Source organism: Daucus carota, chromosome 3 (genome assembly GCF_001625215.2).
Source record: "Daucus carota subsp. sativus chromosome 3, DH1 v3.0, whole genome shotgun sequence".
NCBI lineage: Eukaryota > Viridiplantae > Streptophyta > Magnoliopsida > Apiales > Apiaceae > Daucus > Daucus carota.
Window position 1 is genome coordinate 13205820 of NC_030383.2, and position 72089 is coordinate 13277908.

Below are 72089 nucleotides of genomic sequence, written 5' to 3' on the forward strand. Positions count from 1 at the left end.
ACTTCTTCTTGAATTGTCGATCGATCGAACTACCACTTCTGCTTGACTTCAAATATTTAATTTGAATAACTGATACACAGATGTACTGTCTGGTTCATCTGTATCTAGTTAAATCAAATATTCTTTGTCAAATAAACAATAAGAATTAGGTTTGTTCGTCGAGTCTTCGTCTTGTAAGTACTTCTTCAATAAATGGAATCTTCTGATAAAATAAAGTATAGAAACTTTATATCTTCTGAACTCCTGGACGTGCCACAAAAGATTATTTGTGCACTGAGGCTTGAACATATTAATGAACTTCTTTCAGTGGTGTGCAGCAGCATCCTGGAATTTATCTGACATATAATTCCCATAAATCATTTGACGTTCTTCGTACGGATTCCGATGACTTGCTATTTACTGAGCTTTCTTATCTGAGTTGAGTTGTAACTCTTTAAATACAAATAGGCTGAACATATGCCTTTCAATCTCCCCCTATTTGTTTGTTAACATAACATGCAAATTTCCTAGAGGATAACTCAACTAACAGATAAGACAAAGATTTAAACAAAGGAATGTAAATAGCAAAAGTTTATGGCTTTGCATTAAACATTAAACCATGATCATTAATAGATTACAAAAGGATGTTCCTCGAACATATCTAACAAATATCCTAATCAATCTATTCACTCCGAACGAGTGACTTCTCCTTCTTCAGCATCTGAACAGTGAATAATTGGAGTAGAAGGCTCATTCTGAGTAGGCTCTTCAGCTGCAGTGGATTCTCCATGCTTCTTTCTTTCACGAGCCAATGAAAGATGATATTGAACTTCTATGTCCACAGGGTCTTCGATGAAATCTGCTGGCTGAGATTGGTTGATATACTTCATCTTTCTGAAGTATTGTTGAATGTTTCTTCTTGTGCAGTAGTTCACAATCTCAGTATCAGCATCAGATTTGGCCTTCGTAGCGAAGCCCTTGGTACGTAGAATAGTTGAAACAAGAACCATCTGATTAACATCATACTTAAGAAGATGTTGGTAGTCCAAGTAGAAGGTTCCAAACTTTCTCTCGTGAATGAACTTAACACAGTAGGGATTTCTGACAACTTGTGGACTGTTATGAATTGCACAATCCATAAGTCTGTCACGAAGGAGTTCATTCAGATTTGAGCTGCGTCTGATCTTGTTACGAATCACCCAGATTTCAGTTAGAGATAGAAACTTGAATAGACCAATTGAAACCCTGAATGTTCCGTTTCTCTGAGTAGAAATAATGATCTCCCATTCATTGAGAAGATTCTTGACACCAATAGTTATGTATTCTAACTCGAGAGCAAGAGCACGCATAAACATATCCTCATTAGAGTTAGCCTCTCTCAGGTCATAGATGAAAGATTTGAACTTACCATCATTGAAAGGTTCCCTTTGAGGTCCAGAGAAGATTTGCCTAGCAATATCCCAGCTTTCACCAACTTTCCTGGAGATATCTTCTCTCTTTTCCTTGCACTTAGCATCCCATATCTTCTGTTTCTCCAATTTGACCAACTCATCAGTTGTCCTCTTCTCATCCACCAGTTTCTGTAATTCCTGAAGCTTTGTTTTGCTAGCTTCATGTTGAGCTTTAAACATCCTGACCTTTTCCATGTGCTCAGGGTCCACAGACTGATCTTCACTAAAGAGAAAGCTTTCCTCGAAACGACCTTCTTCTTCAGCTTCAAAATAAGCAGAATCAAATGCATCATCATCATCAACATCTTCAGGAATGTTGTCATAATCCTGATTAGTGAAGATGTTCTCAGATTCAGGCATTTTGCCTTTAGACTTGTCATAACTTTTGTCAGCTGCAGAAGAATCCTTTTCACTTGCTCCATCTCCACCCTTATCACTCCTATCAGTATCTCCATCCTTATTACTCCTATCAGCAGCATCAACATTGCTGTGATCATCTTTGTCATCCTTATCTTCCTTATCCTTCTCCCCCTTAGTTGAGGGATCCTCTGGAGTAGACTGAGATGTTGACGGATTAATCTTTAAGTGTTGAACAACTTGAGCCAGAGTTTGCTCCAGGTTGTCAAGCTTTGTCAGACAGAGCTCCTGAGTCTTATCAAATTTGTCCATCCTAGAGTGAATGCCCTTTACATGATCATCCAATTCCTTTTTCATAGAAGTAAAGGAAGGATCAACAACTTTCTCATGCAGAGTCACCAGCTCTCCACTTATGAATCTAGCATTCTCAGCATTCAACCTTTCTATTTCAGCTTTCAGAGCAGACATTTGTTCCTGTAACAGATCAGTGTTGGTGTGTGCACTCACCTCACGAACACTCAAAGATTTATCACTATCCTCTCGTGCATGTGTTTCGCTCGGTGTTTGCCTGATTTCACTCGTAGTTTTCACACCATCACCAGGACCTGTATATACAACCATAGTTCCCTGAGATGGAACCGTAGGAAGTGAAGGAACAAATTGTCCTTCTGATGCCTGTGAAGGCTGATGTACTTGTAGGTTGCCAAGTAGATCCTGATCCAAAAAGAAAGAGTGATCAGAAAATTTTTCATATGACATGTTTTGAAATTCTGTGCTCTCTCTAAGTGAAGAATCAAAAGACAAAGGTTCAGTGTTTACTAGCGTGAGTGCTAGTTGTGTGCTTGACTCTTTACAGGATACCGCGGTCGGACGACCAATTTCAATAAATGCATTCTGTGGAGAGAATGAATCTAGAGACTGTATATTTACCATTTCAGTGTCCAAATCCTTTTGGGAGGAAATGGATGCAGCTGCAGTTGTCTCTGGTTCTGCCACCCTTTGCTTCTTATGAGACAGAGCTGCGGGATCTCTCAAAATTGCACTCCCACTCTGTTTCCGGGCAACCTTTCTAACAACAGGGGTTGAAGTAGTGTTGTTTGAAGTGTTTGATGAAGAATCAGCTGTTGAAATGGAAACGTCAGCTTGGATATGAACCTGGGTGTTTTCAGGTTCAATGCTGGGAGTCTGGAAATCAAATCCAATATCACAATCAAAATCTGCAATATCAATATTAAAGGTATCAGTGAGATTAGAAAGTACTTGAGCTACCTGTAAATCAGTCCTGAAGTCCTGTAGTTCTGGATTGATAGCAGAATCAGCAGGCAGTGGCTGAGAGGTAGATTGTGGTTGAGGAATGTTATGTGTATGTGTAGGTGAAGGTGTTGGTTCAGATTGAGAGGGAAAGATGGAGGCTTGTTGGTCTGGGAAGAAGTTGTAATGTGGAGGGGATTGGTTGTGAGATTGGAGAGGAGAGTTGTATGATGATTGGTGAGGTGATTGATGTGGTGAGTTGTAAGGAGGGTTGTAGGGAGAGTAATGTGAGGATTGGCTGGATGATTGATAGTCTTGAAGGAGTTGAAGTGGTTGAAGGTTTTGAGGAGGTGATTGTTGTTGCAGTTGTTCTTGTTGATTGTCTGGATGAGCCTGTTGATGTTGTTGAGGTTGATATTGTTGCTGTTGTAGAGGTTCAGGAACTTGAATAGGTTGAAATGGAGCACTGAATTGCTCTAGCATGAAAGGAGTCACCACCAGTGGCACATTGTCATGCTTTTTCTTGTTTACCAGCCTGGTCTGGATCTTAGCACAAGTCCTCTGAATAGGAACAACAGGAGAATCGACGTACATATTCCTATCAGCTTCATTCATCTTATCATTCAGAAATAACATCAGAAACCTTGGATAGAAGCATTCAACTTTTTCATTCTAATGAATTGATCGCTGTGTAACAGACCCCATCTTTCTGATAATCTCCCTCAGCAATATCTTCCCAAAGTTGATCCGTCGGTTATAAGCTATGCTGAATCCAAAGATTTGTAGCATTGAAGAAATATTGCCAAAATTCTTCCGATTAGTGGGAGCAAACACCTTTGCCAGGGTGTCGAAGAACACATCCCATTCAGCCTTCAGATTTCCCTTAGACATCTTAGGGAGAAAGATCTGAGCTTGATAATTAATATCCTGAAAGAATTGTCTGATTTCATCATATGAGGGATCTTGCTCAAAATTTTCCCTTGGAAATCCCAAAATTCTGTTTACATCATCAACCGTGATGACAATCCTCTTCCGGTTAGGTAGATCACCTATGAGCTTGTAGTTCTCCAGGGTCGTAGAATTGACAGCATTTGAGTAGAAGTCGAATAGTGGTTGCACTTGAATGGAATATCTGCTGTCAGTGCAGTACTGGCCAAACACTGTCTCGAAAAAAATCTGACCCAAGTCCTAAATCTATCTGAGCAGTCATCAGGGTTAAGGCTAGCACAATAGTTGGTCTCAGCGATCACAAATTCTCCGGCCATTTTTAATAATTAAAAGTTGAATTAAACGAGAATTTTTTTTTTTAAAAAAAAAGTCTAATTCTCAAATTTCTCGCAAATTTCAACTAATAATTAATCAACACTTGATTAATTAATTAATAATTCGAAATATTAGAATAATATCGAATTAAAAGTTAATTAATTTAAATGGCACTTTTCAAATCAATTCCAAGAACTAGTAGTCCAAACACGACCTTAAGTCGAAAAACCCCGAAATTCAAATAACTTCAAGCCAAACGCAGCCTTAGCCAAAGAACCCTGATTTGATTTCAAACCCAAATTCCAAGCAAACCAACTCGGTTCATAGATCACACAAGCAAAGCAGAGGAATCGAGTCACAAACAGTCACACCAAACAAAGTTGAGAAGTTCCAAGCAAGCACAGTCGAGGTGCGAAATTCCGATCAAAAACCGGCAGAGTTTCGGCTGAAATCGAGTGATTTGGAGTAACATAGCAAGCGTTTAAGCTTGAAAACGTGATCAAAGCAAGTTTTTATCGATTAAACTTGAAAAACGAAGGCAACCGAGTGTGTATATATGCGATCGTGTATGTATATACGCAGTGAAGAAGATGAAGTGTATGGGCAAGACAAACTGAAATTGTCTTGAGGCTTTGAAGGGGGTTTAAAAAGAAAAGACAATCGGGGATTGTCTTGCAAGAGTATTAAAGTCTCGGTAAGACAATTTTGAATTGTCTTGCCGAGATTTGATACAAGGCAGATAAAAGGAAGTCAGTAAGACAAATCAATTGTCTTACTGATACACGCGGAGACACATATCAGACTCGGTAAGACAATGGAATTGTCTTGCCGAGCCACTTACCAGCCTCGCCCAAGTAAGACAATGCGATTGTCTTACCGAAAATAACCAGAATATAAATTACTATATATGATTTTTGATTACTTTTAAAGATAAAATATTTTCCAAATAAAATCAAAAATTTATAATAAATACAATACTAGATATTACACAAATATTTTGTAAATTTCAACTTTAATTAAATATAAATACTTCTGAATTTAACTTTAATTCAATAAAATGAATTAACTTAAACTCAAATATTTATGCTTAATTAATTTTGAAAAATACAAAATAAAAACAAATAATTGTCTAAATGCCTAGAGAATATTACAGGGGTGAATACAAGCACTTAGAAAATTAAGGATTAATATACAAGCATGCATAATTACTCAGAATATCATCAGATAATATACAGAATATCATATAAAATTTAATAATATAGATATAATTACACAGAAAATTCACAAAAAAATATACAAAAACATATAATACATATGAAAAAAATATATACAAGAGAACTATGTCATATTTAACATCCCTAACTCATAAACCAGCTTAGAGAAAGTGGATTCATCCAGTGGTTTCGTGAAGATGTCAGCAATTTGCTCAGTCGTGGGTACAAAATGTAACACCACTGTACCATTCATGACATGTTCTCGAATGAAATGATACCTGATATCAATGTGCTTGGTTCTTGAATGTTGAACCGGATTGTTGGAAATGGCTATGGCACTTGTATTATCACAAAATATAGGAATTTTGTTTACTACAACACCATAATCATTCAGTTGATTCTTGATCCACAAGATCTGAGCACAGCAGCTTCCAGCAGCTATATACTCAGCTTCAGCAGTAGAGGTAGACACGGAGTGCTGCTTCTTGATGTACCAGGAAACCAACCGACGTCCTAGAAATTGACAGCTTCCAGACGTACTCTTCCTATCAATCCTGCATCCTGCATAATCAGAATCTGTGTAGCCGGTTAAGTCAAAACCAGTATTCTTAGGGTACCAAATACCTAATCCAGGTGTACCCTTAAGATATCTAAAGATTCTTTTGACGGCTATAAGATGTGATTCTTTAGGATCAGCGTGGAACCTAGCACACAAACATGTCGCAAACATGATATCTGGTCTACTTGCAGTAAGATAAAGTAAAGAGTCAATCATACCTCGATAGCTTGTGATATCACATTTTTACCAGATTTATCCTGGTCAAGCTTTGTGGCAGTGGCCATGGGTGTCTTTGCCGGTGAAGTGTCTTCTAGATTGTATTTTCGAAGAAGATCTCTGACATACTTGGATTGGCAAATGAATATTCCATCTTCCTTTTGGCTTACTTGAAGACCAAGGAAGTAGGACAGCTCACCCATCATACTCATCTCATAGTTACTCTGCATCAACTTAGCAAATCTCTTGCACAAGTTATCGTTAGTAGAACCAAATATAATATCATCAACATATATTTGTACAAATATCATATCCTTATCATGCAATTTGTAAAAGAGAGTTTTGTCTATGACACCTCTAGTAAAATTGTTTTCAATTAAAAACTCAAAGAGAGTGTCATACCATGTCCTTGGTGACTGCTTGAGTCCATAGACAGCTTTGAATAGGAAGTATACAAAATCAGAAAACTCTGGATTTTCAAAGCCAGGGGGCTGTTCCAGATATACTTCTTCTTCTAGCTTTCCATTCAGAAATGCACTTTTCACATCCATTTGATAAACCTTGAAGTTGGAGTGTGCAGCAAATGCAAGAAATATTCTGATGGCTTCAAGACGAGCAACTGGAGCATAGGTTTCATCATAATCAATTCCTTCTTCTTGTGAATAACCTTTTGCAACCAGTCTGGCTTTGTTTCTCACAACAATGCCATCACCATCTAACTTGTTACGGAAGACCCATCTAGCTCCAATGGTAGATTTTCCATTTGGTCTTGGAACCAGGGCCCAGACTTCTTGTCTCTCAAATTGATTGAGTTCTTCTTAGATGGCAAGAACCCAATCAGGATCAGCAAGTGCTGCTTCTATTTTCTTTGGTTCTAGTTGAGATAGAAACCCTGAGAATAGACATTCATTTGTCGTAGCACTTCTAGTCTTGACACCAACATCAGGATCACCAATAATTAAATCAAAGGGATGATCTCTGCTCTAAATTCTTTCCCTTGGAAGATGTGTCCTTGATGATTCAGCAGTATTATCATTGAGCTGAAATATGTGACTAGTTGATCCATCAGCTCCCCCTGAGTTGTTGCCAGGTTGACTTGATGATCCACCACTGGCACTAGTGGAATCTCCAGTGTTTCCACCATTTCCTCCACCATTGCCTGGATCATCACCATTATTGTTGTTATCTCCTGTTGCAACCTCAGGTGGTATATCATCATCTGAATCAGAGTCGGGATAGTTGTCAAACTTCAGAGACTCAGATGGATCAGCAGATTGTAGACTTGGAAGTTTAGTGTCATCAAATGTCACATTGACACTAACTTTTACTGATAGAGTGTCAATCACAAAAACTCTATAAGCAATTTTGGTATAACCAACAAAAATTGCTTCATATGCTTTTGGCTCAAACTTACTTAAGTTCTCTTCACCATCTTTAAGAACAAAGCACTTGGCTCCAAAGACATGAAGATGTTTGACATATGGTTTCTTGTTGTTATACAGTTGAAAGGGAGTTTTCATGTGATCCTTATTGATCAAGGTTCTGTTCTGGGTGTAGCAGGCAGTGCTCACAGCTTCAGCCCAAAAGTACAGAGGAAGCTTTGCTTCAGCAATCATTGTTCTAGCAGCTTCAATCAGTGTACGATTCTTTCTTTCGACGACTCCATTCTGTTGTGGAGTCCTTGGTGCTGAGTACTGTCTGTTGATTCCCTTGTCAGAGTAAAAGTTGATTAAGGTTTGATTCTTGAACTCAGTTCCATTATCTGATCTTACAGCTTTTACAGGAACACCCTTTTCCAACTCAACTAACTTGATATGATCAATTACTGTCAGGGGAGTTTCATCCTTGGAAGCTAGGAAGTAACCCCAAGTAAACTTTGAGAAGTCATCCACAATGACCAAAGCATATCTTCCTCCCTCAATTGAAGTAATATTCACTGGGCCAAATAAATCCATGTGCAACAGGTGCAATGGTTCATTGATACTATTGATGGTCTTGCTTTTGTGAGATGCTCTCTTTGCTTTTCCTTTCTGACAAGCTTCACAGAGATCATCAGATGTAAATTCCAGGGAAGGCATACCTCTCACTAAATCTCTCTTGACCAGAGAGTTTATAGTTTTGAAATTGAGGTGTGAGAGTTTCTTATGCCATAACTGACTGTCTTCAGAAGATGCTTTTGCATAGAAACAGTGACATTCATTTCCTGGTCCAGTAGATAGATCAGCTACAAATATGTTGCCTTTCCTGATGCCACATAGTGAAGGACGTTTATCCTTGGTATGTTTGATTATACATATTTCCTTTTCAAAGTGAACATAATAACCCTTGTCACAAAACTGGCTGACACTAAGGAGATTATGTTGTAGTCCTTCAACTAGTGCAATTTCTTCTATGATGATCCTTCCAACTTTATACTTGCCATATCCAACAGTACGACCTTTGCTATTATCAGCAAAAGTAATTGTAGGTCCAGTTGCCTCTCTAACTTCTGTCAGCAGGGATCTATTGCCAGTCATGTGCCTTGACGCTCCACTGTCAAGCACCCAAACAACTCGAACAACTCCACTGGCACCCTGAAAGCTTCCAGCAGAAGGAGGTGAAGATGATCCAGTATTAGCCATGAAAGCAACATTCCCTAGCTGCTCCTCTTCATCACTATCGATGTCATCCCAGCTTTTGCCTTCAGCCAGATAAGACTTTCTTTTGAAGTTTTGACTTCCAGAAGTACCCTGATGCTTTCTTACTAAGGCATCATACTTCTGCTTCAGCTCGTCGTACGAATCCTTTCTCTTTCCTTGAACCTTGGGCTGCTTGCACTCAGTTGCAAAGTGTCCAGGTTCACCACAGTTGAAACATTTAAATTTACTTCTATCCACCATCCCAGTCTTGTATCCTCCTTTGCTTGTAGAAATATGTGACTAGTTGATCCATCAGCTCCCCCTGAGTTGTTGCCAGGTTGACTTGATGATCCACCACTGGCACTAGTGGAATCTCCAGTGTTTCCACCATTTCCTCCACCATTGCCTGGATCATCACCATTATTGTTGTTATCTCCTGTTGCAACCTCAGGTGGTATATCATCATCTGAATCAGAGTCGGGATAGTTGTCAAACTTCAGAGACTCAGATGGATCAGCAGATTGTAGACTTGGAAGTTTAGTGTCATCAAATGTCACATTGACACTAACTTTTACTGATAGAGTGTCAATCACAAAAACTCTATAAGCAATTTTGGTATAACCAACAAAAATTGCTTCATATGCTTTTGGCTCAAACTTACTTAAGTTCTCTTCACCATCTTTAAGAACAAAGCACTTGGCTCCAAAGACATGAAGATGTTTGACATATGGTTTCTTGTTGTTATACAGTTGAAAGGGAGTTTTCATGTGATCCTTATTGATCAAGGTTCTGTTCTGGGTGTAGCAGGCAGTGCTCACAGCTTCAGCCCAAAAGTACAGAGGAAGCTTTGCTTCAGCAATCATTGTTCTAGCAGCTTCAATCAGTGTACGATTCTTTCTTTCGACGACTCCATTCTGTTGTGGAGTCCTTGGTGCTGAGTACTGTCTGTTGATTCCCTTGTCAGAGTAAAAGTTGATTAAGGTTTGATTCTTGAACTCAGTTCCATTATCTGATCTTACAGCTTTTACAGGAACACCCTTTTCCAACTCAACTAACTTGATATGATCAATTACTGTCAGGGGAGTTTCATCCTTGGAAGCTAGGAAGTAACCCCAAGTAAACTTTGAGAAGTCATCCACAATGACCAAAGCATATCTTCCTCCCTCAATTGAAGTAATATTCACTGGGCCAAATAAATCCATGTGCAACAGGTGCAATGGTTCATTGATACTATTGATGGTCTTGCTTTTGTGAGATGCTCTCTTTGCTTTTCCTTTCTGACAAGCTTCACAGAGATCATCAGATGTAAATTCCAGGGAAGGCATACCTCTCACTAAATCTCTCTTGACCAGAGAGTTTATAGTTTTGAAATTGAGGTGTGAGAGTTTCTTATGCCATAACTGACTGTCTTCAGAAGATGCTTTTGCATAGAAACAGTGACATTCATTTCCTGGTCCAGTAGATAGATCAGCTACAAATATGTTGCCTTTCCTGATGCCACATAGTGAAGGACGTTTATCCTTGGTATGTTTGATTATACATATTTCCTTTTCAAAGTGAACATAATAACCCTTGTCACAAAACTGGCTGACACTAAGGAGATTATGTTGTAGTCCTTCAACTAGTGCAATTTCTTCTATGATGATCCTTCCAACTTTATACTTGCCATATCCAACAGTACGACCTTTGCTATTATCAGCAAAAGTAATTGTAGGTCCAGTTGCCTCTCTAACTTCTGTCAGCAGGGATCTATTGCCAGTCATGTGCCTTGACGCTCCACTGTCAAGCACCCAAACAACTCGAACAACTCCACTGGCACCCTGAAAGCTTCCAGCAGAAGGAGGTGAAGATGATCCAGTATTAGCCATGAAAGCAACATTCCCTAGCTGCTCCTCTTCATCACTATCGATGTCATCCCAGCTTTTGCCTTCAGCCAGATAAGACTTGCTTTTGAAGTTTTGACTTCCAGAAGTACCCTGATGCTTTCTTACTAAGGCATCATACTTCTGCTTCAGCTCGTCGTACGAATCCTTTCTCTTTCCTTGAACCTTGGGCTGCTTGCACTCAGTTGCAAAGTGTCCAGGTTCACCACAGTTGAAACATTTAAATTTACTTCTATCCACCATCCCAGTCTTGTATCCTCCTTTGCTTGTAGAAGATGAATAACCTCCCTTCTGAAACTTACTAGCAGTATGTTTGTATTTATAGGAGGGGTTCTTCCGGAATCTCATGTTTCCAAACTTCTTGGCAAACAGTGATAGAGATTGATCTTCCAACAGTTCTAGCTCTTCCATTGTATAGAACTCATCATCACCACTGGAAGAAGCAGTCTGACCCATCTCAGGTATAACAAAATCCTGAGTGGTTTTAGAAGGAACAACAACATCCTTCTTTTCTTCCGGTGTAGGTGATTCAACAACTAGAGCTCTTGAGTGGTTCTGTGTTTTACCCCATCCATATCTCTGCTTTGTCTGAACTTGTTCCAGTTCATAAGTTTTCAGAACTCCGTAGAGTCTTTCCAGAGATATCTCATTCAGATCTCTGCTTTCCCTGATTGTAGTGATCCTGTGTTCCAGATGCTCAGGAAGGGTTAAGAGAAACTTCATGTTGACCTCCTTATTGTCGTAGTATTTTCCATTCAGATTTAAGTTGTTAATCAGATTATTAAGTCTGATAAATACATCTGAAATCCCTTCTCCGGGATTGGAACCAAACTGTTCATACTGAGCCATTAGTATCTCTTTCTTGTTCTCTCTTACTTCTTCTGAGCCTTCATTGATGATCTCTAGCGTATCCCAGATTTGCTTCGCATTCGTACAATTAACAACAGCATTGTACATGACAGGATCTAAGGATTCAACTAAGATCAGTTGGAGAGTATCATCTAGGTTCATCTGTTCACTCTCTTCATCCGTGTACTCAGAAAGTTCTTTCGGAACAGTTTTATGAGGGATTAACACACCATCCTCTTCGTGTGCTATTATAAGCTTCATCGGAGTAGAAACACCCTTGTTCAATATCCCGATATATTTCATGTTCGCAGTGCGGAGGAATAGTAACATGTGCCTCTTCCATAGACCGAAGTGTTCTTTGCTGAACGGTGGGATTTTAATGCTACTAATCTTTTGTGTACTCATTTTTTTAATCAATTAAAGTGAATAGTGTTTGGATGAGATTTGGATTACTGAAAGAAAAATATTTTATATTAAAATTAATTTTTGGAATAAAATTAATTCGAATAAAAAATATTTGGACGTTACAGAGTGTGTATAGGATCTGATACGGAAAAATGGTATCAACCGCTCTGATGCCAATTGTTAGGTCCAGATACGATTGTAGAAGGGGGGTTGAATACAATCGATACCAAATTATCGCGGAAGTGAATCTGATTGAATGTAACTTGTTAATCTGATTATAATTAATTATTATAACAATGTTTTAAGTCGTTATATAATTAATATGGTTCAGTTTTAATGTCCACTAAAGTTCGTAGAATAAATTCGACAGGGTATATTCTAGATTTAGTGATTAAAACAACCGGGTTATCAAAGCACAGAAAACTGTGGATATAACGATCAAGCAAGTTACGAACAACTTGAAAGCTTTACAAATGCTTTGATTTACAAAGTGATGAACACTTAGAATTGAAGAAACTAAGCCATATATATAGGCAAAGCTTTGTACTTGTAAGACAAAGGAAAGATAAGACAATTACAAGTAGAAAAGACAATCTATCAAGGGCAAGACAAACCATAAGCAAGGGAAGACAATTACAATTGTCTTGCAAGCATAAATCACAGCAGTAAGACAATCCATTCCTTCGGTAGGACAATTTAAATTGTCTTGGCAAGCTTGTTACATTCGGCCAGACAATTTAATTGTCTAAAAGCATCCACTTGACTTTGTCTTGCTGTAACAACATGTATTCGGTAGGACGATTTACATTGTCTTGCTGACATCCTTTTTCCTTCGGTAAGACAAACGAAGATTGTCTTGATTGCTTACATGAAACATTCGGCAAGACAAATTGAATTGTCTTGCAGTGACCACTTGAACTCCTGGTTAGACAAAACAATTGTCTGGACAGCTGAAGACTCCACTCGGTAAGACAATTCTAAATTGTCTTGCTGAGTTGGTTTAGGTGTTAAATAATGTAATTTGTAATTTATATTAAATAGAAAATTATCCACTTAATTAAGTTAATCATATAAATTCATAAATTAAATTCATTCGAGAGTGAATTAATTTAATAAATAAATTACATAATTAATATAATTATTTGTGAAGTGAAATAATAATCTATTAAATATTTAATCACCTATTCTTCAGTAGAACTGCTTCCCGTCTTCTTTAAACTTTAATAACTTCTTCTTGAATTGTCGATCGATCGAACTACCACTTCTGCTTGACTTCAAATATTTAATTTGAATAACTGATACACAGATGTACTGTCTGGTTCATCTGTATCTAGTTAAATCAAATATTCTTTGTCAAATAAACAATAAGAATTAGGTTTGTTCGTCGAGTCTTCGTCTTGTAAGTACTTCTTCAATAAATGGAATCTTCTGATAAAATAAAGTATAGAAACTTTATATCTTCTGAACTCCTGGACGTGCCACAAAAGATTATTTGTGCACTGAGGCTTGAACATATTAATGAACTTCTTTCAGTGGTGTGCAGCAGCATCCTGGAATTTATCTGACATATAATTCCCATAAATCATTTGACGTTCTTCGTACGGATTCCGATGACTTGCTATTTACTGAGCTTTCTTATCTGAGTTGAGTTGTAACTCTTTAAATACAAATAGGCTGAACATATGCCTTTCAATCTCCCCCTATTTGTTTGTTAACATAACATGCAAATTTCCTAGAGGATAACTCAACTAACAGATAAGACAAAGATTTAAACAAAGGAATGTAAATAGCAAAAGTTTATGGCTTTGCATTAAACATTAAGCTCTTTTGGCTATATGGACGAATATACTTGTCTTTGACTAAGTATATGAAATACTTTGGGTATGATAACCTTCGAAGTGAATATTACGAAGTGTTTTATTTTACAACTTCGTTGCAAGATAACTCCTCTTTAAATATAAATATCGTTTTGCACGAGAGAGTGAGTTCTTGACCATCTTTAATAATTGCACAATGATATAGAGTTTTGGGCCACAATAATTTGCGATTATAACACCGCTATAATATATATATAGTTGATTTTAGAAATACCGAGCGAATCTCGCGTGGGACAAGCTACGGGTATTTTGTGGTGTGTGAACAAAGTGTTGGTGATATAAATATATACGTATTAATCAACTCACTAAGGTGAGGACCACCACTAAACTCGTTTAAGCAAATATTCTCACGAAATCTCAGCACGTATGAGAATCTTCACGTCAACAAGAGAGGGTATAACACACACACGCACACGTAGGTATATTATAAATAATACGAGCGGCCAACTCTTGTGCTTTTGTATTGTTAAAGAAAAAGAGAGCTTATGAAGAGAAATATGGCTTGATAGCTCTTTTAAATTCGGTCGGTTAAGACTCGGATAAGACGAAGCTAAAGAAACCACTTACACGATTTTCGCAAAAAAATTCGCCGGAAAAATTCGCCGGAGGTTCGGTAGGAATTTGGCTTATGGACGAACTTCGGACAGCCCTTCGGGAGATCGGAAAGAGTGGTTTATGAACAAGCAAAGTGGTACGAGGCTTGGTTGGGTGGAGCAAAGCCTCGGTGTTTAAAACCTCGAGAATATACGAATATACCAAGCAGGACGGAGGTTTTAAAGATGAAGTAGATGAAAAATGTGTTTGTATAAATTTGGAGAGAGCTTCTACTTGCAAAATCTCAGCACTTTCTTGCTTGCTAGCTTGTAAAGAATGAATGGGGGGAGCCTTGTATTTATAGGCAAAATTGGTGGAAGCATTTGAACTTAAAATGATTAAATTCAAATTAAAAACACATTGGCCCCACTTGCCCATGCTTGTCATTCTTGTCCCCCATGCTTGCCAATGCATTAAATGCACTAGTTGACCTGCATTTATTGGCACACATCTCAATGCTCCATGCTTGTGGATAAGGTGGCACGCAGTTCGAGAAACCGATTAAATTCCGTTACATTAAATATTACGAGATTTCGAACGTGCTCAATAAATTCTGAAAAAAATATGATAAATCTTAGAATATTGGAAAATGGTATTCTGCCAAATTTCGTAATTTTTGGTCAACTCTAGCTTGGTCAAACGTTCGGCGGAAGATCGAGACTATAGAAAGAAAAACGCCCCGGAACGAAAGTCCTCGAAAAATTACGAAACTTTAACCATGCATTAAGAAAAATATATAACTGGCTAATCTCAAGTTTCAAGTCATTTGGACAAGTGGAAGTATTTTATTTGGAATTAAAACGATTAAAATGTTTTTCGGGTCCAAATAACGAACGAAAATTCTTTTGAGATTTAGAAGAGAGTTTTTGACCAGAGTTAAGATTTGATTAAATACTTAAAATATATTCCCTTAAATATAAAATACTTTTGAGGATGGGGAACTATTTTATAGTATTTAAATCAATTTTCTTAACGAATACCGATATTTGAAAAACCGATACAGTTCGTCTTTTAGTCAAATCGTGTAGACTCTTTGACGAAAGTTTTTATCCCAAAATACTTAGAAAAATATTGTTCATGATAAATCATGATTTTGATAAGTTGAAAGAGCTTTCTAAGTATCGGAAATATTTTTCTTTGAAAAATAATGAATTTGAGAGACCGAGAAAAATATCCCAAAATGAGATAAAATTTGATATTAATATTTTTGAGATAAATATTAATATGGAGAATATAAATCCTTCTTGAGAAAAATAAAACCTTTGAAAAATGAAGGATCTATGATTTTTGAAAGATTTAAAATAATTTATTCCGAAAGATAATAAATTGTTTAAGCATGGAATAAATTACTTTAAATATATTTTGAAAATAATGTTACATGAGATATTTAAAGAATATCATATGTAGATGATACTTCATCCTTGCTCATGTATTTTGATGTTACAATAGTAAGAGAGAGGCAATTGATAAATACCGAAATTCCTCAGCATGACTATTGCGTAATGAAAATTCTTTTTGAAAACGAATGTATTTTGGTAAAAAGGTATTTTAGAAATACTTGCCAAAAATGACTATCTACCTTTGATTAATCAATTAAATTAATGTCCTATTGGGAGGATTACTAAGTGAATTTAAATTTAATGTTTGTCACAAATACCAAAACAAATATATAAATAATTGTATATCAAAGATATCCTTTCAATATCTCAGATTCATAATGTCTGGAAGTCAGAAGAGGCCATCTGCTATGGAATAGTTATGTTTGTTTCAAGAAAGTAGAGATATGTACAAGGAGTTTAAGTTTGTAAAAGCAAAGTAGGAATGAACAACTTGAATACTAAGAGGAAAAGTAACATATTAGTACTTATGCTAGGTGATGTGCTTTCATAAAAACTCATATAAAACTGTGAACCGCATATCATACACTCTGTATGCCTTTGAATGATTAGATAATTCAGATTCCTAAGGCCTAGAAGTAAGAGGAGGAAACCTCAAATATTATAATCCTCAAACCACGGAATCTGGAATGTACAGAGCTAAATTACAAATCACTATCAATACCCAAAAGAAAAATACCTGAAATTTTGCCTATTTATTTATTCTAATCTTTGATGGGTCGCATCATGTATATTATGTCACAATCCATGTTATTGACTGCTATTCAAAAAAAAATAATATAGCATTAAAAAATATCATACATACGTTTGTGAAATACAGATATGTGTGTTTATGTTTAACATGCAATAATATTATTTCCCAGATCTAACAGTTGTTTGTACATAAGGAGAAAACACATATTCATGCTTTTGCCGGATTAGATTTTGTCAATGGGATAGACGAGGTCCTAGAAGAAGGAAAGATTTATGTCATCTCGGAGTTCAATGTTGCCGATGCAAAATACTCTTATTCAGCCGTCAGCAATAAAAAGGAGATCTACTTCTTAAAACGCACAAACATGAAACTGATCGAGGAGGATGATGACATGATTCCACAACACAAGTTCGAGCTGGTAGCTTTCAGTACCCTCAAAGAAAAGGTTGGAAATACAAAAATCTTGACAGGTAAAATACATAATATTCAACATAGTCATAGATCATGGTCATAAATCAGTACTTATAGAATGCCGGGAAATTTAATACACATCTCATTACCAGATCTGATGGGATTGTTCGAAAATATACTCCCGATGCAGAGTAGAAACACAGCCACAGGCCCAAAAGATATATTAATGTTTGACATTACTGACGGGAGATAAGATCATTGACTTTATAGCCTGCTTCATATATATATACTTTTTCATGTACTCTTATTTCAATATACTTTGGTGCAGTGAAAAGGTTAAAGTAACGGTGTGGGCGAAACTAGCGCACATATTGAAAGAAGAACTACAAAAAAGGCATACTGAGCAAAACATTATCATTCTTACAAGCTGTGGAATAACTATGTATCAGAGTAAGTATATTCTTTTAACATAATCACATTCCAAATCTAAATTAACTTAATAAAATTAAACAAACAAAACTGACAATAATCTCTAAATTTACAGAACAACTCCAGGCGAGTACACTATCCCCTTCAAAATTCTATATAAATCCAGACTATGATGTAGTGTACCCTCTGCGGAATAGGTCAGTATTGCTTATCAATTTTTTTATTGAATTACATTTTACATATAGTTTGTTTACACACCGTATCGTAAAAAATGTGCCTCCATAAATTAATAAAATACATTACATACAACTTCTGCAACAGGCTCAATGCTGTGAATAGACCGACTGATGTGGAAGATACGACTTCAGTGGCAGCTTGCTTAAAGAAGAGAATACCAACTTACAGTTTGAAGCATATTACAGACCTTAGAAATCCAGATCTTCAAACGGTTTGTAAATTCACTCTTATTTTATCATCAACTCCATGCATCTTAGACCACGCTTGCTAAATTGTTAAAACTTTATTGTAGTTGGAGGTTATATGTCATGTATCAGTGTGTGATGTTGACACACAGTCCAGATGGTGGTTCCATAGTTGTGACTCATGCCCGGGAGAACTCTCTTTCATCAATGATACATACAACTGTGAAAAATGTGCCAAGACTGTATCATACCCGGAAAAACGGTATAAAATCTAAATTCTACATTATTCTTAATAAATTATGGACACATATCTCGGTAACTGTTTATAAATTAATATTATAGGTTCAAGCTGGCAATGTATGTTACTGATCCAACTGAGACAATTCAGGTTTTTCTGTTCGATCGCGAGGTCAGGCGTTTAATATCAACAACTGTAAACAGCCTCATTGGTCAGAATCTAAAGGTAATTCCACATTACACATGAATTAAAAACATATGAACTGATTTTCATGATATTACTGTTCTCAAAATCTATACTATAATATAATAAGCCAACATAGGTTTAATTTGTAGTCGTACAAAATTTTGGTTTGGTCATCTCCTTTATAACTACGAGTCGGTCACATGTAGACTTCTATTACTCTTACAATATTAAAGAGTTTTATACCGTTCAAATTACAAACACTTGTGATGTAATACAAGATAAAAAACTCCACTATTATTCTTTTAAATATAATTTATATATTATTTATATACTATATATATTATAATAAACCGATATTGGTATAATTCGTAGTCGTCCAAAAAATGTAATCAGTTGGTAAATATAATCTGGTTAAAAATTTAATTCATTAATACTAAAATACTAATAAGATGATGTTAAAATTATATTATAATTAATAAATTACGAATTTTATACCCGCCCGTGCTTCGCACGGGTTAAAGGCTAGTATATTATTATATTACAAGAAGGGAAATGAGAACACTTCCTAGAAAAATTGAAGAATATCATTGGGAAAACTCTCAAACTCACATTATCTTTGAATACTAACAACTTGATTCATGGAAACACGGTGTATTTCGCCTCTGATGTGTTTGAAGGGGTTGAAACTACACCTAAGAAAAATACCACGGATATCAATGCCATGGTATGTGTCAGAATTTTAATTCAAATAATTGGCTGACATATATATTAATTGACAACTATTCTTATTCCTTTTTGCAGGTATAAGATCCCCCAGTCAATGTTGATGTCGTTACAAAGGATATGCAATCAACATTCACTAAACGCTCTCGCAGCAATCATGATGGTCACAACAAGAAAAACAAAACCTAAATTTGTTTGGGACAAAGTTACTTTTACAGGCATACATTTGGATTTAAGTTCATATTTATTTGAGGAATATATCTATTGGATGTACAGTAATGACGAAAAAATATTATCTGCTTATTTAAAGATAAAAATATCTTGTCCGACACTTTTATATACTTATCTCACGACTATAAAATTTTTGTTATATTCAACCAATAATTGTATTGTTATATATGTTTAACTCCATCGAGGAATATTAGAAGTACAATAATTAATTTAAATCAAACTTAGCATAAAAATGTATGGTTACACTTTTAAAACAATTATTATATAAATTTAATATTCAATTGAAATTAAATCAATAATAATACGGTGCGTAACACGGGTAAAATGCTAGTTAAATATAATAAAGGACTCATAATTACGAATCCAACAAAATCACACAACTATATTTAGTCTTATAAATTAAACGTAAAGGATTAATTTGTCCCATATTATGACCGGTCTCAACATATCAAATAGAAAAAAAAAAAAAGAAATGGAGAGAGTATTAGAAGTTTTAGAGACTTGTTAAATAAAGATTATTAAAACGAATTTATTGGTTGGAAACCAGGAATAGCGATGCTCGAATGAATTTCAGACGCTCAAAATGATATACTCCATATCTTAAAAAATAATACTGGATCAATATGTAATTAATAAATCAAATTAAATTAAAATAATTGAGTTGAATTATTTAATAATAAATTAACATAAAATTAAATTCATCTATATTGTGTACTGAAAAGCTGGATATAACATGACAACCTATCACAAATTAGACTAGAATGCAAATTAATCATAACATTTTTGGTTTCCGATGAAATTAGTTTGATTAATTTAGTAATTATATATAATTATATATATATTGAATAATATATAGTTTATAATTAATTGTTTAAATAATTTTATTATCATTATCATCAAAAAACACGATTACTGGTATAAATTTAGAAGGAAGAAAAAGAGTGTATATATGAATATAACCCGAATGAATGGTCTTGAATCCAGAATTGACACCAACCTAACTAGCACGATTCCTGACCCGAATCCTGAAACGAGCAAATAACAGCGGCTGAGTTCCCTAACAATTGGGCATTTGATTGAAAACGGATCCACCTCGAAAGGACACTGGGTCATGATTTAGGCACGTCAGAAAATATATGTCAGGTTCAGGCAGGCTGCTAATAAATTCACATACAGATACAAACAGAGTACCTTTTCAAGTCACCCGTACAATCCAATTCAACATATCGTTATTCATTAGATCCGCCGCAGGTTTCATTAACGATGATACACACACTTCGTTAATTAAAATGCCTTGTTGTCTCCTTCACTTACTGTCTCACGCTTGTAATTCCTCAATTCCTTTTTTCTATAGCCATGTCAAGGTATGCCCCCTTCTTTTTCGTTTCTTCTATTTTATTTTATTTTTTTAATTTGAATTTGAATATATACTCAGATGATGTCTAGTTATATGTTTCTATCTTGCTTCTAGGGCTTTTTGCAGATTTTTTTGTTTCTTCTTTTTATTCATTTATATTGCTAGAGCTGTATTTCGATTAATTAAGGAGTTTGCTAAGCTGTAATCAAGTAATTGACAGCCACAATCACAACTTTGAATGTACAAGACTAGTGTGAAAGTCGAATAAAAGCATGGTTTAATTGAATTCATAACTTTATCAGGATATTACTGTATGAACGAGGAGATGATAGAATAGTGTTTTCTGTTTCATAAGGTTTGAGTTAATGAGTTATTAGTAAGATAATAACTCGGTTTTGCATTAGTTCTAATTTCTAAACATCGCATGATTGATTCTATATTATAAAATCGGTGCCTAGATGTGGTAGCTAAAATGTTCTACCTTGGTGAAGGCATTTGTCTTGAATTGGAACTTAGAGGTTGAGGAGCACTATCATATGTATATATCTCGCCGTCATGATCTTTTGGCCTTAAAGTTTGTGACTGTACCCATCAACCTTTAAAGTTTAATCCCGTACCTTTTAACCCCAAGGTATGAGATATATACCTATTCACCATTTTATCATGATAGACGCGTGGAACAAAAAAGACAATCGACTTTGTATTTCCCCCCAAAACATAGAGCGGAACCCCTTACTCCTGTCCTTTTTCTTATATATTGAAATGTATACAATTAGTAAAAAAATAATTTAAAATTTTAAATATATTTAGATATTGATGTTTTGTTTGGGTGACGCTCGTTTTTACACTCAGCTCGTATAGAAGTATTGTTATTAGTGAAATATTTACCAAACTTTATATTTACAAGATTTTCACAATTAGATAAATGATTTAAATTCAATTGATTTTACTCAATAATGAGATATGTCTTATATACTTATTTTCTATTTGCAAGAGTTATATAATTACTTCCTTCCGTAGACTGGACTGATATTTTATTTTTATTTTGATAGAGAATTGTTTTATATAATTATTTGCTTATATATAACATTTGTTTTATATAAATTAGTTTTTTGTCTCTAAATTAGAGGCTTTTCTTATATATCAAGGGAAAATACATAGATCTTTATTTTCAGAAATTTAAGTTGTAGGTGCGTTGGAACATTAGATAAATATGATTCGAATGATTATAGAGTGTCACCAAAAGGAACGTGGATTGTCCTTTATATGATATAAAGAAAGATTATGCTTGTATAATTGTATAAAATCATGGTTGGCCGCAAAAATACAAGGGCTAGGGGGTTTAGAGTCACTCTTTTATTTTTGCTAGAAATCACAAAGTCGATTGTAAATATAAGATAAACTAGCTTATAACCTGTGCCATGTACTGGTGACATATAATATATGTTATTTAATCATATATATTAATATTTAATTTTAGAAAGAGAGAAAATTATGTTTGAATAATATTCGTTTTAATTTGAATAGATTTTTAAAAGATTCCATTCTCTTGTCCAGCGAAAAAATAAAAAAAAGTATAATAAAACTTTAGTGATGGTCGGAGATATTTAGATTATAAAACTTTGGCGTATGAAAAAAGAAATCACCTATAAGGAAGATTCCATTCTCCTGTCCAGCGAACAAATAGAAAAAACAGATAAAATTAACAGGAGAAATTACATTGTATACTTAAATAAATTTGAAACTATGTACAATAACATTATGCATAAGAAAAAATATAATGTTATTATATAGAGCTAGTAAAAAAAAAGTCTAGTCAAACTAATTCTTATGATTAGAAAGTTGACTAAGTTAAAAAAATTGATCTAATAATTATACTATAAACAATAACATTATGCATAAGAAGAAATATGATATTATTATATAGAGATAGCAAAAAAATCGAAGTAATTCATATGATTAGACATTTGACTAACTTAAAAAATTGATCTAATAACTATAAATAATTGTTAAAATTGAGTGTTTGTGAAATATACTTTTTGTTATTTGTTTGTTAGTTCTACAAAATTTATTTTTATTTATTCATCATGATAAATTAGGCATTTAACTTGCCATATTTTATAAGAAATAATACACGTTCTAGCGAGTTTTAGTTTATATAATATATAATATAATTGGATAAAGTGTAAAACTTAATCGTAGGAGAAAAAAATGAAGAGGTATAATTGTTGTTTTGTATAATACAATAAGTATCATCTTTATAATATTAAAATCTTTCAAAAAATAAAACAATAGATATATACCTTTATCCACGTCTGTCGCACATAGGGACCAATAGGTATACATCCGGTACATTGGGGGCTAAAAGGTACGGGTTTCAACTTTAGGGCTTGATGGTACAGTAAATTTCAACATATATGGGTATTTTCTAATCACTTCAAAACAAAGTAAAAACTAATTAAATTTTGGATAAGTGGATACCTTGAGCATTGAATATAAGATGAGTTTCTATGCAAGGATCAGCAATTATTGGACTCTAAAGTTGGCACCCAATCAGTCATACTTGGTGCTTTAAAAGAATATATGTAATTGAACTCTACTTTTATTATACTAAAAAGTAATTTAGTATACTTTGAACTTTGAAGGGAAGACCAAAACACTAGATTTAGTATTCATTTAGCATAAATAACACAATGTTTTGGACATTCTTGATATCATGAACAAACATCGCGTTTGTGCATATTGGCTTCAGTCCAGGGATTATTAGTACTGCGAAACAAACATAGCCTAGCTAAGGGTGCAAAACATGATAGATAATTTTGTTGATTAAATATTAGTTCATTTCTTTTTCAGTCTATGTGGAGAATCTGGAGATATGCCTCCATTCAGATGATATTTTAATAAACTCTTTAGCTTTAGTCGCGTCGGAAAGAGGACCCTTTACGTGTAATTGAAGATTATATTTGCGCTGAGTTAAAACGCAACAATTGGTGATAAATATCCGTCTATTAGAATTGAAAGTAAAATGATTTGGATGATATAGTATAATATGTGCATTTGTGAATCGCAGATTACTGGCATTCAGCAATTTTAGGAGGGCTGCGTACTCCCTGCTCCAAACTCCAAAGGCGAGCAGCTCTCATTTGTACAATTGTGGGACCCCTTGTGCATATGGGGTACCATATTCACTGTCTAGATTGTACTCTCGGTATAAAGTATCAAACAGGAGACTTATCTATTGCATTTCATGTGAAGTAAAAGCAACTTTGCAGAACCCCGGAGGTCGGAGAAACATTTATTTTTTAGCAAGCAACAAAATATCATCTCATGCTCAAATTGCTTGGAAAAGGCTCTTTCACATCTGTTCATACACAGGGCCAATTTTACCTCCAATAAGTAGAATTGCTTGTGCAGTGAGTCTTGCTTTGACCCGTTCACACTTGGTGGCACCTGGTGTTCTTGCCTTAATCTTTAGGGAACTGACATGTTCAGAGAGAATATGGGCAGAAGCAGAGGGTTTTCCCTCAAAGGATTCACTGTACATGCATGCACAAGATGGGCATGTTTACTTGACTTCTTTTGTTTTCTCACTTTTTGAAGGTTTAATAATGTTTTTTAGAGCAATATATTTAACGGTACTATTTTCACCTTGCATTGCTATGGCTCCATTTGCGGATTCTTTTGGCATTGAGTTCAGGAAGAAATGGCTCCGTCTTGTTCATTTAACACTAGAAAAGGCAGGCCCTGCATTTATTAAATGGGGTCAGTGGGCAGCAACAAGGCCAGATCTTTTTCCCAATGATATGTGCACTGAGCTTGCTGAACTTCAAACCAATGCTCCAGCGCATGGTTATGATTACACGAAAAGAACTATTGAAAGGGCATTTGGACGCAAGATTCCTGAAATTTTTGAGAAGTTTGAAGAACAACCTATCGCATCTGGTAGTATTGCTCAGGTTCATCGGGCTATTTTGAAATTCAGATACCCCGGGCAACGTAGTAGGCCTATTCTTGTTGCTGTAAAGGTCAGACATCCTGGAGTAGGGGAAGCAATTAGAAGGGATTTTATGTTAATTAATTTCTTTGTGAAATTTTCAAAAGTCATCCCTACTTTAAAATGGTTGAGACTGGATGAGAGTATGCAACAATTTGCTGTGTTCATGATGAGTCAAGTTGATCTCGCGAGGGAAGCAGCTAATTTGAGTCGTTTCGCTTACAATTTTCGCAGATGGAAGGATGTTTCATTTCCCAAGCCTCTGTACCCCTTGGTTCATCCAGCTGTCTTAGTGGAAACTTATGAACACGGTGACAATATTCTGCATTATGTAGATGAGGTTGATGGACAAGAACCTGTTAAAAGTGGTCTCGCCCATATAGGGACTCATGTCCTTCTCAAGATGCTTCTGGTACTGTATGATTCATATCTAAAGTTCAAATGTCTGTTTACTTGTATTATCGTCATTTTTTAATCCATGGTGTACTTTTTGGTATTCTGGCTGCACATTGTGCTTTGTCACTTATTCTCCATTCCACATTGTTAGTTACTGTGTAATTTCCTATCTTTTATTTGGTTCACATCTTATTGAGTTTATTTCTTTAAACTCAATTTTCAGGTTGACAATTTTATCCATGCGGACATGCATCCAGGAAATATTCTTGTAAGAGTTAATCAGAAAAAAGCTCCATCTAAAGGGTTGTTCAAATCTAGGCCCCATGTCGTTTTTCTTGATGTTGGGATGACTGCTGAACTTTCAAAGACAGATCGAGTGAATCTCTTAGAGTTCTTTAAGGCTGTTGCTCTAAGGGATGGACGCACTGCTGCTGAAAGAACTCTTAGATTATCCAAACAGCAAAATTGCCCAAACCCAGCAGCTTTTATAAAGGTGATATATAATGACATAGTTTTATGATATTAGAATAATTCGCTTTGAAGTCTGTGCGACAGACAGCTAATATGAGTTGGCTCCTCGGCTGATTCATATATACATTGTTTATATTCAGCAGATTACACTGCCAACCAATAGGAACAAATTTTTCTCTGTTTCAAAGGCAACCTATGTATTATAATGAGTTTTGTGTTCAATTGACAAACTAAGTTAGTTTTGATTGTCATTTATATATGTGTTATGATGATCTTTTAATATGGTCCAACTTTGTAAAAATGATTTCACAGTTACGTCCCGCCCACCAGCTGATAATCTCAGGATCAAATACTACGATTTAAGCATATTTCTTCTGTGCTTTGGTGATAGTTAACTAGTATGCCTTTAAGCTTTCAAGGAGCCTGCTTTCATGTGGTAGTCTTCTATTTTTATCTATCTAATTTTTACGAGTTAATAATCTCCTATATCAGGAGGTGGAGAGTTCTTTTCGACTGTGGGGTTCTGCAGAAGGTGATCTAATTCATCCAGCTGATTGCATGCATGAGTTGCTTGAGCAAGTTAGGCGCCACAAAGTTAACATTGATGGCAATGTAACCACGGTGATGGTGACCACCTTGGTTTTGGAGGTATGTTGTGGGGATCTTATGCTTATTAGCATTACTCAGTATCACAGAAAGAGAATTGCTTGTGGTGTATTCTTCGACCAAAGCTTCCACGAATTGAATATCTGAACTATGAATTCGTGCATTGGGATTGGATCCTTGGTTTCATGCCCTCACTGCCTTACATGATTGATAGTACATCACAGTTTAGACTTTAGAATAAAACAATGGAGAATACTTATGCTCTAATCATACTATCTGCTAAATCTTTTTTGCATTGTCTTTAATTTTCACCATGCAAATCTCAAATGTAGATGTAAAAATAAGGAAATATCTAGGGTAATTACCAAACACAGATGGCTATACCAGGATAGCAAATAGTTTACTACAAGTGAAAACTAAAGTGCAGATTGCATTTATCAGTAATTTATTTGTATGGGATTGTGCTGGTTTTCTATTTAATTTGCCCTGGACCTTCTTGGCCAAGGAAAAGATGATGCTTTTGCTTTTTTGTTGTAGAAGTGGTTGAACTAGGATCTTCACTGTACAGTATACGTTTGTAACCTATGATCACTCCTGCAGGGATGGCAAAGAAAACTTGATCCGGAATATGATGTGATGCATACATTGCAAACAATGCTTTTTAAAGTTGACTGGGCTGAGTCTCTCATCTACACTATTGAAGGACTAATGGCCCCCTAAAAGGTGCCCCAGATTATCATTCACTACAAATTTTGATAAACTAGTTCAATACCTGTATTTCTTACGTTGGAGTAAAATATTTTTCATCTGAAAATAGAATAAGAGGTGGCATTCATACTCTACACATTGTGGTGATAAAGTTATCTGCCATGTACAATTCTACACTTCTACTGACAAACTTGTAGCGAAAGATTTTTGATAATGATGAAAGTTAGTACAAAAAGATTGTAACTCATGGTTCTTGTGCTGCTAACCTTGTTTGATTGGCACTCCACACTCTAGCAAACAAAGCGACGCCAGGCTCTTAATCAGAGTCAAAGATCTGAAAAATATGATTGAGTGCAGCGTAGATGACTTGAACCCAGCAGCGGTGAAGTTCCAGAGAACTACAGTCTGCTGCGAAGAATTGGATCGGAGATCATCAACGCTGCACTCAATAACTTTTTAAAGATCTGCATTGTTTATCATTCATAGTTTTGCTGACCCTTTGCTTCCCTTCAATTTAGAGGGCTAAATATGTGTGTGTGTGTATGTACTGCATGCCCATCTTTTTAGTGCTTGGTGCTTCGGATGGTTTAGTTACAGAATAGTACGCTGTAGGCTGTTGAATGTACAACTGTACTATCTGCTTACAGTTTACTACTACTACTACCATTTCAAATAAGCCAGCTAAAGAGTACTACAGCTTGTACTTGGTAATGAAGTACTTACCTCTTATCTTATGAATCTCATTATTTTGTACTGCCTTCTTTTCTTTGTTGTCGTTGAGACTTTGTAGCATCTTGTTCAACAGTATATCTGTTTGGTCAGCGGAACATGCTGCATCATGTAAATAAATGGATGGGTCATGGGAGGCAATGCATATTAAGGGGCGAGCTGGGGCTTTAACCCCCGTACTCAAAAACAAATAAAATAAATTACTTTTATATATGAAAAATTATAAAAATTAATTCAGCGCGAGTTTTTATTATATGTGATAGATTTGAATGATATTAAAATATTTTTTGTTCGCGATATTTTGACGTACAAGCTGATCTTTACCTCGTATAGATATAGAGCTTGTTTGTCCTGGCTTTAAGCCGGGACTTAAAGTTGTCTCTAGCTTTAAACTGAAAAATACCTGTTTGGGTGATAAGTCAGAAGCTGGCTTAAAGTCGGAAGCTGACTTAAAACCAGAATTTAATTTGAAGTATTTTTTTCCGTGACTTAATTTTTGTGAACTTTTTTTTTTTGATAAAAATTACCCCCAAGTCATAAATTACCTATAAATCAATTTTATTTTTAATTTTATATTTTTAAATAACTTTCAAGTCATTAATAAGTTAAAAATATCCAAACAGACATTTTAATCTCTCAGCTTATCACATAACTCAGGTTAAGTCATAAACCATGAGTGGCTCGTGAGCCACTAAATCTCCGTATGTGTATATTTCCATTTGTCAGATGATATTTTATTGTAGTAGCCGATTAACACAACCATTACACTTATTCTAGCAACAAAATTCATCTTTGTTGATCATCGAATTTATTCATCACAAACATCATTCTAAAATAAATCTGAAGTATAATAATATGAGATTTATAAAAATTATTATAAATATGATAATAATTGATATATTCTCAAAATACATGTTAATTTGCGAGTCTTCCAAAATATCTTTTTGTATATAGTCAATGATGATAATAAATGACTTAGAATTCAATAATCATAATCATGAAAATACAAATCTATATTTAACATTTACAAGATGATCAAAATATGAAAAAACCAACTTTTGAAACATATACAAAAAATTAAGTAATTTCATTTTATATACATTTTGTATTATATAAATATAATATAAAATAGATATATAATCCATCAAAACTGAACCCAATTTAAAAATTTTCTTTATTGTATGAATGATGTATTCGAATCTAACCAAACCTACGTATTTTATGAGTTGGGTTAGAAGATTGAGTTGCTAAAATGTTTTATGCCCGGCCGGGGCAAGACGACCCGTGCGCAACCATCAGCAGGACTATATGGACTGTGCAGCAGAAGATTTTTTAAAAATTGGGCAGCACCAAAATGAGCGTAATGCTTGTCCGACCTCCTCCGCAATCTCTCTCGTTCATCTCTCCCCATCGCTTCTTCTTCTCCCCTCTAAATCTCTCTCCCCGTTCTCTCTCTACTCTCTCTCTCTTCTCCACCGCCGCAACACCCACCACCTCAACCCTCTCCTCGTCTCTCCCATACGGTCCTTCTCTCCACAAAGGCAGTATACCCTCCCACACTATCCAACCCCAAGAGCAAACCCTCGATTCAGACCCATTAATCAACGAAGCCGACTTCACTCGTCAATTCAATATTGCTGCTCTTCGTGTCCCCTCAGACCACTGCTTCGCTCTCGAAAACCGGTTACGAGGCCATCTCTTGAACTGGCCTCGTATTCGCAACATTGCTAGGGTTTTAGGTGATGATATTGATGAGGACGTCAAGGAATTATTTACATGTAATACTCAAATTACGAAAGATGATGATGAGGGTGAGGATGGTTTGGTTTCGTTGAATAGGAGAATTTATGGAAAGGCGGAGGGGGATGGGGAGAGATTGAGTGGGGTTTTGTATAGGGATGAGCTTGTGAGGACTTTTGATGCCAAGGGGTTTGTGAAATTTCGGAACTTGGCCAAGTTGTCGAGGCCTAAGAAGAGGAAGAAAAAAGGGCTTGCGGGAGATCAAGAAGGGAGAGGGAAGAGAGGGAGTGTGTATGTGGTGGAGGTTGATGAGGAGGAGAGTGGATTGGAAGGTGATGAGTTGAGCGGATTGTTGGGAGATGATTTTAGGGGCACCAAGTGGAGGGGTTCGACGAGGTTGTTGCTGTTGGATGAGCGTTATTTTGATAAAGGATTGGATCAAATGCCGGTGGCTATTAAGGTGTTTTTTCTTATAAAGTTAACTATTTTTTCAGTTGGTTAATTTGTTGGGATTTTTTTATGGTTTTAGCATTAGCTCTGCCTTATTCGAGAATTGAGTTTGCTTTGATTAAACTAAGTATAAAGAACAAATAAGAAGATAATAGAGTGTAGTATGGGTCAATGCCTGATAATCTATACCTGTTAGTATAGTTCACACAACTTTTACATGTATAATTTAAGGTTTTCATTCTTGTGTATTGCATTTGATATCCAGGCAGTACTTATCGAAGGTGACAGTGAAGGTATGACACCACCTACAGAACTAGTGAGATGCAAGCTGACTTTGTTTTATACTTACTGGCAGATGAATGAGGTAAAGAGTCACAAACATTATCATCTCTTTAAACATAATTGTCTTTGCGTGCGCTATTTCAGTTGTTTACATGCTATAGATTCTGTCCCTATGTTCAGTTGTTCTCCTTTCTATTCTTCTCAATAATACCGAATAGTTAAACCCTGTCTTTTATCTGCAAAAACCTGGAGAGTAGGAAGGGCTGACAATATCAGACACGGCCCGAACCCGACCTGAACCCGCAACCCGATTTACTGAGACAAAACCCGAAAGTGACCCGAAAATCACCCGATTGACAAGAAATGGACCCGAAATGAGAATTTCGTTTCTAATAATTTCAGTTTTTAGTTTTATTCAATTTTAAGTGATTTTAGCTTGACCCGAAATCAACCCGATTGTTGACACGAACGCGACCCGTTACCCGAAATTGCCACCATCAGCTAGCTAATTGGATGAATGAGGAGTGTAGCCAGCTAAGGCGAATTGGGTCAAGTTACCCCACCGAAGTTGTAATTGTGTTTAAATATCTACTAGTTGATGACCCGTGCCAAGCACGGGTTTAAATAAATTTTTAAAATTTATTATTTTATGGACGTATAATGTTTTTTTAATTACATTATCATATTTTTATTATAATTATTTGAATTATTGTTTTTAAATGATATTTAAATTATTGTTATTTAAAAATAAGACTTTTGATATATTAAAATTTGATCTTATTTTAAATTTATTTCATAACAATATGAGTCCCCGTTCTATGGAGTTCACAAAATAAGGAGTATTGGAGTCCAAAATTATTTAAAAATAATCTATTCGTTTTAATTTTAATTTGTTTAGTCTACAATATTTACATCATTACACCCACTACTTTCTTCCACTATCTCCATTTTATAATAATATAAACACTATTATACCCAATACTTTTCTCTACTAACTCAAATTTATTATTAAATATAAATGGGTCCCACCACTATACCCACTTTTCTCTACTAACTCAAATTTATTATTAAATATAAATGGGTCCTACCACTATACCCATTTTTCATCTAACTTTACTCATTTTTTACTCAATTCCTTGGTCTCCGTGTCCCAACCATTTGTATACAAATGGCCGGGACAGAGGGAGGAACTCATAAGAGAATAATGATCTTAATGATTGTTGGAGTTGAAAGATGTTAATGATTAATTGATAATTATATTTAAAACTATTTAAAGATGATAAATTATATATAAATTTGAATAATTAAAAATATTATTTACGACTAAACTAAAAGATTATGATCGGTACTTACTATAGCTTAAATGTGAACTTTATGGAACTTAACTCTAACAATATGTTTTATTTTAGTAAAATCATTATATTGTTTGATGATTTTTAAATTGTGAAAATAATATTCAAATTCAACACATATAATTTCGTTTATAGTGTCTTTAATCTCGAATAAAATTCAATTTTTTAAGTGATAATTGTTATATTCAATTTAATAGGCAAACATTATATATAATTATATTTGGAGTTTTTATAAATATAACAGTGGTGTTGTAGTTGTTTGACAAACTAATATTGTAGTTTGACAAAGTTAATTAACTTTTCAAAACTAATTTGATATCAACTTGACGGATGTCTTGTGTTTCGATTCCTTTATTATATGTTGCAATATGAACAATGACTTCATTTTCTTGGAGTTTATGCTTGTCAAGTCAGTGTTACCACCGCCTTATTTATCTTTATCACAATCTTCTGAAAAGCACGAAATAAATTAAAATTTATATTAATAATTTATAATTATTTTAGATTTATGATAGATATGTGTAATGTTATTTAATTGGAATTGTTTTAGACTTATAATAGGTATGTGTAATGTTGGTTGGTTGGAGTTCTTGCACATAAAGGAGTGTTAGTTGTTTGTATGACAAATTAATATAGAAGTTGAAAGAAATTTGTAAGTTATATAACTTATATAATTTAAATATATTCTATAGATAAAATTCGCAATAGAAAATGAAACAACAATAAAACAAAACAATAATAGAGTTTTTTAGCCTGTTTTTTATTTTATGTTCTCATATCCACACAAAAACTCTGCCGACTCCTTATATTTATTTGATATGAATTTTATTGAGTTGATTCATATTTAATTGATAGAAATTCTATACGGTTAATTCATATGTTAAATTGTTCGATAAATCTATAATTTGTAATTAATTTAGAGTTATAATAGATATGTGTTACATATATTTAATCCGTAATTGTTTTAGAATTAGAATAGGTAATTCTAATGTGGGTTGGAGTTCTTTTAGACGTAAGAATATTAGTTGTTTGTATGACAAACTAATATAGAAGTCTGAAGGAATTTTTAAGTTAAATAACTTTAATATGTTTTATAAATGAAATTAATTATTTAAATATTTAATTTATTTTATGTTCTCAGATCCGCACAAAAACTCTGTTGACTCCCTATATTTATTTAATAGAAATTTTATAGAGAATTCATATTTAATCGTTATGTAAAAAAGTCCTCATCAATATATATATGTCTTATACTCTTATATCTTTTAATAGGAGTATAATACTTTAAAAAAGAGTTTAATAATGATATAATAATAATTAAATATAATATATGATGACTAAATTTTGGTACTCTAGTACCGATGTTCCACCGAAACGTGGTTTCGCTTATTAATAAAGGGTATTGATGTATTTAAATATATCCTAATCAAAAAATTAAATAAACAAGATTAATACACTAAATTTGAGATTTCTTGATTTTTAAATTTTTTATTTTGACTCCTGTGACTTGGATTTCTGGCTATGCCCCTTCATGCCAGTGATTTATAGATGAGAAGTTACAGGGGTTTCCACCTGCATATAAATAATATTAGACTTGCGATTTTAACCCAGTAGTTGCTATTAGACTGTAAAATGTTATATTCTCTATTTGGAAAATTGAAGGTCTGGATTCTAAACAGTTATAATACTCCTGCAGATCTTAGAGGCATTGTTACCAGAAGGGTTGATTGTTCCTTCAGCCTTTGAGACAGTTGGGCATATTGCCCATTTAAATTTAAGAGATGAACATCATCCTTATAAGAAGCTCATTGCCAAGGTATGTACTTCACAATTTTTTAAATCATTTGTAGCATCATCTGAATTGTGGAAATTTTAGTAGATGTGTTTATGATTTATTACTGAGCCAATATATTCCTTCATCCCTTTCGTCACCAGGTCGTGTTAGATAAACACAAGCCAAAGATACAAACCGTTGTCAATAAAACTGATGCCATTCATAATGACTACAGAACTATGCAGCTTGAAGTTCTAGCAGGAAATCATTCCCTTGTGACAACAGTAGTTGAGAATGGACTGCCTTTTCAAGTAGACTTGGCAACAGTGTAATTTTTCAGTATTGTTGAGATCATGGATATGTAAGAAGCTCTAATATAATGATTTCTGTTTTGTCGAGCGGATATGATATATAAGTTCTGTTTTTGTTTGCAGTTATTGGAACTCAAGGCTTGCAACTGAAAGGCAAAGGCTCCTGAATTCCTTTACACAGAGTGATATTGTCTGTGAGTTTGTCTTTCAGACTTTACTTCATAAGTTTCTCGGCATTATAACCTATTATACATTAATGCTTTTGAAATCGACTATTATGATTTTTTTTTAATATATATGCCTTTTTGCTATTCATCTTTCGCAATATTTATGCCAAGGTGGTGCTTTTTTGTGCCCCCCTTTCCCCCATATTCCAATATACAGGCGATGTGTTTGCTGGGGTTGGTCCTATAGCTATAGCTGCAGCAAAGCGAGTGAGATATGTTTATGCTAATGATTTAAACCCCAATGCGGTTGACTTTCTCCAAAAAAATTGTGTCATCAACAAACTTGAGAGAAAGATTGAGGTGAGAGTTATGTTATCACACAACTAAGGACCTTTTCATGTCTACGGAAACTGTCCATAACTAATATTAGTCTTGCTGTACTAACAGGACTAATATTTCTGTCAATGATTTTACTATAGATGTGTTGCAATTTATATAGCGCTCTATATTTTTGGATTATTAATTGATTTTATATACTTTCAAGTTTCAACTTTTTTCTTGAATATACTTTCTTTCTTTCATAGTTTCAAGGTTATTGATAGAGGATTGTGTATCCATTTATTCATATGAAGCTTCTAGTCCTTCATTATAGTTTTAGTAGCTAAATTGATTTTGTAGGTTTATAACATGGATGGGCGGAGGTTCATTGATTCTGTTTTTGCAAGTTCTATAGCAAAGTGCATCACACAAGTGGTCATGAATCTACCAAATGACGCTGCAGAATATCTTGGTATGAATATTTATAAGACACAGTGACACACCGAGTTACCACAAAATGCATATATTTGAGTGCTCTGCTGATTTAAATTACATTTTCTGGAGTGGCTTTTAACACAAAAAGGCATATATTTGAGTGCAACTGCTGATTTAAATTACGTTTTCTAGAGTGGCTTTTTACACTAAATAACAATCTGGTAACGTAATTAATCTTAAATTTTGTACGCACCTGTCCTCAACTAATAAACCAATATAAGCTTTGCCCTGTTGCAAGACGTGGAGCACTATATATTTTCTGGGGCATAGCAAGTTTGAGTTCTGCTCATTTTGGTTATATATGTGTGTTTAATGGTTGCAGATGCTTTCAAAGGATTATTTGGTAGCTATAATAGTGCTAAAACATTCACTTTGCCAAAGATTCATGTTTATGGGTTCTCTAAAGCTCAAGACCCAGAATTTGAATTTCAAGAGGTAGTCTTTGATCTTTTCTTTAGGCATGATGAATCTTATTGTTGCATACAGATTCAGAATGTATCCTACTTTTAAATAATTAGTTCAAGTTTGCAAGCATGGCTAAACCAGGAAGTTTATTATAAATTTTGTCTTCGGCATTGTACCAAATATTTAATTTTTTGCATATCTGATTCAGCGGATAAGGATTGCTTTGTCAGAGGCAGCATTTGAGATACAAATGCATAGGGTTCGCCTTGTAGCACCGGGAAAGTGGATGCTGTGTGCATCATTTATACTCCCTGAGAGAGTAGCATTTAGAAGGTGAGTTAGTAGTTTGTAGGCTGTGGCAAGTTCGGATGAAAATATTCGACTCAGCTGGCTCAAGTTTTTATCTAGTCATACTTGACAATATGTATATATTTTTGCAAATAGCTATCACTACCTTCTGTAGTATTTGTATAAGTTAGGTTTTCTTTCATATACCAAGTGGTTGTAGACTTGTATCTTGTCCATCTTTATTTTTAAAATTAGAACTTTGACAATTGAGCTGTATACTTCATTTCAATAATTTTTATGCACACCATTTATTATAATGTCCATATATTTATCATAGCCATCAGATTAGAATACACGATACTCTACATTATTACCATCAACAGAGCAAAAAAAAAATACAATTGTTTCATTAAAAGTACAGGCTGATGAACCAAAAAACATTCTCTAATATTTCTAGTAACAGAGCAGCAAACTGAGGTTAAGGTAGCATATGAACTACCAGTCAAGTGCAGATTAAGGTAGCATATGAACTACGTAGAATGCTGTTTGGTATTTCTTAGTATCTTTGTGTTTGCTGTTACAGAGCGTTAAATGAAAAATTGCTTTGTAAATTTAAAAGCAGACTCCTCAATAATTTTGGAAAAAGATGTATTTCAATTTTTGCTGGAAATTGTTACAAAATTTCCCAGTCAAATGTTATCAAAATATTATTTTTATTAGGGGTTTTCTCATAAATATATAAATCTATAATTATTTTTGCAAAAATACTATATCTTTTTTTAACTATTTTGCAAAAATATCAAAATTTTGAAAATATTTGCAAAAATACTATATGCAATCATACTTGCAACCACTTGCAACCAGATGCAACTATATTTGCAACCCATGCGGGGGAATTATCTGAAATCACATCTGGCTGCATCTAGTTGCAGACCGTATTTTTGCAAATATTTTCTAAAAAATTAGTATCTTTGCAATTTTTTTCAAAAGATAGTAAAATTACAAAAAAAAAAACTTTAAAAAGTGGTATATTTGATAAATTCCCTTATTATTATTATAATTCAAAATATGCAAATGTTAAAAAAATTTACCAGCACCATTTCTTTCTAACAACATCATTTCTTTCTAACAACATCAGGTGAAATGAGAAGGCATCCGCTTCAGTTAGAATAATACGAGTCAGTCGATCATATAACCGCCTCGGTTAGAATAATACGAGTCAGTCGACCATATAATTCACTCAATTTGTTGCGATCATTCTACCCAGGACGGTACGAGTCACTGACTATGGAGAGTAATCTTCGGCTGTAAAAATGAACAACTAAGAACTATCGAGGTCCAAGTGTCGTAATACTAAAGTCGCTAGATGAAGATAACATACTTGTGCTTTGTGAACCATCTTTTCCATTGCGTTTTCTTTCTGCGAAAAATCCTGGTTTCTGGGGTTCGGCCAATGCAATTTTACTATTCAACATCAGAACCACAGATGACATGTCTGGTCGGTATTCTGGGTATTCTTGAACGCAAAGTAATCCTATCTGAATAACTCGAAACATTTCACATTGATTGCCGGACTCCAAGATTGCGCTGTCAATCAATTCCTTAAGTTGCTCTCCATTAAAACATCTCCATGCCTTATTGTAGCGGTTACAGAGATCACAGTTAGTTATGCTTCCACAGTTGTGATTTACATTTAGATATGTAATGATTTCTTAGAATATTTGCATATGCACTTACATGTCCCAGAAGGTTGAGATTGTGATCTGGATGTTCGAAACATCTGTTTCTTTTCCCGCTTACTATTTCCAGCACTAACACACCAAAACTATAAACATCGGATTTTGTAGAGAATACACCATCAATCACATACTCCGGGGGCATGTAACCGCTGTTAAGACATAAGAAAGAGAAGCATGTTAGTTTTGGCGTAAGGAAACCAAAAGAAGACTAAGCAAATGTTGTAGAAATCGTACAATGTCCCAACAACCCTTGTTGTATTCGCCTCAGTTTGGTTTCCTCCAAAGCTTCTTGCCATACCAAAGTCTGAAATTTTGGGATTCATGTCACGGTCAAGTAGAACATTGCTAGCTTTAAGATCTCTGTGAATGATTCTTAGCTTGGAGTCTTGATGAAGATACAGAAGTCCCCGAGCAACTCCATTTATTATATTGTATCGTTTTGGCCAATCCATCAACCCGCTTATTTCTTTACCTATCCATTTTTGTTAGTGTCAGACAACTGTATTAGTTCAAATTGCTCTTCTACTGAATCGTGTAAAGATTCTTTTTCCTTTTCTATAAAAAATTAGAATAGGACTTATATTTCATTTTGCAAGTATTAATGTTAAGAACAGATTAAAAAAAAAAAAGATGTTAAGAGGGAGATACCGAATATATAGGAATCTAGACTTTTGTTGGGCATGAACTCGTAGATTAATATCCTTTCTTCTTCTTTAATGCAATAACCAAGAAGCGAGACAAGATTCCTATGCTGAAGTTTAGCAATTAATGAAACTTCATTTCTGAATTCATCTATTCCCTGTCTTGAATTCTCTGACAGCCTTTTCACAGCTATTTCTTGCCCTTCCTCTAGCAATCCCTGCAAATGGATCACTTTGATTGTTCAACATAGTCCTTTGTTATCAGGACAATGTTCCTACTCCTTCATCGCCTCAAAATTGCTACATTGTCTATCAGAACTATAAATTTATGGACCAAGGTATGCATTATACGTTTTAGATATGCTAAATTGTTTCCAGTACGTCTGCAACGGCCTGAGCTGCAAAGTCATATATGTTCATGTTGGTCGCAATTAAACATACTGTATATCAAATATTTTTTATTATTAGTTTCACTCTACACTAGAGAATAATTACTTTAAACAGAGGCCAATTCTGTCCACTAGTACTATGAGCTCCAAAGGAAAAACCTATAACGGAATTAGTAAAAAGATGCTGTAGTCTGCTAAGTCAAATTTGAAACAAAAGTTTTTCAAATTCGATATTTTGTTGTGGCAGAATGTATCTGAGTGACTAGCCTGTCATGTGCAATTAATACTGACCTTGTAAACAGGTCCAAAGCCGCCCTCTCCAATCTTGTTACTGTGGCAGAAGTTGCCAGTGGCTTTAGCAATTGTTTTGAACTCGAAAAATGGTACCTCCAGATCTTGCTCTTCAATCGAATTTAACCTTCCTGCGTAGTGAGAAGCAACTTAAAAGTAAGTGGTGCCACAAGTTATAAAATGTTCTCAACATTATACTCCAACTCATGAAACCAAGCAGTCAAGCACTTGCCTTCTCTATTCAAGAGCGAGCTTTCTTTATCAAGCCTTTTCTTCTGAAACAAAAACAAGACAATCAAGGCTGATATTGCAGCAATTACTGCAAGAATTGATATGAATAGCATTTGCTTCGTTTTGGATCCCTTTCCCTCATCTACAGAAAAACAACAAAAATGTTAATTTTGAATATGTACTTGAACTCGGTGCATAGTTAAAACTCTGTGATTGTGTGAAATAAGTTTTACCCAGTTCAGAGGCTGACATTCTCACGTATATATCTTGCCCATCTTCTGTAGACCCCTTAATATCCATCAATTCCTCAAACCATAACAAGCATCCACTTCCACCTCTTTCGATATTTATATTTGAATAAGCTGTACAAGTACAATTCTTTAAGCACATACTTTTGCATTCGTGGAGATTCATGCTCAAGTTGTACCATGAGTGTTGTGTGTCAGGTAATTTAACTTCTGAGTGCTTGATAAAACCATCTCCTTTTGCACAATCTAATGGGGTTATACGAGCACACCCGTTTGTCCAATCGGCTGCTTCCCATTTTTCTGGCAATTTTGGATTGAATCCTTTCAAACATGAACATCTAGGAGAGCTGCTAATGTCACAGGTACCATATGGACCACAAACTCCATATTGATCACAGTCATTTGCTAGCAATGTCAAATAAGTCGTCCATTCTTGATTCTGACCATTCCATATTAGACGCTGTAAATTGCCATTCATAGTCAGTATAAACCTTGTCCTGGTACTTGTATTGAAAACGCGTGCTGCATAATAGATCTCCTTCTGCTCAAGGAAAAACTCATTCAAGTAGATTGTGTTTGATTTCGGTATTGGACTACCACTAAACCGATTACCAACCCATGGTCCACTTCTAGCTTTTAGTTTTGATCCTTTCCACAACATAAGCTGTGGATAGCCATGAGTATTCATTCGATGAACAAAACTTCCCGGAGACGGATCATCGACACTTTTCCATGACGAGAGATACCATTCAAGACCAGTCACCAGATTCTTCCCCAGTTTCATGCCAGGCAACATTGTATCTCCCATATAATCAAAACTCTGCCATACAAAACCTTCATCTTTGTCATCCCTAAAAACAAGATTCCCAGTATCCAACAGCTGAGCAACTGGATTTTTCACAAATCTTGAAGAATTTGAGGACCAAACAATTGTATTTGTAACGGCATCAGCAAAAAGAGAAATGGCCTTATTATCAATCCTTAGTATCCCAGAAGTGTCATTAAGCGGTACATTTCTATTAGCCACCCATACAACTGTCCCATTCGATATTTTGTTGAACCATATACCCACATACCGATTTGCACTACTTCCCGGGCTGAAAAATCCCAATTGGAATTCGCCGTTTGCTGATACAATAGTGTCCCCATCTTTTAATGCCTCATTTATACTCAACACATCTACAGCAGCAGCAGAGTTATAGAGTAAAAAAATGAAAGAAAATACAAAAAAGGCGGCGTTAACCATCCTTTAGCTCTAGTTTCTCAACTCAAGAATCTAAACTTGCAATGAAGCTTTTGCAGAAACAACCATTTTCATCTGTGTTTTTGTTGTGGATATGAAGGGGCAGAGTTGACATGCCTAACAGTTTTTTATATGGCCTGTTTGGAAAGTCGTATTTCATTTGGAATTCTGTATTTGATCAAATGACATTTTTGATCATACGAAAGTCGGATTTGAATTTCATTCGAAATCCAGAACATTCAGATATTAGTATAAAACTGAGAATTTGGAATGACACTCAAATTATGTTATTTAAAATTCAAAATTTGAAATGAAATACATGTTTCTGAACGTAATCTAACAAAAATTCACCAAACACCTTTTTAATAAGAAAAATCATAAAATTGGGGTAGTTAAACTTCCATCTAGTATTGTATCCCAGTTGTATGGTCCTGACAAACAGATAATATGAAAGATACTCTATAAAAATTGGTCCATGATAGAGATAAAGAAATTTTTCACCTTATTCACATGGCTTGTTGACATATTATAATCCAAGGGCTTTGCCTGGGCGGCGATCACCATCAACCAGCTTGGATATGTCTGCACTCTGCAGAAAATGAAAATACATACATATTTCAATATTTACAACCACCTAAATTTATCATTTTAAGTTCAGTTTCCATATTTTGGGTTGTGACCAAAATTGATCTTTCGTTGTCATGAACCAAAAAAAGCATGATTGTAGTACTTTAACTTTTCACTCGGACTCGGTCCAATCAACTAAACGGAGGGCTTTAGAGTTTTTTATTGTTCAGTAAACAAAATATCAAAACTCTTGAATATTTTTAGGTGGAGTCAAACTCCTTGTATTTGACATTAAGTGAGTGTATAAAGCGCCTTTCTTTAATTTAAGGAGCTTCTTGATATGCTGCTGGACATTAATCTTAATAATTGTAGATGTTATTAAGAGTTGTTTATCTGAGCTTAAAGTTCTTATTTTAATCTGAAAAATGGCAGGTTGTTTAATAAGTTAAAAGTTAGTTTAAAGTCAGAAATAAGCCAGAAACTGACTTAAAGTCATTGATTAGTTTAAGGTATTTTTTCTGATGACTAAATTTTTTTGAACTTTAAAAAAAAAAAAAATTATCATAAGATACACATATATCATTTTTATTATTATATTTAGTAACTCATAAGTTATTAATAAGTCAATATTATCCAAACAGATTTTTTAAACTATTCTTATCATATAATTCATATTAAGTCAAAAGTCACGTTAAGTGAAGAGCTATAAACTCAGCCAAACAAGACTTTTATCCTGATTCCTGACTGTTGATAATAGCATCCAATTCCACACTCACATTTAGATGCTTTCAACTTAAAACACGCTGTTCAGTTGATCACTTCTCTGCTTTCCACATGTTTTTCATTGCCACCATCTACCACTCTCACTGCCAAATCCTATCTGATAATTTCATCACTGATCTACTACAGTGAATTTTAAAATGTGATGGGTGGATATTCTCTACGCGAAGTCACTCAATCTGAATAACTTGAAGAGTCGGGGTAACATAGCCCTGGAGTATACACAGTAATCTGCTGTTATAAGAGTAAGATACTTAAAACTATCGTGGTCTTACTGTTGTGATACAAAAATCACTTGATAAAGATAACATCTGCGGGCATTCTGAATGGTTGTTTTCATTCCGTCTTCTCTCTAAGAAAAATCCAGGTTTATGGGGTTTAGGCAGTGCAATTTTACTATTCAACATCAGAACCACAGATGACATGTCTGGTCTGTCGTCTGGATACTCTTGTACGCAAAGTAATCCGATCTGAATAACTCGAAACACTTCATATTCACTGCTTGACTCCAAGATTGACCCGTCAATCATTTCCCCAAGCTTCTCTTCATCAAAACATTTCCATATCTAAAGGATGTCATCAAACAGATTACAATTAGTTTTGCTCATTTTAAAACTTTGTCCGTAAATATTGTTACTTTACATGCATAGGCACTTACATGTCCCAGAAGGTTGAGATTGTGATCTGGATGTTCAAAACATCTGTTTTTCTTGCCGCTTACTATTTCCAGTACCAAGACACCAAAACTATATACATCGGATTTCGTTGAGAATATACCATCCATCACATACTCAGGGGGCATGTAACCACTGTAAGATATAGAAAGAACATGTTAGGTTTTTGCTTAAAGAACTAAAAAATGCTTTGCAATATTGAAGAAATCGTACTATGTGCCAACCACCCTTGTTGTATTCGCTTCAGTTTGGCTTCCTCCAAAACTTCTTGCCATGCCAAAGTCCGAAATTTTTGGATTCATCTCCTCATCAAGTAAAATATTTCCGGCTTTCAGATCTCTGTGAATGATTCTTAGTTTGGAGTCTTGATGAAGATACAATAGTCCCCTGGCAACTCCATTTATAATATTGTAGTCTTTGGGCCAATCCACCAACCTGCTTAGTTCTTTATCTGTTCATTTTTAGTGGTATCAGATTATCAGTTCAAACTGCTCAGTTCATTTTTCTTACTGATATTAGACTATTACATCAATTGCCCCACTCATGAATAATGAAAATGAGAGTTTTTCTTTTGGGAAATATTCAAGGTACTACTAATAATACTTCTTGCAATTACTTTTGTGAGTGAAAAAGATGACATTTTGTTGAGGAATATACCAAAAATATAGGAATCCAGACTTTTGTTGGACATGTACTCATAAATCAAAATTCTTTCCCCTTCCTCGATGCAATAGCCAAGAAGCGAGACAAGATTCCGGTGCTGAAGTTTAGCAATCAGTGAAACTTCATTTTTGAATTCATCAATTCCTTGTCTTGAATTCTCTGACAGCCTTTTCACTGCAATTTGTTGTCCGTTCTCTAGCACTCCCTGCAAATTGATCATTTTATACAGTATGTTACCTATCTGGACATTGTTCTTTCTTTCTTTAGCAACTTTGTACTATTTATTTATCTCATAATTTTGTAACTATATTCAGCAAGAGCAATATGTGTAGATTATGTTCAAACATACTATACTCATAGACTGCGCCTGCAAAAGTTTAAATTGCAAACTCATATGTCTCGGATAAACTATATTCTGCAATTGGCACTGACCTTGTAAACAGGTCCAAATCCGCCCTCTCCAATCTTGTTTCTGAGGCAGAAGTCACTAGTGGCATCAGCAATTGTTTTGAACTCAAAAGATGGTAAATCCATATTTTCCTCATCATTTGAATCTAACCGTCCTGCATAATAAGAAGCAACTTAAAGGCAATTGAGGCCACAAGTATTACAATGTGTCTGACAACATACTCCAACTAAATTTATGATAAAGTACTTTTAGCAAAGAATTAAGCCATCTAACACTTGCCTTCTCTATTCAGCTTTCTCTTTTTATACAAATACAGGATGATCAAGGCTGATACTAGCGTTGCTACAGGAATTGAAATGAATAGAATCCGATTTACTCTGGAACTCTTGCTTTTACCTACAATGAAACAGAATTTTTTTTTAAAAAAAATCATTTTGAGATTTTCCCCAATATTATGCAGAGTTGACACAATACAACTTTGTAACATAACAGACTTACCTAACTCAGAGGCAGCCATTCTCACATAAATATGTTGTCCGTCTCCTGTGGAGCCCTTGAAATCCATCAAACCCTCGAACCATAACAAGCATCCACTTCCACCATTTACAACATTCATATTTGAATAAGCTGTACAAGTGCAATTCTTCAAGCACATACTTCTGCATTCCTCAAGATTCATGCTGAAATTGTACCACGACTGTCGTGTGTCTGGCAATTTAACTCCTGAATACTTGACAAAACCGTCTCCATGCCCACAGTCCAATGGAGATATGCGAACACATCCATCTGTCCAATCGGCTGCTTCCCATCTTTCAGGAATTTTTGGCTGGAATCCTGTCAAACATTCGCATCTTGGAGAGCTGCTAATGTCACAACTACCATATGGACCACAACGTCCATACTGATCACAGTCACTCGCTAGCAAAGTCAAATAAGTTGTCCATTCTTTAATCTGATCATTCCATAATAGAAACTGTAAATTACCATTGGGAGTCAAGATAAACCTTGTAGCAGCGCTTTCATTTAAAAGATGCAATGCGTAATAAATCTCTTTCTGGCCAACGAAAAACTCATTCAAGAAAAGATTGTTAATTCTTGGTACTGGACTACCACTAAATCGATCACCAACCCATGGTCCACTCCTTGCATACACTTCTGAACCTTTCCACAGCATAAGCTGAGGGTATCCATGAGTATTCATTCGATGCACAAAACTTCCACGAGATGGATCATCCACACTTTTGGACGACGAAAGATACCATTCTAGGCCAGTTACCAAATCCTTTCCTAATCTCATTCCAGGCAACATGGTATCTCCAAAATAGTCGAAACTCTGCCACACAAAACTCTCTACCCCAACCTCTTTTTCGTCCCTGAAAACAAGGTTCCCGGAATCCAACAGTTGAGCCACTGGATTTTTGACAAATCTTGAAGAATTCGAAGACCAGATAATCGTATTTGTAGCAGCACTGGCATATAGTGAAATGGCCTTATGATCAATCCTTAGTATGCCAGAAGTGTTATTGAGCGGTGCATCTCTATTAGCCACCCATACTACAGTCCCATGTGATACCTTGTTGAACCATATACCCACATATCGTTTGGTACTAGATCCGGGACTGAAGAATCCAAGTTCAAATTCACCATTCGCTGATACAATAGTGTCTCCATCTCTGATTGTCTGATTTATTTTCAAGAAATCGACGGTGGCGGAGCTGGTGGAGATAGAGAGTATCAAAATTGTGGAAAACAAAAAAGAGGTGGAGTGATTCATCTTTCTGCTTTAGATTCTCTCATCAGATTTTGCAATAAACAAGAAGCTGTGGAGCAAGTTCTCTTATCTTTGCCTTTATTATGGCACAGTACAAGGACAAAGGTCAAATGTGTGTCATGTATATTACTCCCTCCGTCCCATTTTAGTTGTCACATTTGGTTTTGTGCCGGTCAAATTGATTAAAGTTTGACTAAAATTTATTAATATTTTATCAATTGAAAAAATAAAAAAAATATATCACCGCAAATAACTTTTAATCTACTTTAAGATGTAATTTTCAGTTTTTTAAAATAATAAAGGAGTGAATTGTAATCTTTGGTCAAAAATTAGTCAATTTGACCAACAAAAAAGGAAATGTGACAACTAAAATGGGACGGAGGGAGTATTTGACAAAATTAATGGATTTTAAACATTATCGAATAACCTCAAATTTCACGAATGAAAAAAAATCTTTTAAAATTTCAATCAAATACACCTCTTATTAATTTATTCAAGATGAAAAAGTATTAGCCAGAAATTGACTCATATATTATTTTAACCAAAAGAGACGTTTGGATGGTAGGCGGGACGAGTGAGGTATGGGAATGAGTATTCTTATCCATCAAGTGGTAATGAGAATCCGGTCGATACAACAAAAATGCTAATTCAAACTAATTCAAACCCCAACACATGGTCAGACTTTTTTCTGGCCGATGTCCAAAAACTAAATTCGACCACACATTCAAAAACTAACAAAAGAAAAGTGATAATGGTTTCTACTTTGTATTAGGTTGGCCCTCAATAACAATGGCATTGATGTGAATGAGTCATCTTTACTAGTCCCTACCAACTGGGTCTATTCAAAAGACTTTAAACATACATGAATTCAGGAGTTTATGTCCAAATACCAATATACAGTTGTAGCTTTGTAATCACGCACGTTTCCGAACTATATTACCTTCAGCCATCAACAGTTTGTAATACTTAACAAACTCAAGACAAAGACAAAACAACTCTCTGTCGTTTTATGTGTTCCAACTTCCAAACCTTTGTGTCTCAGTCTGCTGACTATTGGATATCTCTTAACTCCTTCCAATTCATCACTTACAAAATCATGGCGGCTGGGGGTAAACTGGTGCAATTATAAACTATCTGCGATTGCGTCCCGAGAAGCCAACTGCTTCTGTGAGCCTAGATCATGATGCTAGATCCCTGCATTATAGGCTCAAGTCCAGCTTCAAATTACGAAAGTAATAATGACATTCTTCCTACTGCATCCATCCATCAATTAAGCAACACGCTGAAATAATCAACTACAGGATTATACAGAATGATGGCTTAACCGAAGAATAATACAACTTTTTCTCTTTGAAATGACCAAATGCAGCTTTCAGTAACATCATTATACTCTTAGAAATTTTCATTCTGCTCACTAACCGTTACATTCCATTAAAAATTTGATGGAATGTTGATTAAGCTTGGTGGCCTGGCTTGAATAAATCCAACGTAACATGTACAGTCACTTGAAATAGCGCTTTGATCACTCAACTGGCTCGAAACTTATAATTTGATCACTAAACTGATGAAAAAAAACTGAAAAGAGACCAGACAAAAAGCTCTCCTACAACAACATCAAGTGCTCTCCTACAACACGTCTTTACAACAAGATACACACATTATCATCAATGATTTCACTCACAAATACTTCACTGCTTCGAATACTCTATCCATGTAAGATAACAAAACAAGCTTAAGGGTGCTTTTTTACTTTTCTCAATAACTCGGTGATTGGCTAGCTCTTTACTGCTATTTCCTTTTCGTCATAAAATAATTCTAGAAAAATGAGCATACACAGAATCTTTAATATTGGTTATATTAAACCAGAGCAATGCATATCTTGTTGATCCTTTAGTCCATCAACATATTAATCTGGCTTGCTGGCATCCTTTAGTCCAACAACATTGTTCTTAAAATTACTAGGAAGTCTCTCCATATATACGATATACGAGGTTAATAGTTTATCTGTTACGCAAGGGAGAGATTAGTACATACTCCCTCCGTCCCCCTCAATTGTTTACATTGGAGGGGGACACGGAGACCAAGACAATGTATGAAAAATGAGTAAAGTTGGATGAAAAGTGGGTAAAGTGGTGGGACCTATCAATATTTAATAATTGATTTGAGATAGTGGAGGAAAGTAGTGGGTGTAATAGTAGTTTTTATTGTTAAATATGAGATAGTGGGGGTAGATAGTGGGTGTAATGATGGGAAAAACTTACTATTTATAGTAACGTAAAGAAATGAGAGGGACATCCCAAAATAGTAACTGTAAAGAAATGAGAGGGACAGAGGGAGTATATGTTTATATCCTGAACAGCTTTGATACTCTTAACGAGGAAAGTATCATGCTCTCTTGCATGATCAAATTGTAAGTGAATCAGAGGAAATGCGTTTAGATGAAGTTTAGATGCATCACAATTATTACCTTATAAACAGCCCCGAAGCCACCTTCTCCGAGCTTAGAGTCTGTAGAGAAGCCATTGGTTGCACTAGCTAAGGTTGAGAAGTCAAACAATGGCAACTCAGCATCCTTGTCACCATTCCCAAAGTCGCCATCGTCATCAAGATACAACAGCCTTTTTATCCTTGCAATTTTCACTCGCAAAGGAATAATACAATTAATACTAAGCAAAATATTCTGAAAGAAAACCTTGAATCAATTAAATTATATATTACCATCTGGATGTTTCTTTTTCTTCCTGATTACCCACAGACAAGCTCCAAGCATCGTTGTTACAGTAAGCAGAATAGGGATGATCATGAATCTTATTTTAGACCTCCCTTTTTTAGCTTCAAGTTGAGACAGTAAGTAATATCAATTCACTAATTACCAAGAAATAAGGGGGGAGCAATATGAGCAATCAGTGGTGCTAAGTTGTTAGTAAATAAAAGAAATTTAGTATACCTAATTCAGATGCAGCCATTCTTATGTAAAGATCTTGACCATTTTCTCCCTGCTCTCTAATATCAATAAGCTTATCAAGCCATAACAAGCATCCGCTTCCACTGCCTCTGATATCTGTATTTGCATAAGCTGTACACGAGCAATTCTTCAAGCACAGCCTCTTACACTCGTCAAGACTCATGTTCCTGTCAAACCAGGAACTCTGAGTATCTGGTAGTATCAACCCTGACTGCTTCACGAATCCCTCTCCATCCGCACAAGTCAATTCAACTTTCCTTGCACAACCACTAGACCAATCTGCAACATCCCATTCTTTTTGACTTTTTGGCTCAAATCCGTCTAAGCACTCACACTTAGGAGATCTGTTAATGTTACAACTACCATAAGGTCCACATAACTTATAACGATCACAATCATCTATCGGACCACTAAGATAAAGTCGCCAAATTTGTGATTTTTCAATCCATACCCATCTTTGAACAGAACCAGATGGACTCAATACTATCCTTGTAGAAACTGAATTATCAAGAAGTTTGTAATAATAATACAACTCCTTATCATTGGAGACGAAATAAAACTCATAAATTGGGTTAGACTTGAAGTTGGGTGCAGCAGAAAAACGAACACCATTCCAAGGCCCAGCTCGAGAATGTATAGCAGAGCCTTTCCTCGTCAATAACTGAGGAAATCCATTGGGATCAATACGATTAGTATATTCACCTGGAGATGGATCATCATCAGTTTTCCAAGAACTGAGATACCTTTCAAGCCCAGTTTCCAAATTCCACCCGAGTTTACAACCTGGTAGAAATGTATTTCCAGGTATATCAAAACTTTGCCACAGATAATTTGCAGGGTCACTGTCCTTTACATCTCTAATAACAAGATTCCCAGAATCCAACAGCTGCGCGACAGGACTATTGACAGGCGTGGACGAGTTTGATGACCAAACTACGTTATCAAAACTATCAAGAATGACAAGGATTCCATTGGTGTTGAGTTTCAAGAGACCAGATGTAGTATTGAGAGGAGTTTCTCTGTTGGCAATCCATACAATTGTCTTGAGGGGTATCTTCTTGTACCATATACCCACGTATCGATTTGTGGAGTTGCCAAGACCAATGAAGCCGAGCTCGAATTGACCACCGGCTGAAACTATTGTGTTTCCATCTCTAACAGATTGGTTGGGCCTTATAATATCTTCCGTTGCTATAGAGTTGAGTGAAAGAGAGAACACAAAAATGCAGAATATCAAAGTGACAGAAGCACTTGTTGTACTGGTGCGTTCCATTAACTTGAGGACGTATTGAAGGATTGGTTTCTTCTTTAAACTAACAGTGTTGGAGTCCATTTTAATTAAAGAACTCTAATGCTGTAGTGTTGAACATACAATTTCAACTCAAAAGCGCAATATACCAACTACAACGACTCTATTGGATCCAAGCCTATATATATAATTCAAACTTGATGGCTGCACTATTGTGTAATTTCTCAGGATTTTCTTCTTCGAATTTTTCTTGACTCGGTTGTGGCCCATAATTGAGACAAGTGCAGGACCTGGCTCCATAAGTCCTTAATGCAGAGGTGTCATAACATTACTTGGTATGACATGACATTCATATTTTTCTTGATTCTAATTCTTTTTTATAGAAATGTTAATTAAAATTTTCTAATTTTTTCCGTAGAACAGAGATGACAAAACATAATATGACGTTTATATTTTCCTTAACTCTAAATCTGTTTTGATAAAAATGTTAACTAAGTTGCTAATTTTTGATAAGAGAATAGTTAGACTATATTATTATTATTATTATTTTTTGTTGACAAAGAGTTAGACTATATTATTAAAAAATATAATTATTGGCAAAAGAATTGAAATATAACAAATAATAATTCCTAAAAGATATAAAATGAAATGAATAATAATAACATATAATTGATGAGATTCAGGAGACTAACAGTTTGTGAATTAGTCAGTGTATGAATAACAAGGAGAGAATGTATTTACACTAAAGAAGAACAATGAGAAATGAAAGAGAGTGTTCACAATGACCATTACTGAACTACTTGATGTCTTGATTCTATATATACACACATGTTTACTAACTAACAGCTGTCAATCTTAACAAACTATTCTTCTAGAAGCTTCTTATCACATCTGAAAGTTGATGCTTGATGCTGACACATGTATGCTGAGTTGGAACGTGTTGCTGCTATAGCTCTTTATCAGAGACCAGTTTTACTATAGAGAGGTGTTTCTCTATTGGCAATCCAGTAATGTCTACTTCGGCAACGGAGTTTAGTAGAAGGCAGAATAAGATTATGGACAATAACAATGTCAATGAAGCAGTTGCGGAACTTTGGCCTTCCATTAACTTTGACATGTTTCCTGTGTTTGGGTAAGTTGAATGAGCCGAAAAGGAAGAGAGTTTTCAATGGTACAACTGTCAGATAATTTTGTAGGAGAGATTTGATCGAAAGCATTACGTCAAAACACATTAAGGTTCCATACACGGCTAATTATTACTAGTACATTACAAATATTGTGAACTAATGTACTATTAATGCACTGGAAACAATATAGATGACTAGCCATGCCTAGGGGCGTGGACAAGAAATTTATGGGGTATATTCAATTCGCAATTTGGATTTTAAGGGATTACTAATAAATCTAGTTTGGTATTCACTAAATCCTTCCATTCAGATGAACGAGAATTAGACTTGTGTTACTAAATAAAAAGAACATTAGCCTGAACTGGTCTTATGCCATCAACAATGGAATCATCAAGCTCTGTTGTTTGATAAGATCTAAAACAGAATCGAAGTGTATGCTAAAATCTAACAATGAACTTTGGGATGGAAATTGATAACAGTGCTTAGGTTCGAGAGAGAAATCAGTTGCTTCAGTCAAGAATTTGGTGATACAATCTATTATCACCAGAATCTCATGAAGATCACTTGGAATAAGAAATAGATCTATTTACTGTATAAATATAATAATGCTATATTAGCACATTGTTTTTTTTTCCTTTCCCTTTGGACATTGAAATTTGAAATATTAAAAGCTGCAATCATAATTTATATTTTTGAATACAATAAAAACGAAAAATAATATGCTTATCTAGGAGCTATAGCTGTCACACTGCAGTAGTTGGATGAAGATGCTGAAGAGTCTGCTTCGTGCACATTCCTCTCAATGAAGAATCCAGGTTGCTTAGGTTGAGGCAGAGGAAGTTCACTGGTTAGCATTAGCACCACTGTTGCCATGGTTGGCCTGTCTGCTGGATATTGTTGCACACATAATAACCCTATATGAATAGCTCGAAACACTTCGTATTGATGTTCAGGGCTTAAATCTTCAATAACCTCATCTACTAGGTCCAACACATTTCCGTCTATATAGGTTCTCCATGCCTAAAACATTTGAAAATTTAGCGATGAGTTCAATTAGTAAAACATAAGTAATGATAATATAACTACTTTATAGGATGGTCTAGAAACTTACATGTCCGAGAAGGTTAAGATTGTGATCTAGATGAGTAAAATTTTTGTTTCTTTTTCCATTCACCGTCTCTAAAAGGAGTACTCCAAAGCTATAAACATCAGATTTCACCGAAAATATGCCATCCGTTGCATACTCAGGAGACATGTAACCACTGCAAGAACATCTGATGTATCACATTTTTGCTAATAGAAACATTATTTCTTACAATGCAAGATATTCTTACTATGTTCCAACTACTCTAGTTGTATTGGCTCCTGTTTCCGTCTCTCCGCAGATCCTTGCTGTGCCAAAATCTGAAATTTTTGGGTTCATCTCAAGATCAAGCAAAACATTACTGGCTTTAAGATCCCTGTGTATGATCCGCAATCTAGAATCCTGATGAAGATAGAGAAGTCCCCTGGCGATGCCATTAATGATGTTATACCGAGTAGGCCAGTCAAGCGTGTATCTTTTCGTCTTGTCTAATCAAAAGGTCATTAAAGTTAATCCCGTGATGTGAGTGAAAAATTTGCTAGTAGACGTAGAATATATGATTAAAAAATGAATGCATGATCATTGCTACAGAGAAAACGTATACCAAATATGAACGAGTCCAGGCCTTTATTGGGCATGTATTCGTACACCAACATTCTTTCTCCCTCCTGCACAGAGCAGCCGAGAAGCTTCACAAGGTTTCGGTGCTGAAGTTGAGCAATGCAGGAAACTTCATTTTTAAACTCTTTCAATCCTTGCCTCGAATCCTTCGAAAGCCTCTTTACAGCTATTTCTTTTCCATCATCGAGCATACCCTAAAACAAATCACTGATAAACTTTCATCTTCTCTAATGGGATAAAATGACATTTTCTTTCGTCAATTACTCTAATGAAGAAGCAAGACCATGTACCAAGAGCTACACATGCTTCAACTCGTGATGTTTCTGATTTCGTAAACAATTATTTTATTTGTTGGGTTATGCTTAGGGGTGGCAATCGTTTCGTTTTGTATAATTTTTTTCGTGTACACGAAGGTGAAACCTGTATCCGCCCGTTATTAATTTCGTGTACCTAATTTGAAATCCGTATCCGATCCGAAACGTTTCGTGTATATTTCGTTTACTTTTCCAGTATATTATATATAAAAATATTAATATATTTTTTAATCAAAAAAATAGATTTAATATATATTTTCCTTTATAATTTTATTAAATGTGAATGATATATTTATACATGTATACAATTCTATGTAAATTGTTAATGTGTCTACAATATATATCCACACATACATATAAATATATACTTTTTACACAATTATATATCTGATATATCATAACATATATATAATAAATATTATGTACAAATATTTCGTGTACTTTCGTGTACCCCAATTAAAAACCCATATCCGATACGAAATCTATAGTGTACTTTCGTGTTTCGTGTATCGAAAATCAAAACCAATATCATTTTTTTCGTGTCGTTTCATTTCGTGTTAACGTGTTACGTGTCAAATTGTCAGGCCTAGTTCTACTATACAATTTAGTTGACTTTTAACCTTGATCAGATGCTGGCATGACAATTACCTTATAGACAGGCCCAAAGCCACCTTCTCCAAGCATGGAGTATTTTGAGAAGCCATTGGTTGCAATATCTAAGGTTGTGATGTCAAACAATGGCAACTCTAAATCCTCGGCACCCATCTCATTGCTCCCACAGTTTTCAAAATACGGGTCTGTTATCCCTGCATTTTCCATGTGCAAACTCATACAGTAAAGTAAAAGCATAAACTTGAAAATTCGAAAGAAGACATTGAATTGTTGTAATACCTTCTGTGTGCTTCTTCTTCTTCTTTTTGTTCCTGATTACCCACAGGCATACACACATCATTGTTACCGTCATTAGAATAGGTATCCATACGAACCTTACTTTGGATCTCCCTTTTTTGCCTTCATAATTAAACAGGAAGTGAATCAATTTACTATATTCCACAAAACAGGGAAAGACATATATGTAACAAGTAGTTCTGAAACCGGTAGACGGTATTAAATGAAAACATTCAGAGTACCTAATTCAGATGCAGCCATTCTTATGTAAAGAACTTGACCGTTCTCTTTCTCATCTCTAATATCAATAAGCTCATTAAACCACAACAAGCATCCGCTTCCACTGCCTCGAACATCTGTATTTGCATAAGCTGTGCATGAGCAATTGCTCAAGCATTCTTTCTGGCACTCGTCAAGGTTCATATTCTTATCAAACCAGGAACGCTGAGTATCTGGTAATTTCAAGCCTGAATGTTTCACAAATCCCTCTCCATTCCCACAACTCAGTTTTTCTTTCCTTGCACAGCCTCTGGACCAGTCTGTAGCATCCCATCCTATTTTATCTTTTGGCTGAAAACCACGGAAACACATGCACTTAGGAGAATTGTCAATGTTACAGCTCCCATAAGCTCCACATACCCTATAATAATCACAATCATCAATTGGTCCAGCAAGAAAACGCTGCCAAATTCGAGATTTTTCAATCCATACCCATCTTTGTATATAACCTAATGGATTCAACACCCTCCTTGTATAAACTGAACTATTAACAGCTTCGTAAACATAATATAACTCCTTGTCATTAGAAACAAAATTAATCGTGTAAATTTGGTTGGGGCTCAAGTTGGGCGTTCCAGAAAATCTAAGGCCATTCCAAGATCCCCCACGTGAATCTATAGCCGAACCTTTCCTTATCATGAGCTGTGGAAATCCATTACGGTCAATATGATTTGTATATTCACCTGGAGATGGATCATCAAGACTCTTCCAGGAAGTGAGGTATCTTTCTAGCCCCGTTTCCAAATTCCACCCGAGCTTAGCACCTGGTAAATGAGTGTTTCCAGGTTTATCAAAACTTTGCCACAGGTAATTATCAGTCTCACTTTCATCTCTAATAACAAGATTCCCAGAATCCAGCAGCTGCACAACAGGATTATTCACAGATGCCGTGGAGTTTGACGACCAAACCACATCATCAGAAGCATTGAGAATGACAAGATTTCCGTTGCTGTTAAGTCTCAAGATATTTGATGTAGTATTGAGAGGAGCTTCTCTGTTGGCAATCCACACAATTGTCTTTTCCGCTATCTTCTTGTACCATATACCCACGTACCGATTTGCCGAACTCCCAACAGTTACAAAGCCAAGTTCGAAATGAGCAGCAGATGAAACAATAGTGCTTCCATCATCTCTAAGGATTTGGTCTGGTCCTATAATATCTCCGGCTGCTGCTACTGTACAGTTTAGTGAAACTGAAAATAACAAAATGCAGACTAAAAAAAGCTTCAAAACTGTTGTAGAGCTGCAGCCTTCCATTAACTTTGTTATATTATTTCAGTTGTTGCTCAGAGAGAAATGAAAAATTAACAGTGTCCCCCCCGCCTTTTAATTGTGGATTTTACATGTAGCTTTCCGAGAGGTATTCCCCTTCCCTAACGTTATGTCTGTCAATTATGCACCACACACGTTTCCATCGGCATCTGTAATATCAGCAGGAATTCCCTTATGAAACTTCGAAGTCCTTCCTTTATTTGTGCCTGCTATCTGCATGACTTGTTTACTACGCTGAGATTGAAAAACTTTCAATAACAGTCTTTTTTATTAGTTTATATGAAGAGACCAGCCTGGGAAACCACATATGTTGTCCGAGGTTTGCAATGTTGTCTCAATACAAAAGTGATCTATAGAATCCGCCCCCGAATCATTTACATATCACAACAAGGCTGTGGTTACCATCCATTTTTACCCAAGGAATCTAGTCCGTTGCAATTTATCAACTAGGGATGCTGATTTTTTAAAACTGCAGCCTGGCTTGGTCGAAAGTTTAAAGACAAGTAGACAACCCGCATGTAATAACATAAAAAGCGCATAAACCAAACCATATAAATATAAATATGGTGTGTTTTGCGTGCTTTATAAATTTAAAAAATAAATACTTTTAATTGAAATTATGAATAAAATATAAATATATGGTGATGAAAATATTTTTTATAATAAATTTATTTCAAATTTATAATCTCCGAGTTGCATACTAAAAAAAATTTAAGCAAAAATGTTTATTTAATAATAATGAGTATCAGGACATGTATTATTATAATATAATCAGTTTATAGAATTTAGTATAATAGTAATACAAGAAGCTAGATTTATTAAATAATAACTAATTAACTATTTGGTTTCGAAAAAAAATAATTAATCAATTATTATTTGAAGAAGTTTAACAAATATACACATAACATAATTGTAAATTATATATATATATATATATATATATATGTGTGTGTGTATATAATGAGTTGGGCTCAATGGAGATCGTAAACTTTGGAGTCATCAGAGACTACAAGATCTACCGTTAAAATAATCTGACAATTAATAGACATAATTAAATATTCTTTATCCTGCATGTATAGTAATGTAATATTAATAATTTACACTATTCTTATCCTACATTTCTAGTAATATATTATTAATATTCTCGTCCTGCATTTCATGTTTTAGTTTTAATTCAAAACTATCTTTATAATTTACACTATTCTTGTCCTTCATTTTTAGTAATGTAATATTAATAATTTGTCCCTCATATTTGTGATATATCTAAGTGTTATTTTTGTCTTGCAACAAATTCAATTCGTTGCCGGACAATGACAATAAATTTAATGCTAATCATAACAATTTCCAACTACATCTTTGTTTGTTTTGTATGCAATTATTAATTTTATTTGTTAAGATTTCGGTGATCGAAGACCAATATTATGAAATTATTATTTTATGTTAGGCAGGATTTAGAAGTACTACTTGTTATTCACCGATTTAGAAGTGCAGAATAGGATAATATTGCAGCACTTGGATGTGTAAGAAATGGCTTTTACTTAATTCAATATTTGTATACAGTGGTACTTTCTAAACTATAAGAGCATCTCCAATGACGTTAGCTATAATTGTTGGCTAAATTGGACCTGTAAGACATTATGTAAAATTTGCTGAACCTGTAAGACATTGTGTTTCAATGGTATTGGCTATATTGGTTGGCTATGATTTAAAAATAGTATGTTATTAATATTTAGATGTTATAAATAAAATATATCAGTTTAATATGTTAATTAATAATATTTAATTAGCAGGAAGGAGGAAAATAAATTGCGGGAAATGACGTGGAATTCACTACAGATCTGTAGTGGTTCGACAAATATAGCTATACATAGGAGGATGGCTATAATTATACATAAGGGCTTGTTGTGGTTGGAGTTAATTTTTTATGAATATTGGCTATAAAATTTAATTTTGGAAAGCCACCTAGATTTTTAGCTAAGGGCTTGGAAGGGTTGGAGATGCTCTAAGCAAGATATAAATTCTTTTGTCTGGCTTTGATTCTAATAATTTTAAGGCAAACAATACATAATTCAGTTGTAAAACCAGGTCAAATTTAAATTTGCAAGAACCGAACATCTTTTGGTCTGCAGTCCAGTGGCAGAAGTCTCTTTACCAAGTTCCACACACTGTCGACCAAATTTTCTTTCCAAAAAGAAATGAGTGGTGACTTGCATTTCTTCGCCCTCTATTGACCGGAACCTTGTTGACAAGTTTGCATATCAACTTAGTCCTCCCCTTATTCCTGTTTCGTGTGGCAAAATATTAGAACTTTAAAAGTTAAATAATTTAGTATTAGAATTGTGTTCTAAAATAAATAAAACATTAGCCTGAACAGGTCCTGTGCTATTGATAATGGAGCCATCAAGCTCTGTTATATGATAAGATTTAAAATAGAATCGGAGTTGATGCTAAAATCTAACGATGAAGTTTGGGAGGGAAACGGATAACAGTGGTTGGGTCTGAGAGGGGAATCAGTTGCTTCAATCAAGAGTTTGCTGATACAATCAATTACCACCAAAATCTCATGAAAATCACTACGAATAAGAAAGAGATTTAGTTGCTGTATAAATATAATAATGCTAATAATATGTTTATCTAGGAGCTATAGCTGTCACACTGCAGTAGTTGGCTGAACACGATGAAGAGTCTCCTTCGTGCACATTCCTCTCGATGAAAAATCCTGGTTGCTTAGGTTGAGGCAGGGGAAGCTCACTGGTTAGCATTAGCACCGCCGTTGCCATGGTCGGCCTGTCTGCTGGATATTGTTGCACACATAATAACCCTATTTGAATAGCTCGAAACACTTCGTATTGATGTTCAGGGCTTAAATTTTCAATAACCTCATCTACTAGGTCCAACGCGTTTCCATCCATATAGGTTCTCCATGACTAAAACAGTGGAAATTTAGCGATGAGTTCAATTAGTAAAACATAAGTAATGACCATTTTACTACTTTATATGATGGTCCAGAAACTTACATGTCCTAGAAAGTTAAGATTGTGATCTAGATGAGTAAAATTTTTGTTTCTTTTTCCGTTCACCGTCTCTAAAATTAGTACCCCAAAGCTATAAACATCAGATTTCACCGAAAATATGCCATCCGCTGCATACTCAGGAGACATGTAACCACTGCAAGAACATCTGATCTATCACATTTTTGCTAATAGAAACATTATTTCTTAGAATGCAAGATATTCTTACTATGTTCCAACTACTCTGGTTGTATTGGCTCCTGTTTCCGTCTCTCCGCAGATCCTTGCTGTGCCAAAATCTGAAATTTTTGGGTTCATCTCAAGATCGAGCAAAACATTGCTGGCTTTAAGATCCCTGTGTATGATCCGCAATCTAGAATCCTGATGAAGATAGAGAAGTCCCCTGGCGATGCCAATAATGATGTTATACCGAGTAGGCCAGTCAAGCGTGTATCTTTTCGTCTTATCTAATGAAAAGGTCATTAAAGTTAATCCAGTGCTGTGAAAACAAGGTGAAAATTATATGATTCAAAAATTAATACATGATCACTGTAACAGAGAAGAAGTATACCAAATATGAACGAGTCCAGGCTTTTATTGGGCATGTATTCGTACACCAACATTCTTTCTCCCTCCTGCACAGAGCAGCCGAGAAGCTTCACAAGGTTTCGGTGCTGAAGTCGAGCAATGCATGAAACTTCATTTTTAAACTCTTTCAACCCTTGCCTCGAATCCTTTGAAAGCCTCTTTACAGCTATTTCTTTTCCATCGTCCAGCATACCCTAAAACAAATCAATGAGAAACTGTCATCTTCTGTATTGGGATAAAATGACATTTTCTTTCGTCAATCACTCTAATCAAGAAGCAAAATCATGGACCACGAGCTACACATCATATAATTTATGTTTCTGATTTCATAAACAGTAATTTTATTTCTTGGGTTCTATACGATTAAGTTGACTTTTACCTTATAGACAGGCCCAAAGCCACCTTCTCCAAGCATGGAGTATTTTGAGAAGCCATTGGTTGCAATATCTAAGGTTGTGAAGTCAAACAATGGCAACTCTAAATCCTCGGCACCCATCTCATTGCTCCCACCGTTTGCAAAATACGGGTTTTTTATCCCTGCGATTTCCATGTGCAAACTCATACAGTAAAGTAAAGTAAAAGCATAAACTTGGAAATTCGAAAGAACACTGAATTCTTGTAATACCTTCTCTGTGCTTCTTCTTCTTTTTGTTCCTGATTACCCACAGGCATACACACATCATTGTTACCGTCATCAGAATAGCTATCAAAACGAACCATACTTTGGATCTTCCTTTTTTAGCTTCACAATCAACCAGAAAGTATATCAATATACTAGATTCAACAAAAGAGGGAAAGACATATATGTAATAAGCAGCGCTGAAACAGTTAGTAAATGAAAACACTCAGAATACCTAATTCAGATGCAGCCATTCTTATGTAAAGATCTTGACCATTCTCTTTCTGATATCTAATATCAATAAGCTCATTAAACCATAACAAGCATCCGCTTCCACTGCCTCTTAACATCTGTATTTGCATAAGCTGTGCATGAGCAATTGGTCAAGCACATTTTCTCGCACTCACCAAGGCTCATATTCTTATCAAACCAAGAACGCTGAGTATCTGGTAATTTCAAGCCTGAATGTTTAACAAATCCATCTCCATTCTGACAACTCAGTTTTTCTTTCCTTGCACAGCCACTAGACCAGTCTGCAGCATCCCATCCATTTTTATCTTTTGGCTGAAAACCATTGAAGCACATACACACAGGAGAAGTGTTAATGTTACAGCTCTCATAAGCCCCACATACGCTATAATAATCACAATCATCTATTGGTGGAGAAGAATAAGGCTGCCAAATTTGAGATTTTTCAATCCATACCCATCTTTGTATATGACCAGATGGATTCAACACCCTCCGTGTATAAACTGAACTATTAACAGCTTCGTAAATATAATATAAGTCCTTATCGTTAGAAACAAAATCATACTTGTAAATTGGGTTGGGGCTCAAGTTGGGCGTGCCAGAAAATCTAAGGCCATTCCAAGGCCCAGCACGTGAATCTATAGCGGAACCTTTCCTTATCATTTGCTGTGGAAAGCCATTACGTTCAATATAATTTGTATATTCACCTGGAGATGGATCATCAAGACTCCTCCAAGAAGTGAGGGGTCTTTCTAGCCCAGTTTCCAAATTCCACCCCAGCTTAGCACCCGGTAATTCAGTGTCGCCAGGTTTATCAAAACTTTGCCACAGGTACTTGTCACTCTCACTTTCTTCTCTAATGACAAGATTCCCAGAATCCAGCAGCTGCACGACAGGATTAGTCACAGATGCTGTGGAGTTTGATGACCAAACTACGTCATCAGAAGCATTGAGAATGACAAGATTTCCGTTGCTGTTAAGTCTCAAGAGATTTGATGTAGTATTGAGAGGAGCTTCTCTGTTGGCAATCCACACAATTGTCTTTTCCGCTATCTTCTTGTACCATATACCCACATACCGATTAGCGGAACTCCCAACAGTTACAAAGCCAAGCTCGAAATGAGCAGCAGATGAAACAATAGTGCTTCCATCATCTCTAAGGATTTGGTTGGGTCCTATTATGTCTCCGGCTGCTGCTACAGTACAGTTTAGTGAAACTGAAAATAACAAAACAGTTTAGTGAAACTGAAAATAACAAAATGCAGAAAAAGAAAAGCTTCAAAACTGTGGCAGAGCTGCAGCCTTCCATTAACTTTGTAATATTCTTTCACTTGTTGCTCAGAGAGAGATAAAAAATCAACCGTCGTCTCCTTGATTAATGTCATATATGTAATATCGGTTTTTCTAGTGTGTGCCCATGGACATACACTAAGCACCAAATTTTATAAATTTGGTGGATTTTGATTGGCTCATGCTTCTTTATAATGGTGGACCCCCCTGCAAATTCACCAACCACACCAATCAAAATCCACCAAAATTATAGATTTTGGTGCTTAGTGTGTGCCCATGGGCACACACTAGACAAACCCATGTAATATAAACATTGAATTCTATCTTAGGCAAATTCCAAGTGTTTGCTTTATTTATGACTGCTATCTGCATGACTTGAATCCTACAGCTGACTATGTAAAATTATTATGAAGTCACCATGCTGCACTCAGTAAAATAATACCTCCATCATATCTCAGCACCAAAAACTCAGCCCAACAGATTGAATGCGATCTTATATCTTATGAAATATGAACTGTGAATTCTATCTTATATCTTATGAAAATTTCAAGTATTTTTTTTATTTCTGACTGTTATCTGCATGACTGAATCCTGCGGTTGACTATGTAAAATTGCATTCTCAAAGAGTTAAATATCCGGTAGGTGACTGTTTCGTCTAAAAAATTCAAGCAGATTTTTGACTCAAACTGGTCATCACTTAACTTAATTTATTTATGCCGAAAATCGAAGATTGAATTACCCAAAATTAAAAAATGATAAAATAGGAGGGTAAAGCTGGTCAATATGATTACTAAAATTTGCTAATTGGCTCACAGAATCATGGTTAAATCAGGTTTTGATTCCTTGAAACCTCAAAAATAGGGAAAATCAAAGCCAGATTTTACCATGATTCTATGAGTCATATAGCAAGTTTTAGTAATCATATTGAAGTTTCTATATTAACATTTTTCAATTTTGGGTAATTTCAATTTTTTACTTTAACGGAATGATCAAATTAAATTGATTAATGATTAGTTTGAGTCAATTTTATGATGATTGGCCTAATTGAATTTTTTGGGCCAATAAATCCCCTGCTTGATTTCAGAATACATACATATATTTGAATAAATCCTTATTTTCTTCGAATAACACTTGCCAAACATGCCCAAAATATAAATTACTAAAATACAAATAAATCATTGATTGAATCTTTTTCACTGACGTTGCATAATATAGCAAAAATTTATTAGTAGAGATCTCAAACAAATAATTCGGATTCGGATTTGTCTATATCCGCATCTGGATTCGAAAATTCATATGTGTGACTAGATCCGAATCTGAATTTTTTAAAAAGTAATATCCGAATCTAGAAATACATATGGAAACACACACTATAATATGAATACATATGGAAACACACACTATAATATTATATATAATTAATTTCGGATTTAGATATTATGAGATAAGAAATAAATATGCCTATATTTATATTCATATCCGGATTAATCGGATGCGAAAATATCCATTTTGTCTCAATTATAAATAATATCCATTTTATCTCAGATATTACAAACGGATATCAGGTTATTTGGACCAGCTATTAGAGCATCTCCAACGGCGTTGGCTATAATCGTTGGCTAAATGGGACCTGTAAGACATTATGTAAAATTTGTTGAACGTGTAAGACATTTTGCTTCGATGGTATTGGCTATATTGGTTGGCCATAATTTAAAAATAGTATGTTATTAATATTTTAGATTGTTAAAATAGAATATATCAGTTCAATATGTTAATAAATGATGTGCAATCTTCCTACAGATTTCTTACAGACCTGTAGAGGTTCGACAAAATTAGTCATCCATAGGATGTTGGCTAAATTTATAAATAATAGCTGAGCATGGTTGGAGTTGAATTTTTTGAACTATTGGCTAAATTTTTTTTATTTTAAATATGCCAACTCACTTTTTGGCCAAGGGTTTTCAATGGTTGGAGATGCTCTTACTTGACTTTAATATTGGTAGACACTACTCCCTCCGTTTCTTTATTCTTTTCCTGTTTGTGATGTTGATACTGTTTATAACATGAGACACATTATTGAATTACATCTAATCTACAAGACTAAATATAATCGTGAGTGATCTTGTTGGATTGGTATTCACGAGTACTTTAATACGGTGAAATTTTAATATTTAATGCTAATATGAAATTGAAGATAGTAACAATGTGTTGGCAAACGTGAAAAACACGTACATGAAAAGTATTAACAGACGGAGGGAGTACTATATAGTGCTACATTCTAAGCTGTAAGCAAGAGTTATACTCCCTTCGTCCAACCAGAAAGTTTACGTACACTGTTTGCACGCATTTTGAGGATCTCGTAAAGTATAGTTCTATAACGTTTTTTTAATTTCTTTTCTTTTTCTGAATAAAAGTTTAAACTTCAAACCTTTTTTCAGGATTTTTTTAAATATATATATATATATATATATATATATATATAATGTACGTATATTTTGTAAGATCCTTAAAATGCATGTTAAAGTAAAGAAACTGATGGGACGGAGGGAGTATTCTTTTTGTCTACTAGTTGAGAAGCCGCGCGTTGCGGCGGCCTATAAAAAATATATTAGTGATTCAATATTAATATTTGTAGAATGCAATAATTTTATTACTATCTATAAAAAGTATATTAATGATTAAAAATTAAAATTCGTAGGATAAAATAAATTTTATATTATAAAAATCTTGATGTAATACCAATACTAATATATAAAATTGCAAAATTAGACTATAATTCATGTTGAAAAAATGAAAATAAATTTCTACACGCAATTAACAATTTAAAGCACAATGAATCTTAATTTTATTTGTGTTTTTTTTTTAAAAGTGATCATGTTCTTACATTGTCACCCTCCTCCAATTTTTTTGGATTGATTGTGCACAAAAACATCTAACTTAAATCCGTGAGATAGCGGTCTATAACTACCCTTGCTTGTAACAAGCTTTATTTTTTAATACTGTATAAACAGTCTTCACTTAATAGTTGCTTGAACGAAGCAAACAGATAATGCATGAATAATATCTTCCCGTGTACAAAATAAATCATATAAAAAGTAACAACAACAAACATGTGCGATGAACAAAACAAATATTATAGAAGAATAACCAACAAACATATATCACTAATAGTTAAATTATTGATATTATCCATCAATATCATGTCAACACTATATTCTTCTCCCGTGTTTGGATTTGTCGACTCCCATATAGCTGTCTATAACTACCTTTGTTTGCAACAACCTTTTTTTTAATACCGCATAAACAGCCTTCACTTATCGTTGCAGAAGAACGGCACCACCGAGTTAGAAATCGAGCAAGAGAACTATCACCAGAGAGAGGTAAGGTTGTGTTTAGATGATCCAAAACACTACAACCTACGGGGGTATTTATAGGTGCAGAGAGACTTGTGCGCTACTATTTCCCATAATTAAATTATCTGAAACAAAATCAGATTAAAACTTTCAAGCCGCTATATTCCATAAATAATCTGAAACAAAATCAGATTCTGAAACTTACTTCTAATATCCGAAACTAAAAAAGGTAATTATAATTTTTGATATTTTTCATTCGAAAATTCCAGAAAATTAGAAAAATAGAACGGAGCGATGTGAGAGGGGCCACCTCCACGCCCCTCGCTTCTCCTTTATATAGAAACAAAATCAAATTAAAACCTTAAAGCTACTATATTCCATAAATAATCTGAACAAAATCAGATTCTGAAACTTGCTTCTAATATATCCAAAACTTAAAAAAGTAGTTTTAATTTTTGATATTTTTCATCCAAAAATTGCAGAAAATTAGATAATAAAACGGAGCGATGTGATCCAAAAATTCCAGAAAATTAGAAAAATAGAACGGGGCGATGTGAAAGGCGCCATCTACGCGCCCCTCGCTTCTCCTATATATAAGAATATTGACCAGCAGACGTCTCTTCCTGACTGTTACTATTGTGAATAGTAAGGATAGCTTGGACACTAGTCAGCAGGGATCAAAAGCAAACAATGTGCTTACTCTTACTGTGTAAAAGCCTCAGCATAAAGCAAATATACAGTTGGCAGTTAACTCTCAAATTTGTAACAAACTATTGAGTAGTGTGTGGTGTTAGTTACAGTCAACTCATGTGTTGACTCATAGTGCTATAAATAGTCTTGAGTGGTGCTCTGTAAACTCAACTTTTCTAGCAATATATTTTCTTTTTTCTTTTTTTTTTTTTTTGCAGAAAAGAAAATATATTGCTAGAAAAGTTGAGTTTACAGAGCACCACTCAAGACTATTTATAGCACTATGAGTCAACACATGAGTTGACTGTAACTAACACCACACACTACTCAATAGTTTGTTACAAATTTGAGAGTTAACTGCCAGCTGTATATTTGCTTTATGCTGAGGCTTGTACACAGTAAGAGTAAGCACATTGTTTGCTTTTGATCCCTGCTGACTAGTGTCCAAGCTATCCTTACTATTCACAATAGTTACTCCCTCCGTCCCAGCCAATTCTTTACGTTTGGTTTGGGCACGGAGGTTAGGAAATATGTATAAAGTAGTGGAAAAGAGAAGGAAAAATGGGTGAAGTGGTGGGACCCATCAATTTTTAATGTATAAAAGAGAGATAGTGGAGTAAAAGTAGTGTGAAAAGGGTGTAAAAGTAGTGTGAAAAGGAAGGAAAAGTTGGGAAGTGGTGGGACCCATTTACTATTTTTGGTAAGTTTTGAAATGTAAAGAATTGGATGGGACATCCCAAAAAGGAAACTGTAAAGAATCTGGTGGGACGGAGGGAGTACCAAGTTCCACACATTGTCGGCCAATTTTTCACCCCAAAAATTAATGAGGGGGTGACTTACATTTCTTCGCCCTCTATTGACCGGAACCTTGTTGACAAGTTTGTATATCAATCTCGTCCGCCCAATATTCATGTTTTGTTTTGCAAAATATCAAAACTTTTAAAACTGAAATTATAATATTAAAATCGGTTTCTCTATGCACACAATAAGCACAAAATTTGAATACTTTTCTTTCTTTTGATTGACTTACATCTCTTTAATAATGATGGCTCTCCCTGCATTCACACCAACCACCAATCAAAACATACCAAATTTATAAGTTTTCCATGTGCCCATGCACACACTGGACAAACCGTATTGAAATTACTTAAAAGTAAGCTTGTGCTCCCGAAAAGTAAGGAGACTTTATGTGAGTAGTATATACTCCAAGAGATTCGAGTTGTGATAGATTGGCATATTGTCGTCCACAGGTGTAAATTGATTAACCAGGGCTCCGAAGTAAATTGGTAAATGAGGGCTCTGCTTCTGGAGCAACTTGAATATGATAGGGGCTGTTTGGTTAGAGGTAACTGACAAAAGGAAAGGGAAACAATCCGTTGCCTTCCTTTTGTTGTTGTTTGTTTCATGAAATCTGTCATTTTCTTTCGCTTGTTTTGATTTTAGGTTTACCCCAAATCCCCTGATCCATTCCCCACTCCCCAGGTATTTCTTTTCCCTTTCCTGATTCTTCTTTTATTTTCAATTATAATTTATTTCAAAAATCATTAACATTAAAAAATAATATGTAAAATATTTTTGAAGATCAAAAATAAATTTTATTTTAGTTTTTACATATTAAAAATTAATGAAATTTTTAAATAATAAAATATATCAAATTATAAACGTAAATATATTTGACTCTTTTGATATTATTTAATATTTAAAAATCAAATATAGAAATAATCATATAATTTTTCATTCCGTTTCCGGATCAAAACCAAACAATTAATACAATTCAGCATCATTCCTTTCCTTTCTTTTTGTTTCCCTTTCTGAATCCCATTCCGTTTCCTTAACTCGAACCAAACGGCTTAACAAAAGAAACCCCCAAGTTTTGTAATAAATATATATTTATAGCTATATATTTTTTTAACTACATAGTTATGTTGTTTTAGAAATTTTCAACTTATTTTGATAAATACTAGAGACAATTATAAAAGTACTCGGAGTGATTTTATAATAAAAAAATAATCCGTTGATTTTTATAAATGATAAAATAAAGAAGTATGAACAGTGAAATGGGTAAAATGATATATCTTTGGCATATATTAGTTTAAATGAGCTTTGATGAGATGGGTGGGTAAGTAATCAAGTGATATATTTTGACGTAATGGCGGCAAGTTTGATATAAAACCGCTAGAAGAGCTACTACATTGGAATAAATGCATACTCAATTGTGAAATCACCATGATGCACTCAGTAAAATAACACTATCAAATTACTTAGACCAACAGTCTCTTACAGATCCTTGCCAGGCCAAAATTTGAAATTTTCGGGTTCATCCCATAATTTTACTTGCTTGCTAGAAAAAACACACCATCATCCTTTTCATTTACTAGAAAAAAAAGAGACCGTCTTTTATGTACTCTAGACACATGTATCCACTGCATTATAATTTTTTGCATTAAGAAATTTGGATTATAATGTGAATACATATCAATGTATTAATTTATCTGGGCTTCTCTACTGTTTATCCAAAATCAGGAATTTTAATAAGGAAAAAAAAAAGGGCAGTCAAGTAGTGTGGTACTCCCTCCGTCGCATTGGGATGTATAGGTTCACTGTTAATGCACCGGAAAAACCTGTAGATAATAAATCATGCCTAAGGGCGTGGACAAGAAATTTATGTGGTAAATTCAATCCGGATTTTAAAAATTATTCCATTCATATGAAATTATGAACTAATTAATCTAATTTAGTATTCACTAAATCATTCCATTGATATGAACGAGAATTAGACTTGTGTTACTAAATAAATAAGAAACATTAGCATGAACCGGCTTTTTACCATCAATCATGGATCCAAGCTCTATTACATGATACTCCCTCCGTTTCAAATTGGATGTTCACCTTCACAAAATCACACGGTTTAAGAAAATTATATGTTCATAAATTAATTACAATCATAATATGTGGAATGAAGTTAAATTTAGGAAATACAAATAAGATATATGTGAATTTGAAAATATAATTTTACATTGAAAGTTGAAGTGGACAGCTAAATTGAAACAATTTTTTTTCATAAAAGTTCTGTCAAAAAGAAACCTTAAAATAGATATGTAAATTGGAACGGAGGGAGTAAGATTTAAAATATAATCAAAGTTAATGCTAGAATCTAACAATGAACTTTGGGAAGGAAACAGTGCTTGGTTTGAGAGGGAAATCAGTTGCTTCAATCAAGAGTTTGTTGATACAATCAATTACAACCAGAATCTCATGAAAATCACTTGGAATAAGAAATTGATTTATTTGCTGTACTGTGAATATAAACATATAATAATGCTATAATAACACATTGTTTCTCTCTTTCGTTTTGGACTTTGAAATATTAAAAGCGGCAATCATAATTTATATTTTTTAATAGAATAAAAACGAGAAATAATATGTTTATCTAGGAGCTATAGCTGTCACACTGCAGTAGTTGGATGAACACGACGAAGAATCTCCTTCGTGCACATTCCTCTCGATGAAAAATCCAGGTTGCTTAGGTTGAGGCAGGGGAAGCTCACTGGTTAGCATTAGCACCACCGTTGCCATGGTTGGCCTATCCGCCGGACATTGTTGCACACATAATAACCCTATTTGAATAGCTCGAAACACTTCGTATTGATGTTCAGGGCTTAAATTTTCAAAAACCTCATCTACTAGGTCCAACGCATTTCCATCTATATAGGTTCTCCATGCCTAAAACATTTGGAAATTTAGCGATGAGTTCAATTAGTTGTCACATTTCAATTTTTGTTGGTCAAATTGACTAACTTTTCATCAAAGATAGTCACTCTTTCATTATTTTAAAAAACTGAAAATTACATGTAGATTAAAAGTTATTCCCGATGACATATTTTTTTTATTTTTGTAATTGATAAAATATTAATAAATTTCAATCAAACTTTGGTCAATTTGACCGACAAAAAACTAAAGTGACAACTAAAAAGGGACGGAGAGAGTACTTTATATGAAGGTCTAGAAACTTACATGTCCGAGAAGGTTAAGATTGTGATCTAGATGAGTAAAATTTTTGTTTCTTTTTCCATTCACCGCCTCTAAAAGGAGTACCCCAAAGCTATAAACATCAAATTTCACCGAAAATATGCCATCCGTTGCATACTCAGGAGACATATAACCACTGCAAGAATATCTCATGTATCACATTTTTGCTAATAGAAACATTATTTCTTAGAATGCAAGATATTCTTACTATGTTCCCACTACTCTGGTTGTATTGGCTCCTGTTTCCGTCTCTCCACAGATCCTTGCTGTGCCAAAATCTGAAATTTTTGGGTTCATTGATAAAGTATATATTTATATATATTTTAGATGATAATTGTTCTCATATTAGTTATATTTTGCATTCAATTGGACATATATTAATTATATTTTAATATCTTATTGTAGGGAGCAAGGAATTCTAAATTGGAGAGGATTTGGAGCAAATTAGAAGAAAATTCGCAACTATTGGGCTACCCGCATTCGGAATATTGTTTGGGCCATATCTTGAGTTTTAGAAGTCGGATTTGGGCGATTCAACAGCTCACGCGAAGATAATATAATTTTCTATCATTCTAGATGGGTCCAGATATCAAAAGCCCGCTGAAACAGCCCAGGAACAGGGGAGAAAGTCAACTGCGAATTTTGACCTTTTGGAAACCCATTCAGTTTCGGAATTGCCTTGTATATTCCTATTAGAATAAAAACACTTTTGTATTAGGTTTTATTAGATAGAGAATTACATACGTGCTACTGAGGAGAGCCACGGAGAAGAAGAGAAAGGATCGGTATTCTGTATCGATTTCTATTCTTTTTATGATTCTTATGTGTTTTACTATGATTATGATTGGCTAAACCTCGATTGTTGGAGGGCTGTTTTGAAGCCCTAAACTTTATGACAATGATATTTTGATTTTCCGAGATATGTTCTTGATTGCACTTATATATACGTCAATGCTTATAGATATTCTTGAATTAACTGTGGTATGTGGACATCCAATTCAGTTATGTGATTGATATATCTGTAAAGTCAATTAATCTTTCTATGTGGTCCATGGGATTAATTGTATCAGTGTGTAATCTGTTTAGCCTTTCTATGTGGTCCATGGGGTTATGCGGATAGCAGAGCTTGTTTCTATGTGGGCCATGACAAGTTCTCTATAAGTGTCTTTCAGTACATATCATAAGGGTTTCAGAGTATGTCATGGGTTTAGTGGTGGATTAATATGCTTTCCAACATGCTTCTTTAATTGTTAAAAACACATTTGCTTTAGTTTAATAATTAGTTTAATTAATAGATAAAACAAAATCCAATCGTTATTTCTTTGCAAAATATAAGTTAAGTGAGCCCTTGATTCCTGGCGTTGAACGATACCCTTACTTATTCTATATTATTATCGGCAGAAAAAGGGTTTAAATTGAGTCACATCAATTTTTGGCGCCGCGCCGCCGGGGATTGAAATTCACTTTGCTTTTGTTTTGTATTAATTTTTGTCGTTGTGGTTTAAACGGTTTGTGTTTTCAGGTACATGGTCAAAACCCGTACATCTGAAGAACCTCTTGAACCGTTTGAAGATAATCCTGAGAAGCTCTTTCGTAAGAAGAGCGAGACTGAAAAAGATCAATTAGACAAGAAAAGTGGAGGGAAGCTCATTGTAGTCGATATGGCTATGGTACCTACACTTCGTGATGATGTTGCTGTTTCGGTTGCTAATATTGGCCATTCATGTATGGTCTATCCCAATCCTGCTGTGGGGAAAAGCAACAGTTTTGAAATCAAGCAGAATTTGCTCATGAGACTACCTGTCTTCCATGATCTTCCAACTGAGGAACCTAATCAACATCTCTCTAGGTTCGTGACTATTGTGGAAAGCATGGGACCTGACATGGCAGACCCTCAAATTCTGAAGATGAAGGCTTTTCCATTCTCTCTTGACGGATCAGCTCTTGACTGGCTAGAAGAATTGCCAGTGGGTTATATCACTTCTTGGGAAAAATTGGCCCAGGAATTCTTGCAGAAATTCTATCCGGCAACTCGAGTCATGAACATGAGAAGCCAAATAGCTGGAATTCATCAAAATGCCACTGAAACTTATGCTGAATATTATGCAAGATTCCAAAAGCTGCAAAAGAGATGCCCACAACATGGATTTTCTAAGGGGAGTCTTCTTCATTTTTTCTATCAAGGTCTTCATGAAGGTGAAAAGAAACTCTTAAATTCAGCTGCTGGTGGTGCTTATGTAGATTTATCTCATGATGCTGCGGAGAAACTAATTGCTAAGGGAGCTGCTAATGAACTTCAATATGGTAGTCGTGCAAGTTCTGGCACAACTCAGGGAGCTCAATCTGATCAAAGGCTCTCAAATATTGAGCAAAGTATCGAAAAACTGAATGCATTATTATTGAGCGCTAAAACACCGACAGCTCAAGTATGTGGTATTTGTTCAACTCCGGGACATTTTACTGATGGTTGTCCTACATTGGTTGAACCTACTTTTGAAGATGTTAATGCTGTTGGCTTTGGCAATCAAGGAGCAAACCAATTCTCTAATACATTCAATCCAAGATGGAAGGATCACCCCAATTTGAGGTACGGGAACACTAACAATGTTTTGAATGGGTTTCAATTTCAAAACAATTCTGCACCATCTGGTTTTCTACAAAGGGGGCAAGTCCCTCAAAGCACGAACAATGATAACACTATTGAGAAATTACTGTCCAAGTTGGTGGATGGGCAAACGGAAATGCAAAAACAATGCACTACCAATTCTCAAGACATTAGAGAGATGCAGAAGCAACTTGGGGATGTGATAAAGAAAATTAATCAAGAACATGAGCCTGGACGGTTGCCTGGAACTACACAACCAAATCTGAAATTCGAGCATGCTAACATCATTACTACTAAGAGTGGCCGGAATGTCATTCCCACTCAAAAGGCATTGGAAAATCAGGTTGATAAGCATGGTATCGAAAAAGACCCGGCAACTGAAAGAACTTCACACAACAAATTGGTTGAAGAAAGTGAGAATTCTCAAGCCAAGGAGGATAGTCATGAGAATGAAGATGGAGCTGAGATTGTGCACAACAATTCTGAGGAGAAACATACTTCTCTAATTTCTGGAAGTAAGTCTCTCAAACCTTCAAATTCAGTTATTACTAATAGTCGCTTCGATTCTGTCCCTTTCCCAGCTAGGTTGGTTCAGACAAAGAAGAGTGCATTAGAGACAAATATTTTGGAGACTTTTCGCAAGGTTCACATTAATTTGCCTTTACTGGAGTGCATTCAGAATCTTCCAGCATATGCCAAGGTATTGAAGGACTTGTGTACTAAACGAAGGAGGCTCAAGGGGAGTGAAGTTGTTGAGATGAAGGAGAATGTGTCTGCGGTTCTACAAGGAAGGTTACCAAGAAAGTGTAAGGATCCAGGAAGCTTCACTATTCCGTGCACCATTGGTAAATCTAAATTTGAGAATGCGTTACTTGATTTGGGTGCGTCAATTAATGTTATGCCATCTAGCTTGTATGAGAAATTGTGTATTAAAACTGAACTTAAAACAGATGGTGTTACAATTTTATTAGCTGACAGATCTCACGTTTACCCGAAAGGTGTTTTGGAGGATGTTCTTGTGCAGGTTGGCAGGTTTCAATATCCGGCTGATTTTTATATCTTAGACATGGGAGATGCAAATAATGCACAACTTATTCTTGGTAGACCATTTATGTGTACC

At 34.9% G+C, this 72089-nt stretch overlaps 4 protein-coding genes, 1 long non-coding RNA gene and 1 pseudogene across 6 annotated transcripts; 2 read left to right on the forward strand and 4 right to left on the reverse strand.

Annotated features, from left to right (window-relative positions):
• Nucleotides 1-20223: 20223 nt before the first annotated feature.
• Nucleotides 20224-27024, forward strand: LOC108215243 (uncharacterized). Its single transcript, XM_017387653.2, has 5 exons — nucleotides 20224-20611; nucleotides 23675-25010; nucleotides 25218-25487; nucleotides 25958-26113; nucleotides 26672-27024. Exons 1-5 carry the CDS (start codon nucleotides 20604-20606, stop codon nucleotides 26789-26791), a joined length of 1890 nt encoding a protein of 629 aa, XP_017243142.1. The 5' UTR covers nucleotides 20224-20603; the 3' UTR covers nucleotides 26792-27024.
• Nucleotides 27025-28768: 1744 nt separating this feature from the next.
• On the forward strand, nucleotides 28769-35407 carry LOC108210443 (tRNA (guanine(37)-N1)-methyltransferase 1). Of its 2 annotated transcripts, XM_017381726.2 has the most exons (9): nucleotides 28772-29708; nucleotides 29964-30062; nucleotides 33029-33148; nucleotides 33268-33434; nucleotides 33541-33611; nucleotides 33802-33944; nucleotides 34263-34374; nucleotides 34720-34832; nucleotides 35011-35407. In XM_017381726.2, exons 1-9 carry the CDS (start codon nucleotides 28863-28865, stop codon nucleotides 35137-35139), a joined length of 1800 nt encoding a protein of 599 aa, XP_017237215.1. In that variant the 5' UTR covers nucleotides 28772-28862; the 3' UTR covers nucleotides 35140-35407. The 2 variants fall into 2 exon arrangements, with proteins under 2 accessions (XP_063945643.1, XP_017237215.1); XM_064089573.1 differs by lacking the exons at nucleotides 34720-34832; nucleotides 35011-35407 and having other exon boundaries at nucleotides 28769-29708; nucleotides 34246-34374.
• A 698-nt stretch (nucleotides 35408-36105) lies between these two features.
• LOC108214194 (uncharacterized) lies at nucleotides 36106-47706 on the reverse strand. The gene is made up of 17 exons (XM_017386039.2): nucleotides 47684-47706; nucleotides 47204-47568; nucleotides 43464-44812; nucleotides 43245-43361; nucleotides 42989-43119; nucleotides 42551-42761; nucleotides 42107-42344; nucleotides 41878-42028; nucleotides 41481-41785; nucleotides 40926-40979; nucleotides 38615-39876; nucleotides 38383-38523; nucleotides 38151-38281; nucleotides 37478-37688; nucleotides 37064-37301; nucleotides 36828-36978; nucleotides 36106-36724 (listed from the first exon to the last, which is right to left on the reverse strand). The coding sequence occupies exons 3-17, from the start codon at nucleotides 44737-44739 to the stop codon at nucleotides 36419-36421; spliced, it is 4923 nt and encodes a 1640-aa protein (XP_017241528.2). The 5' UTR covers nucleotides 44740-44812; nucleotides 47204-47568; nucleotides 47684-47706; the 3' UTR covers nucleotides 36106-36418.
• Nucleotides 46293-49034, reverse strand: LOC135151381 (G-type lectin S-receptor-like serine/threonine-protein kinase At4g27290). Its single transcript, XM_064089804.1, has 4 exons — nucleotides 47684-49034; nucleotides 47455-47568; nucleotides 47204-47376; nucleotides 46293-46373 (listed from the first exon to the last, which is right to left on the reverse strand). The coding sequence occupies exons 1-4, from the start codon at nucleotides 49032-49034 to the stop codon at nucleotides 46293-46295; spliced, it is 1719 nt and encodes a 572-aa protein (XP_063945874.1).
• Nucleotides 49035-50662: 1628 nt separating this feature from the next.
• On the reverse strand, nucleotides 50663-60238 carry LOC108212269 (uncharacterized; annotated as a pseudogene).
• Nucleotides 60239-67702: 7464 nt separating this feature from the next.
• LOC135151670 (uncharacterized) lies at nucleotides 67703-68640 on the reverse strand. Its single transcript, XR_010290519.1, has 2 exons — nucleotides 68350-68640; nucleotides 67703-68058 (listed from the first exon to the last, which is right to left on the reverse strand). It is a non-coding gene; the product is annotated as an uncharacterized LOC135151670 (long non-coding RNA).
• Nucleotides 68641-72089: the final 3449 nt, after the last annotated feature.

Excerpts from the sequence above, each read along its gene's own strand:
- LOC108215243 (XM_017387653.2), top strand. Across the intron at positions 25,011-25,217 it reads TCCTTCTCAAGATGCTTCTG|GTTGACAATTTTATCCATGC; the intron begins GTACTGTATGAT and ends CTCAATTTTCAG. Across the intron at positions 25,488-25,957 it reads ACCCAGCAGCTTTTATAAAG|GAGGTGGAGAGTTCTTTTCG; the intron begins GTGATATATAAT and ends CTCCTATATCAG.
- LOC108214194 (XM_017386039.2), bottom strand. The coding sequence starts at position 44,739 with ATGAATCACTCCACCTCTTTTTTGTTTTCCACAATTTTGATACTCTCT. Across the intron at positions 43,120-43,244 it reads GAGAAAGCTGAATAGAGAAG|GACGGTTAGATTCAAATGAT; the intron begins GCAAGTGTTAGA and ends CTTATTATGCAG. Across the intron at positions 36,979-37,063 it reads ACAAGGGTTGTTGGGACATT|CGGTTACATGCCCCCGGAGT; the intron begins GTACGATTTCTA and ends ATGTCTTAACAG.
- LOC108210443 (XM_017381726.2), top strand. The coding sequence starts at position 28,863 with ATGAGCGTAATGCTTGTCCGACCTCCTCCGCAATCTCTCTCGTTCATC. Across the intron at positions 33,435-33,540 it reads CAAGTAGACTTGGCAACAGT|TTATTGGAACTCAAGGCTTG; the intron begins GTAATTTTTCAG and ends TTTTGTTTGCAG. Across the intron at positions 33,945-34,262 it reads AACTTGAGAGAAAGATTGAG|GTTTATAACATGGATGGGCG; the intron begins GTGAGAGTTATG and ends TTGATTTTGTAG.
- LOC135151381 (XM_064089804.1), bottom strand. The coding sequence starts at position 49,034 with ATGGACTCCAACACTGTTAGTTTAAAGAAGAAACCAATCCTTCAATAC. Across the intron at positions 47,569-47,683 it reads AATGGCTGCATCTGAATTAG|CTAAAAAAGGGAGGTCTAAA; the intron begins GTATACTAAATT and ends CTCAACTTGAAG. Across the intron at positions 47,377-47,454 it reads GAAAAAGAAACATCCAGATG|TGAAAATTGCAAGGATAAAA; the intron begins GTAATATATAAT and ends TTCCTTTGCGAG.